At 39.9% G+C, this 65,574-nt stretch overlaps 1 protein-coding gene across 1 annotated transcript; it reads right to left on the minus strand.

Annotated features, from left to right (window-relative positions):
• Positions 1-15,160: 15,160 nt before the first annotated feature.
• On the minus strand, positions 15,161-42,097 carry keap1a (kelch-like ECH-associated protein 1a). The gene is made up of 12 exons (XM_041813069.1): positions 41,862-42,097; positions 31,234-32,121; positions 29,874-30,073; positions 29,584-29,740; positions 27,707-27,799; positions 27,280-27,426; positions 27,063-27,169; positions 22,555-22,684; positions 22,106-22,302; positions 16,851-17,056; positions 16,444-16,620; positions 15,161-15,843 (listed from the first exon to the last, which is right to left on the minus strand). Exons 2-12 carry the CDS (start codon positions 31,444-31,446, stop codon positions 15,665-15,667), a joined length of 1,806 nt encoding a protein of 601 aa, XP_041669003.1. The 5' UTR covers positions 31,447-32,121; positions 41,862-42,097; the 3' UTR covers positions 15,161-15,664.
• Between the last annotated feature and the right edge of the window lie 23,477 nt (positions 42,098-65,574).

Consider the following 65,574-nt stretch of genomic DNA (forward strand, 5'->3'; position numbering starts at 1 on the left):
TAACTTTATTATTGGTTGCCTTATTGTTCTTATTTACAGGGTAGGTTGGGGGTAAATGTAATTTCTGTTTCAAAAGCAACATCAAAAACCTAAAACTGCTGATGACCCTTGAAACACTCTGCTTTTTCTTTTTATGGCCTGAAGATATACTATATGTACAAAAGTATTTGGAAGAAGTATTTTTCCAACAAAAGTATTTCCAACAGGGACTGTCATGACATTGTATTAAAAATGTGTATTTTCATATGGAGTTGATCCCCCTTTTGCAGCTATAACACTCTTCTTGGAAGGCTTTCCACAAGATTTTTGAGTGTTTCTTGGGGAATTTGTGCCCATTCATTCTGTAGGGCATTTGTAAGGTTAGGCACTGATGTTGGACAAGAAGGCCTGGCCTGCAATCTCCATTCCAGTTCATCCCAAAGAGGCTTGATATGGGGCTGAGATCAAGTCCTTAACATCTTCCACTGATCGCATCAAACAATGTCTTTATAGTCCTTGCTTTGTGCACTGGGGTACAGTCATGTTGGAAAAGAAAAAGGCTTTCCCCAAACTGTTGCCACAAAGTTGGAAGCATAGCATGGTCCAAAATGTCTTGGTATGCCGAAGCATTAAAGTTAGCCTTCACAGTAGATAAGGGGCCTAGTCCTAACCCTGAAAAACAGCCCTATACCATTATCCCCTCTACACCAAACTTCACAGTTGGCACAGTGCAGTCAGGCAGGTAACGTTCTCCTGGCATCTGCTATACCCAGACTCACCGATCTGATGGCCAAACAGAGAAGCGTGACTTGTCACTCCACAGAACACATAATGTTTGCTCCACAGTCCAATGTAGGTGTGCTTTACACACTCACACTTGGGTCGCAGGTGGATTTTTGGGGGGGTTGCCACATATTTTCAGAATTTCTTTATTACAGTATTCATTAATGTTACATGTATGTCTGCAGTACACATCATAGCCACATGGGGGGCTCCACTCTGAAACACTCCCCCTCTCCACTATAATCAAACAGAAACAAGGCTTTACCAGCCTGGATGACAAAAAAGCTAAAGTCAACATTATTGATACTTGGCTAATGAAAAGACCATTGTTTTAGACCAGACAGCCACTAAAGGTCCAAAGGGTTGAGTATACCAAGAAAGCCTATGTGACGGAGGTGAAGTGGCTTCTTTCAGGCTTGTAACAGAAAGCTCCAGGTCAGAACCCATCAGACCAGAATGTCCGCAATTACGTCATCCAAGCTAGCACAAGCCATCAGGGAAAAAAAAAACAAGTTGTTGGATCACCAGCACTTGTACCTTGTAAAAAATGAGTCACCAGGAAAAAGGTTGGGAAACACTGCCTTACACCACTCCATCCGACACTTGGTATTGGATGAATGATGGAGCTTGTTGTTGGATATAACTCATGCCGAGGCTGGTCAGGGAAGGAGCAAAAACACCTTCTCTGCCAAGAAAGGCTTTCAGTGTGGTTCTTTGTTTTTTTTTTGTTTTTTTTTGTTAAATAAGAACAAATTTGGTCCAGCTTGGATAAAACAGCAGTTTTATGTGAAACAACCTGGCTAATGGCTACACACGCTTCCATTGTATTACAGTACAACTAAAGCCCACCTGTAGTTATCACAAAGTCATGCCGAAGCAGGTCAGGAGAAAAGTGGAAACATCTTTTCTGCCATGGAAACCTTCAGTGCTGTCCTTGCTCTTTATTTGATAACGAAATGTGCAGTTCAGATAAAACTGCTGCTATACTATAGCTACAGCCAAGCTATTTGCTACACTGGCAGCAGCCAATACCACCAGCTTTCAGTACATCTTAACCACACCCATAACTACTCCCTCATTTTCCATAAGCAATGCTGATTGGCTAGGTCTTTCTTGAGACTTGGAACAATTGTTTTAGATTGGAGCTTTGCGAGATGGCCATGCATAATGACAGACATGGAGTCTGGCCAATGCATCTGCTTTGCAAGGAAATGCAGGCTTTCACACCAGCAACGTAATTTGCAGACCGAAATTGCTTACTGTGGTCAGAGTTTTGAGGCAGACAGAGGTGCAAAAGCGTCCTCCCCTCCATAACACCACATGATAGTAAAAGATGGAGGTGAGCAGCTTCACACATGTCCATGTGAACCAAATATGCTATGCCCGCAGCTGGAGCTGTTTCCAGACTAACAGGACTTTACTTCATTGATAGATTCAACCACAAATCACCTCTTACCTCAATCTTATCACTGCTCCAGGTCAACTGGCTCCCTGAAATTGCCCAGTCCTGTAACACAGTATATGTGAGCCTCTCCTCACAGAGAACTCTGAGTGCACCCTTGATATTATTAGCCCATTAATATTATTTAATTTATAGAATGAATAAAAGGTCAGTCTCCCCTCCCAGTCAACTTGGCAGAAGAGAAAGAGCAGTGCTGATCATGACACAGTAAAATAAAACAGCCATTACACATGGACCAGGAGAATGCATTTTTGGGCTGTTTATGTGTGTCAACCTTGGTGTGTAAAGGCCTTTAGAGTTACATTTACCAGGAAGCCTTCTCACAAAACTTGCTGTGCTTTCCTAGCTTTGCATTCTTATCCTCTCAAGCTCAGTCAGGTTAGACGGGGACTGTTGGTGGACAGCCATTTGCAGGTCTCTCAAGAGATGTTTGACTGGCTTCAAGTCAGGGCTCTGGCTGAGCCGCTCTAGGGCATCCACAGAGTTGTCCCTAAGCCACTCCCGCGTTGTCTTGGCTGTATGCTTGGGGTCACTGTAATGTTGAAAGGTGAAACTTCATCCCAATCTTAAGTCCTGAACCCTGAACAGTCTCACAGTCCCTGCTGCTGGAAGGCACCCCCATAGCATGATGCTGCCACCACCATGCTTCACTGACAGGGTGGAACTGGACAGGTGATGAGTGGTGCCTGGGTTCCTCCAGACATAACATTTAGAATTGAGGCAGGTCAATCTTGGTAGACCAGACCAGAGTATCTTGTTTCTCATAAGTGCTTTTTTTAAGCAGGCTTTCATATGTCTTGCACTCAGGAGAGGCCACTCTGCCATAAAGCCCAGATCAGTAGAGGGCAGCAGTGATGGTTGGCCTTCTGAGACTTTGTCCCATTTCCACACAGGATTTCTGGAGCTCAGTCAGAGTGGCCATCAGGTTCTTGGTCACCTCTCTTACCAACCCCTTTCTTCCCCAACTGCTCAGTTTGGTCTGGCAACCATCTCTGACAAGTCCTGGTTGTGCCAAACTTCTTCCATTTGAGAATCATGGAGGTCACTGTGCTCTTGAGGACTTTATTACCGCTGAATTTTTGTAGGCTTCTCCAGATTGCCTTGCAACAATCCTGTCTCTGAGCTCTGCAGGCAGTTCCTTAAACCTCATGGCTTGGTTTTTGCTCTGATATGCATTGTCATCTGTGAGGCCTTCTATAGAGAGGTGTACTTTTCCAAATCATTTCAAATAAATGTAATTTACCAAAGGTGGACTCCAATCAAGCTGTAGAAACATCTCAGCAACAATCAAGCGAAATAGGAGGCAGTTGAGCTACATTTTAAGTATTGTTGCAGAGAGTACTGGATGTTAGGTTAGACTTTGGCTGCAACATAACAAAGCTGAAAAAAGTGACTGGGTCTGAATACTCCACTGTAGGTAGTTTTACTTGTAAACATGCTGATTGCTATCATGTTGGCCAGGATGCTGTTCCTTAAATCTTAATCTCAAAGGGTTGTATTTACTGTATAGGAACAGGAAAAAAGACACAGAAATGAAGATAATTTAATTGTAGGCAGCAGATGCACACCCAGTACAAGCCTTACATAATATATGACTTCAATCATCTCCACTTATGTACTGTTAGCATTACCCTGAAAACCTGATGATGTTCACTTAATTTAAAAAAAGCTATTACTTTGTCTGAACATGTGTGGAAGTGAAAAAAAGCTGGATCATTTAATTTGTTCCATTGCCTCAAAGCCTCATAAATCCTAAGAAGATTATTGAGGTTATGAAGATCACGAGGGGTCACGAAAATGAAAAACAATGGCCGAGGTTGCTGCTGAAAAATTCAAGAAAGTGCTGTAAAAATCCTGACATGTGACACTTCAAGAAATATCCCTTTAATCATGAGAATATAATTATAGATGAGCTCTTATTTTATAATGCTAATAGTATATTGGAGATAATGAGTTCCAAGTTTTTTCTTCAAATTAGGGAACATAATGAGTAAAACATCTTTAATTATATAAGAACGCAACAGACAAGCATGCTGCTAACTTAAATGTCTCCAACCAAAAGACATCAAAGTCTGAAGTGTAATCAGTATCAGAAACACAATCGTAACAACTGGAGCACAGAAATATTGACCTGGTTAATTGGTGCTGACACACTGCATGAAGAATGGGAGTGACACTCTAGGTCCTGGGGAAACCATAACAGGAGCTCACATATTATAGCACAGATAAGACGCGCTGCATGGCAGCAGACTAAACATAAACACTCTGCAGGTATACATTCAGAGCAGAGGAATCTTTTCACTGCGGCACCTCGACCAACTTTGTAACAGCTGATGTTCAAAGTGAAACTCAGCAGCAGATTCAAGACGGATGGTTAAAATCACACCAAGTCTGTTTTGCATACTGACTAGTTCATACCTGCCTTACTGCTTGTGTATGTGCAGCATACAGATATCCATGCACTGTAGGGGAGAGCGGGGCACAACCTAACACTTTTTGGATTTGCCTTAATACTTTTAAATGACTGCACATCTCTGCCACAAATTAATGATGGAATTTAGTTTTTATGTTTAAGCTGCCATCATATATATATACTTTAAGTAAATAATGTTTGTGGCGCTATGATAACTACATACACTATATGGATGGACAAAAGTATTTGGCCACACGTGTAAATTAATCACTTCAGGTGTTTCAGTCAGATCTTTTGCCATAGATAAATAAAATCAAGCACCTAACCATGCAGTCTCCATTTGCGATACAAAATGAGCTGCTCTGAAGAGCTCAGTGACTTCAAGCATGGTACTGTCATGGGTGCCACCTTTGCAATAAGACGGTTTGTGAAGTTGCGTCCCTGTTGGATATTCCACAGTCAACTGTAGCTAATCACAGCTCCTTCTCTCATCACAGCGGTGTGTTTAAATATGACATATTTCTCACTAATCCCAGTTTGTATTAATGTTGATGCACCTAGCAAAGCTTAACCTCCTCTACCCCAGCCACCTCCTTCATAGCATAAGGCTTGTTGCATCCTTATATTTAAATTCATGGTACTATGGATGAACTGCTTTGAACAGTTTCATTGTTTTCAATATGTTTTACCATAAATGTATCTATCCATATGGGGGTTTCTAGCCATGCACTCAGCATGCTGCTTGACTAACCAAGAAGCATCTTTTGAGCAGAGTCTTCTCCACCAAGTAAAACCTTATATCCATTTTGCATTAAAATGGTAAAATGTATGACAAGTGTTCCTGACTGAAGCGTGGTCTGTTTTATGAAAACTCCGCACAAAAATTAAGAAAATTTGTATTTAGTAGATTATTTCTTTGTTGCTTCTTGGCAATAGAATTTATAGCACTGGAAGGCCTATTTATTTCTCTTTTAAATGGTGCCACATGGTGCAGAGAGCTCTCAGCCTTATCATCCTGCTAACATTGACTGCAAATCTGTAGAAGACAGCCTATGGTTCCTAACTGCTGACGGGGTGAAGAAACTGTCATCTTATCGATCAAAAAGAGTCAGTAGCAAAAGCAAAATAAGCAGTTTGACATTAGCAGAAAAGATTTGGCAAATTTTTCATGGGTGCAACCCACATCCTCAGCTCTGCTGCTCATCCCACAAATGCATGTTCCTCACAAATGTGTCCCCTTTTAAAAGGGAAATAAACAGGCTTTCCAACGGTATAAGATTTATTGCCAAGAAGCATGGTTACAATAAAGAAATAATCTACCAACTACAAATTTCCTTACTTTTTGCGCTAAGTTACATATATATTAATAAGAATTATATATCAATGTATTTAAAATTAATATGAAACAAGAATCATATGATATTACATATCAGTTTTTTTAATCCTTGTGCACCATGAGTGGGGTTAGATCTGACACTGTTACAACTAACTACAAGAGTAAGAAGTTTTTATTCAGCCGATACAAACCCTGGCTATGAGGTAGTTACATATTTTAAATCAGTGCTTTGTTTTAGACCAGTGGTTCTCAACGTTGGGGTCAGGACCCCATTGGGGTTCGCAAGACACTGAGAGGGGGGTCTTTAGATGCCTTAAAGAACTAAGAACATTTTTGAATTACACTGGTGCCACTTTACATCAATTTTGCCTAATTGTAACCTATTTTTATCATTTTTTCCCACCAATTTTACCAATTTAACATATTTTTGCAACTTAAAACCCATTTTTTTTTTGCCAGTTTTAAATCGTCCCCTACTTTTTTCTGCCTGTTTTTGCCACTTGTAAACTAAATCTTGCAACTCTCTGCCTACCATTGGCTCTGCTGACACATTATTGTCACTGTTAACCCCTATTTCTGCCCCCACTTACCCTTTTTTGCCAGTTTATATCAATTTTCATCTCATTTCACCAAATGTACACCTATTTTTACCACTTTAACACCATTTCAGCCTCTTTTGAATCCCCTTTTATGGCTTTACATGCCCATTTTTGCCACTCTAACCCATTTTTGCAATTTTTTTGGCATTTCTAACCCACTTCTGCTACTTTTAAACTCTAATTTCACCACCTTTCCCCACATTTTTGCCATTATTAACCCATTTTAGCTATTTTTAATGTATTTTATTCTGTTTTAATCAAAGGTTTTACATTTTTAAGAGGGCTTCTTACTACACAAATGAATTAAAATTAGTTTCTTTGATAAGAGCGGTTATTATTCATTATTTTGCTGGCCCCCAGTTTGGCTTGGCCCCAGAGACCTCTCCCATTTTCCCCTCTAATCCATGGTCTTGCCTGCACATGACTATTCTTGGATGCTCATGGCTGTGTTCAGCCATCTTCAGGTACTGTGGGGGTCCCCGGTCACTGGCACCTTTATTTTGGGGGTCCCGGGCTGAAAAGGTTGAGAACCCCTGTTTTAGACAACAAGATTAAGGTGACACAAGGTTGGATTAAGTGATTTCTACATACAGCTCAGTGAATGAAAAACAAGTATGCAATAGAAATTTACAGTGAAAATACAATTTCCCTGAAATCTCTGCCAAAGCTACTCCAAAATGGCTAAAATCAGCAGGTGATATCCTGCTAATGTTGTGGTCAGATGACCAGAAACACCTTCATCTCAACAATATTAACAGCCTAAGAGGTCTTTGTTACATTTGTTAGTTTGTGTCCCACTTGGCCCTACAGTATTACCCATATATGCAACAGTAGCAGTAAAAACAAAGGCAGCATGAGAGATAATCAGTCTTAAGTCCTCATCTAAACTACACCCAGTCTGTCCAATGCCTGCTGGCCCTGGGGATTGTGCTGGAGTTTTAATCCACTTAAAAGCAGGACCTCTGCTGCTGTTTCCAAGGGGCTTGACCCATGTTGCACACGCGCACGCACATTTGTGCACACAAAAACAATCAGCAGCACACACATGCAGCGCTATGCACAAATTCAGCCCTTCCTGATGGATTTCTCTTGTATTGACGTAAAAGCACAAAAATGTATGGCTGCAAATCTACAGATGGATTTGAAGGGGTTTCTGCAATCAGAGATGAATTTATCATTAAAATTATAACAAGATGTTTCAATGGTATCTTTATGATATGGTCAAGGTGAAAACTTTAAATTATACCTATTTTAAAGGCTGATTGACATCAGGACACAACATAATGTTGAAAATATGTACTGGAGAAAGGTCAACAGTAATTCCTCCATTGTTTTTAACTGCACTTTTGACAGTAGGTCTCCAACAGCACGCATGTCAATGCCTTTTTTTCCTTGTGTATGTGTGCTGTGAAGAGCTAAGTTTTCAACCTTTCATATCGCAAGAATTCAAAAGGAATTTGCTTTTTATTCTCCCTTCTGCACTAAAACAAATGCAAAAATATAAACAACAAACACAAAGTGATTATCCATTTCAAATTCCATGTAATAAAACTGATTTTTTGAAGAATAAAAATGTATTTTTATTTTATTTTTTCATGTTTAAATGGTTTATTTAGAGCCACGGACACAATGTCATACTTTTTCTCTTCTTGCACCAACGCTTGTCGTTATCTAATTTGAAATGTACTAATTCCTTATTCTTGCGGAGGGAGGGCGAACCACTGACTTGAACAGCTGCTTCATGACCCAAAAAACTGTCAGTCTTTCCCTGGAATAAATTGTGGAATATACCATCTTTGGGTACAGGGGGGGAGCTGGGAACGTGCATTTTCAGTAAAACGGGTGTTGCTAGCAAACGGTTTTGTGTTAGCGGCCTCAAAAATTGTGTTACAGCATAAAACGCTTGAATTAGCATCATATACCTCGTTCAGTGCCTCGAGGAGAGTAAACATATGGTGTGGTTTGAAGTGTATCTCCCCCGTCTCTCTGCGCTGTGTTTCTGGAGGACCCATAGTAGAATCAATTCAGCGAGAGGGGAGCTTGAAACCGTCCACTCATGCTTTCCTCCGAGTCTGAGAGAAACACAGTTGAAGTGAACACACAGACCAGTCGGCCGCACTACATGCCCACAACAGGCAGGCTCCGATCACTAACGAAAATAACAGCAGTCTCTCTGCATTAAATAACTAGCATACTTTTAAAAAAGTATGCCAACATTTCACAATGAAGCTGTATATGCCTATTAGGTATGGTTGGAGGATTTCATAACGACTGTAGCTAATCTCTCCAGGTAGAAGGTCACTGAAGTCACTGAAGAGTGCAACAGACGCATAATAAACATGTTCAAGATATAAAACAGTGGATTTATTTCTTTTTAAGTTTGTTCTCGTGGGATATACTTGACACATTAGATTTAAAACATTAGATGTGCTATAAATGTAGAAATGTGTGAGCTTATGAAGCCAATCTCTCCTACCTCCTGCAGATGTTGTAAATGAACTTGACACTTTGCCTTAGCATGATTGTCAAGATCAGAGTCGGGGGAACATGGTTACATATCTGCATGTGTACTGATGCAAAAGTAATATTATTAATCCATGTAGGGCAGCCTTTCCCAAACTTCAGTATGTCGCAGCCCAGTTTGAGATCTGATATATATGTGTGTGTGTATATATATATATAAATAAATGTAAATGCTTGGCTTTCAGAGGCATTAACATCACTCTGAAAGTGGTTTTAGGGTTGTAAAGTACTATGAATGAGCAACTGCCATTTATTTTGTTTGGCCAGGCATCTGCAATGTCACTTAATTTTTTAATATTCGTCTCTGTAAACCCAGCAAACTGTCCGAGAAGCAATAATGTCCCTGAAGACACTTATAAATTCTTAAAAGTGAGTGGCAGAGTAGAATATTTAACAGTGTCACCAGTTAATCCAACACCAGTTAAACCATGACACCAGATGTTTACATCATACAAGATAAATGAAAAAAGCTGACATGAGTTAAACTGTTTTGTTACTTCTTTGACCTAAAATAACATAAAAATCAAGTATGATCATTCACAATGCGATTATTATTCAGATTTAATGACTTTTTGTTTTTGTAAAAGATCTCTTGCAGCCCACCTACAGTACCTCTGGGGAACTGCTCCAGGGGAAATTCATTTTGCACACTTCAGTTTTTGAACATGAAACACAGAATAAAATATCATGCACATGCATAAACAGGATCCTGTGGATGTGCTCTGATGCAGAGACATCAGAGAAGTAGTGAGGGAGCGTTGCCTCAGCAAATAGCGGTCTGGTGCCTTGCTCAAGGGTACCTCAGTAGTAGTGATGGGAAATCCAGCACCTTTTGGTAATCCAGGTTATTTGGCTCAGTTCAGCAGGAAGAGCCGGAAGAGTCTTTCAGCTCACAAAGGCTCTTCATTTGGGTTCCAGTTTGGATTCAATGGCCAGCCAAGTTAAGCAATGTCTTGACATATAACTGATGTTTATGCTGGCATTTTACTCCAATTATGCTTAATTTCTTTCCGTCATAAAGGTCAAGAGATGAAGGGATGAGGGTAAGGGTCAAGGGATGGAGGGTTAAGATTAAGGATGCTGGGATGGAGGGGTGGGGTAAGGATTATGGGATGAAGGTAAGGGTTGTGGTATGGAAGGATGAAGGTAAGGGTTGTTGGATGGAGGGATGAGGGTATGGGTTAAGGGATGGAGGGATGATGTTAGGGTTGCGGGATGTAGGGATGAGGGTAATGGTAGTGGGATGTAGGGAAGAAGTTAAGGGTGATGTGATGGGGGATGAGGGTAAGTGTTAGGGTTGGGGGATAAAGTTGGGGCCATGTGATGGAAGGATTAGGGTGAGGGTTGAGGGATAAAGGTCAAGAGATCAATGGATGAGGGTTAGGGTCAAGGGATGGAGGGATGCAGGTAAGAGTTCTGAGATGGAGGGATTAAGGTACCTGTTGGATGAAGGGATGAGGGTAAGGGCTGTGGGATGAAGGTATGGGTAAAGGAATGAAAGGCTGGGGTCAAGGGTTGTGGGATGGAGGGATTTCGGTAAGGGTCGTGATATAGGGCTGATAAGATAAGAAGTCCTATCCATATTTGCACAAAGCAACAAATTTGCTGAATTTACTCAGATGAGCTGCATGTGTGAATGCAACAAGCTGAATTTTTCACTCAGATTTTACCCAGAATTTTCCTTTATGCATGGTGGCAATTTTCCTCTCTCTCTTCCCTTTCTTACTGACAGGAAAACTGCAGGGAAACTCCCTGCTGTGTAGGACAAGTGTGAAAAAAGCAAGTCTGGAAAGTTTCTTGGTAAGTTACCCAGAAATTTTGTAGAAATGTTTCATGTACAAAAATGGCTGTATGCTCTGAATCCTACTTAATTTGCCTGGTCATGACAACTTCCCTGATGCTGTTGCTCCACTGCAGTAACTTTGTGCTTTGCTCACAGCCATTTTTCAACCACGAGGATGGCAAGGACGCTCCTTATCATTTTTGAATCAACATTGTCACACGTTTTTCAACTCAGAGTAAAACCTGAGCTGCAGTTATGAGTAAAATAGTGCACATTTAAAAGTTTTGAATGATAATAACAAATGCAATCCATGAGTTTGTGTTGTCTACTAAACAGAACAACGATCATGATTAGAGAAAGCAGCGCGACCTTTTAACCACTAATGTGTGGCAACACCTGCCGAGGACATCTGTGTGATCAGCTGATGTTAACTGAGGGGTTTAACAACTTTCATGAAGGTAATCCATCTGTAATGATGGTACATTAGGAATCTTTGTGCCCGTATCACACAAAACTAGTATGTGCACAGTATTTGCATGCATGTGAAGCACTCCCCTTCATCTACGTGTGTGTAATCCTCATTTGAATGTTTGCGCGTGCCTCATTGAAGGGTGTGTTTCCACGCCACCAGCACCATTCACCAATGTCACCTTCATGGGTGGCTCCATCGCAGGAGCATCCTTCAGAATGTAACAGATTAGCTTTGCAGGCATGGATGTTGATGAGGTCATCACTTCCCAAGGTCACACCTACACAAATCTAGCTATAGGCCCACTGGCGTTAAAGCCCCCCCCCCCCTTCAGATCCTATAGAAGCTGGATTCCACCTCCTGCCTGCATGCAGACCTGAATAAGGCAGAATAAGCCATATCCAACCGGATAAGCTTTATTGTAATGCTCTCTGATAGAAAAGGCAGCTCTGGCCCCTCTAGGCTTCCTTCACCCCATGAACAGACTTGGAAAAAGGACTTGATAACTCTGTGTTACAACAGACTGTCACTTCTATAGTGTTTCTAAGCTCCTATGGACCATTTAATCCTGACATGCACATTTCAGTTCGCTGCGTTGATTCTATCTGTGTCATGCAATGACTGTTGATTAGATCAGATCTTTAGAAGTAATTCCTCAAATGCACGATTAAAGGACAGAGGACAAAAAGTAATGTCCTTCTGAGATGTGTGTAGATGAAGGAAGCTTGGCATTTTAAGTCCCCTGCAGTCTAAGCCTAAAGCAGCTTTACAAGGTGCTCATCCAAAATAACTCTCCCACCAACACCTGTAAAAATTTGAAAAGGAAACGTGCCAAATAATGTAGAATCGACCTCCCATACTACTTTTAGACCAAGGTGCCATGTGAAGACTAGCAATACATCAGCAAAGAGCAAAGTTTCAAGCCTAGTCATAAAAATGGGGAGGGTGGCTACTGCTAATGCTCAATCAAAGCAGTGCCTGATCTTATGCCTCTACCTCCCATACGACTATGCTATGCTATACATTTTAATTTTCCTTGTAAGGTGAACTTAAGTGAAAGGTGCCTATAACCAGAATTGGCTGCACCCCTGAAAAAACAAACAAACAAACAAACAAAAACCAGAAACTGGACATGATATTGATGATATCAATGCATGTGTGTTGGATTAGTTGCATAAGTGTTGGCGTCCAGGCTAACAGTTACCTCATTTTGGACCTGAGATGTGTATCAAACTATTACCGGGTTCTGATGATGGATTAACTCATTCATGCAACTTTGAAACTGCTTTTCAATACTTTTTCTGCCTATTTTTACTTCTTTTTGCCACTTTATATCCCTTTCTTTTTCACACTGTTTGGCCACTTTCTGCCATTTTAACATATTTTTGCAGCTCTATGCCCATTTTTGCCAGTTTTGCCACTTCATGCCCATTTTGTCCACTTCCTTTTGCACCATTAAAACTATATTTACCATCCTTTACCTGGTTTTACACCTGTTTGGCCACTTTACAACCATTTCGGCCACTCAATTTTGGCCTTCGAACCTTATTTTTTGCAACTTTTCTCCCTTTTCCCCTATACCCCTTTCTGTCATTTTTTTCACCCCATTTGACCACCTATTTGCCATTTAAACACTTCTTTGCTACTTGATGCCCATTCTTGGCTACTTAATTTTGGCACTTTCATCCCATTTTTGCAGCTTTTTGCCCATTTTTGCCACTTATAACAAATTTTCCCTTTCCATCCATTTTACCACATATAACCCACTTTTGCTGCTTTTTGCCTCTTTACAATTATGCAATTATTTTCCATTGAAATTGATTTTGTTTTTTTGGCTTTATTTTCTTGCATCTTGATGTTTTTGCACATCATGGCTTTGCTTTTAAGTCTGACTTTACTTTCCTTATTGTGTAGTTCAGTGTGCCTATCCACATTGTTAGCATTATTGAAGGTTAAAAATAAAATATTATCACAACTAAACTTTATAGAGGATTATGATGTTGCTAACCTCAGTGGGTTCCCCATTTGGCAGGGCTCCAGAAAGCTCCCCCCTTATGGGCAGCCTTGCCTCTAAATAAAATGCATTTTAAATAATAATTTATTATTATTAGATGTAAGCTACCATATGAATGCCTACATTGTGAGAGCACAAAGAGAAGTTTAAATACTAGTCCTGAAAATGGGAAGGGTGACCACCTCTTGCAATACTTGTATATGAATCTACAGAAGCAAAGGCCTGATCTAAAAGGTTCCACCTCCCACACTACTTTGGGCTATCTTATGTAGGCCTGCATTATGATGTTCTTTAAATTATCCACATTTTATTGGAAGACAAGCTAAAGCTGGAAATAAATGATCCCTGTCTTGTCAGTACATTTTCAGAAGAGCTTGTGCTACATTTTCAAATCTCAGGCCCAAATCTGTAAAGCACCATGCACCTAAAGAACTCTAATGTTAGATTTTAGACAGTGCAAGTCAAACATCTATCGCTGTCATAGAAAGTAGCAGTAGAAGATGCTCCTCCAACAACCTCACTTGAGGCTTTCCAACTGTTCACTCTGAGTGCAGCAAGCATGCAACAGCTACATCTGCATGTGTGCTAATTTTCCTCCACCGATTCTCCATGGAAGGCAAATCTCTGTACAGTACTACATCTCTTTCTGTACTCCTCTCCTCATGAGACAATGAAGGCATTGAGGCAAATCTGTTTCTCAGCCTGTGAATAACTGACAGTCAGCTTTGTCTTGTGTGCGCGCACACACATGCACAAGAACAAACGTGTTTGTCTACGGACACACAAGTTATTTGTGCATCCGTGTGCAAACGTGTGTGAGATGCTTGCGTCATGCGTCCGCCATGTGAGTCACTTGCTCTCGTGTACAGCTCTAAGTAGTGAGTAAGAGCCCTCGTTTGTCTGCGGGGCCTTTAGCTCGGCACAGCCTGAGCTCTGGCTGCTGCTTCCGCCTCTGCAACATCTCCGCTCGTCATTGCCCAACAGGTTGCTCTGTCAATAATCAACAATCACAAAGCATTGTGCATCCATGAGTTTGAAATGTGATAGCGCTTAAAAGGGAGACAAACATACAGTATAACCACAATCACCTGCCTTTCTATTGTTCCAAAAACTCTAAAACAAACACGACTCTCCTTTCCAACAGGAATCACAACATGATGAGGCCACTCAGGCTCGGAGTTTGAATAATGGCTCTGTCGTCTTTGACGTCCTGCTGGGATAATTGCAGAGGAGCCATGGAGGAGATGGAGAACAGCAGTGCAGAGAGAGAGAGAGATAAGTAAACACTCAAATGACGTGTGCAGTTGGTGACTAACGCTGTAGCGACTCCAGTATCCTCTGCGTTTCTGCAGGATTGCTGGAATCAAGACTGATGCTGAAGCTAATAATGTTAATTTTGATTACTAACTTGCAGAACAATGACAAATATTGATTATCCAAACGGAGAATAACATCTAATAAAGTATTACTATAATGTGCCAAAGTGAACAGCTTTAAAGGCCCTTTTCTGTTGCTCTATTTTTAAACTGTCAGTGTTGCTCTCCTGGGGTGTTTTAACAAATAAAACAGAAAAAATGTTGTTGTGCTGGGGTATGCAGCTGTTGTTGGACCTATTCCACCATCTAGTGGTAGTGCATATGCTTTTACATACAAAAAAGGCACATTTTGGATGCTTCCTGAGAAATGAGATCATAAGAGGTCAGTAATAATACAGCTGGGCTGGCTAAATTAAACATTAGTAGAAATTAACTGTTTATTATCATGAAACTTGATTAACTTTATTTTCAGAAACACAGTGAGTGCACACAAAAAAAAAAATCAATTAAATTTACACAACAAAAATGACAGTTTCGAGTAAAACATTTGCGCAAAACAAAGATAATGCATTAGAAAAGTGCTCGTTTTGACAGACAGAGGTAGAGGTACATCACAGGAGGATTAAGGATTTAGGAAAATGAAGGCCTTTCGAAGTTTAATGTGTAATTTAATTTTAAAAAACTGAACACTGAAAGATCACAAACAGCTGTTGAATAAAATTATTCTCTTAAATAGTACCAGTTTGTGAGATAACAGCGATAGCACCGTTTTCGTTGTGAGGCCTTCCAGTCTTTGGGATCACTCTCTCCTCAATACTATCTTTTCCTCTTCATTATGTCCAAATACACTGTTGGTGCGCTACAAATAAGATCCATTAGGGTGTAAAACTGTGGAATTCATGTTGGGATATTTCTTCTAATGCACATAAACCTGTGTTGAAAAGCGGCAACACTTACGCCGCATTCAACCCTTGAGATTTGAGCTTCCTACGTGGCTTCGTCTTCCTCATACTCTTGTTCTGGCAGGCTGCCGGGACAAGGCTCCATGGTGACGGCGACGCCCATGCCGCTGCGTCCAACTGGCATGTCTGTGACAAGCGTCCACTCATTCCTCTCGGGACAGTAGCACTCAATGCTGGACAGGAAGCCATGCTGGTTAAAACCTCCTGGACAGACACATAGACAGTTTACAGAAATGATTAGAGAACTGATATTGTGATAAACAATTAAAGAAGATCACTCCTTGTTTGAACAATTTATCTATTTACAAATAGAAAGACAAAGTGATTCACTAATTCTCTCACAATCTCGTTCAACCAATCATCATGCACATTCTCGTCATTCTCTCTTTCATTTTCAGCCAGTTGTTCCAGTGTGGACGCTGCAACCCTCCCCCACCCCAGCCACCTCCATTCAGTATATCAGCATCTAGTCCAGATCCTCACAGGTCTTCTTTTTATCTCATTCTACATACCTCAGGTTCCTCCATGGCTTTTTCCCTCATTAAATGGTCACAATTGAAAAAAACTGAATTTTATATTTACTCAGGTTATGTTGTCAAATATTAACAAGTTGATTTCTCAAGAGCTTGAGAAATGACGGAAATGTAATCGTTATCACAGAATGAAATTGATTTAATGACTGCATGCCCTTTTCAGGCTTCTGTAAACCCTAGCAAATAAGCTGTTTGAGCTTCTGAATTGCATTTTTCATCTTCTTATTCACTTTCCTCTTGAGCCTTCATATGTTTAAGTAAAGTAACTGACCGAGGACAAAGATGCGCCCCTGATGGACGGTGACTCCATGTGCACTGCGACAGGACTGCATGGAGGCCCTGGGCTCCCACTGGTTCCTGGCTATGTTGTAACGCTCCACGGTACACAGCTGGTTCTGCCCATCATAACCCCCTACTGCATACAGGTATGAGTTCACACACACTAGTCCTGCAAAGACAAATGTGGGGTGAGTTCACAGGACATGTTACTGGAACAAGCAGTAAATTAGTTTAGCATAAAGACTAAAAACAGCCGTCCTGACTCTGTCTGAGGATTAAAATAATACATAACTTGCCAAATGCTACATAATTTTAAATACCATGTATCTTCTTAAGTCTGCTAGGAAGGTAAAACAAACCCTTAGGAACTGTTTCTTGGCAGTGTACATAAACACTCACCTAGTCCACTGCGTATCGTGCTCATTGGTGCCAGCTGTTGCCAGGTGTTAGTGTCAGGCTGGTATTTCTCAGCTGTGTTCCAGCGGTTTTGCCCGTCATACCCCCCCACCACATACAGAGCGCCCCCACACGCTGCCACGCCAGCACCCAGACGAGCCACAGACATCGGGCACACAAAAGACCAGCGATTAGACTCAGGGTCCCACCTGTAGATCAGAAAATAATTATTTGATAAAAAAACATGTATTTAGTGATAATCTGCTGATACATCCTACGATAATTTATATTTGTCAGATAAAATAATCAAACCCCTGAGTATGCATGCTGCAAACTCTACAGGATTTGGAGGGCTGTGTGAGCAACCTTCTCAATCTACACCAGCTGGTCAACTTTAAGTGGATTAGGATAAGCTGTCAACCATGTTTGGCAACTATTGACAAGCTTTATTTGAAGCCAAAGAGGTCATTACACCGCTGAGAGCAAACCAGAAGATGAAAGTCCACGACTGTGATGTTAAATTCTCTATACACTCAAAATGTGAACTTTTCAATTGTTATACTGACAAAATCAAGTTATAAATGTCCAAGGCTGTGGTTTCCAACCTTTTTCCCTTGAGGCCCTCCTACTCTTATACAGTAAACAAGGGCCACTCTAAAAATTAAAAGAGGATCTGTTGATTTTCTAGAAAAACTTCCAGGTTTTCATGTTAAAAAAGTCATAAATTTATGAGAAAATAACCTTGACATTTGTAACTTAAAAGCCATACATTTCCATGCACCAAAACTTACAATTTTTGAGATTCTAGTGTATTAAATAGCCGATTGGGTGGAAGAAACTCAGGTCAGATAAAACTGTTTTTAACGCACAAGTGCCGCAGGTGAGAACCTAATCAGATGATGCTTTGTACTTGGATTAAGAAACAAGGAAACCTTGCGATTTTAGCCCAGAATCAAAGCATCATTCTCATATGGACTAAGAGGAGACATTTCTGAAAACTGGAGTTATCCAACCACTGTTTTCAGTTTGGTTTCTTGAAGATATACCACTTCATAATTTTAAATGTCTGGCTTTAAAAACTTGAAATTGTTGGATTTACAATGTCAAAAAATTTACAGCTTTAAAACTTTAAATTCAGAAATTCTGATCATGATTTTTTTGTAAATGTAAAACTTTATGATCTCAGAAATTTGAATTTTTTTCTCAGAAATGAATGGATCCTCTTTATTTTTTATCTACAGTATTAGGCTGACCCTTATCATATTATATTCTTATTATAATACCCTTGTATAATTCCCCACTGTGCATTACGTTTCTCATCATGATGTAGAAAATACATGTACATCTAATTTTGACAATGTCAGAGCAGACAGATTGTTGTTAAAAGAGGGGATGCTACACAATGGTAATCACAGCTCTGTCCCTACTTTTTTGAGATGCGTTGACGCCATCAAATTCAAAATTAGCTAATATAAAATAATGAAATGTTTCAGTTTCAACACCTGATATTTTGTTTATGTTCTGTTGTGAATAAAATATGGGTTTATGAGATTTGAAAATCATTGAATTCTGTTTTTATGTACTTTTTATACAGCGGCCGAACTTTTTGGGATTTGTGTTGTACTATTAATCAAGCTTTAGATTAAAATAAATTATTATTTTTATGGAAAAAAATAAAAAATATGGCAGGGTTTTTTATTCAACTTTGCACTGCCATTGGTCTGACTTTCTGACTTATATTATCAAGTAATTCATAATAACTTAAAGGGATTAACTTCTATTTTACAAAAATTACTATAGGCAAAATCTGACCAATAAGCTTCAACTATTTAAGTCCTAGGTCAGGGATACTCCCACTACTCAGAGTGCGCTGAACAATAATGGAAGCCTGCATGTGAATCTATTTTTAAATTTAATAAAAATCTTAAATTTCTTACACTTCTGTACTTTCCCAGTATGATTTGAGGGAATTTCAGAGATTGAAAAAAAGGCCTGACCATCGTGTTTATATATTTTGGATGGACACAGCCCAGTTGTTTGGCCTTAACATGCTAAGCCAGGCAGACTACTACTTCAAGATCAAAGATGTCTATTTTCCCCTCAAACAAATGAGGGTAAAATACTTTTCAGGTTGGCTCCATTTAAAATATCAAACATTAAAGACATACAAATGTGATAAAATAAAGTCAAATAAAAAAGGAACAAAGTAGCAGTACTCAAAATAAAAGCCATGTTTTACTGACAGGGTGTTATAAATCTTCCCAACTAACCCTAGGAAGCAAATTCCCCCCCCAAAAAAGGAAATTACTCCTTTAATACAAGAAACTAATAACCGGTTAGATAAGGTGTTATTAGACTGGTTAATAATTAAGATGCTCTTGAGTCGAGGTGTAAACTGCTGATAAGAATGTGTCTGATATTACATAACCAGCCCCTAAACACTGGCAGAGTGCCCTTAAAAAACTCACTAATGAAAGTCTCTCCATGGATCACTGCGTGGACACTGAACTGAGTTAGGAGACTACTCAAAGGTGATTTTACAGATGAGGACAAAATTATTAGCTCCCCTATGAACATTATTGAAGTATTTCCCAAGTGCTATTTAAAAGGGAAAGGATTTTTTAACACAGCTTTTTCAAACATCGTAGTTTTATTTTGGATGCTTAAATTATTTTACTTTGTCAAAACTATTAGCTCCCTTTAGAAATGATCTTTTTGTTGAGCCATGGCACAAACCACTGATGTGCAATGATGTGCTTCCACTTAGTAAAGCTTGCAAAATCAGGTTAAAACTGAGGTTATGTTCCAGTTTACACACAGTATAAAAACGTTAGTAAGGGTTTAAGCTGTCACTGAATAAAGCATCATGGCAAAAAACAAAGAAATCACTTTAGACTTGAGGTAAATAATTGTTAATGCTAACAAAGCAGGAGTAGATACAAAGCTTTCACAGCGTTTCCAAATGTCAAGAACTGGAGAAGAATCATCAAGAAATTCAAAGAGACCCAGACAGGACAGAACAAGCCTGGCAGAGGTAAGAAGAGAAATATTTCAAAGACTGGAAAGAAAACCAGTGAGAAATGTGTCTAAAGACCCCAGAACAGCTGACAAGAGACTAGTGAAGGATTTTGCCAAGTCAGGAACTGTAGACTCAAATAAGACAATTACTAAACCCCTGCATAGGAATGGACCAAGAAAAACTCCACTTCTGCAAAACAGACACTTTCAAACCAGACTGAAGTATGCTAAGGACAACCTGGAGAAAGATTCTTCATACTGAACACGCTGTGGGGATGCTTCAGTGCATCTGGCACTGGGAATCATGAAGAAAGGATACGTGAGGATTGTGAAGGAAAACCTCAAGCATTCAGCAGCAAAACCGGGTCTGAGTCATCGCTTTGTCTTCCAACAAAACATACGTGGCTCCTGAGAAGAACTACCTCTAGAGGACAAAAGTGAGCGTTATTGACAGGCCTGACCAAAGCCCTGACTGGAATCCTTTGAGAATCTGTGGAGTTAACTGAAGACCAAGGTCCATGCCAGAAGACCTTCAAATCTGGAGGAGCTTGAGAGATTGGCCAAAGACGAATGGGCTGGGATTTCTCAGGAGATGAGTCTGAGACTTGATGAAAACTACAACAAACCACTGCAGGCTGTTACCAGCAAAAAGGAGACAGAATTAGAATTCACAATAATTCAAGCAATTTCAATAGGGACAATACTGACTGAGGTCGGAGCTCTGGATGTAACTAGGGCTGCAAGAAGCACTGAAGGCCTCTCACAGCCTGCCATATGACTTCCTGTTCACATTTGGGCATGGGTCAAAGAGGCATTTTTGTAGGCCTTATGATGACACACATACAGACCAAAAATTATAAGCCTAGGCTGAATGGTGTGCAGGTGTGCTTAACTTTTAAAAAGAACATCCAAAAATCAGATGCAGGAATGTTCAATTGCCAGAAGGGGGCGGTGTGACAAAGTAATGAAACTGATGTATGTATGTATGTATGTATGAAAGTATTCAGGATGATTGACGTAAGCATTAAAAAATTATAAGGCATTACTGGTGTATTTTCACTCTGAAAAATGTACAAAAAAGCGATTTAAATTTGAGCTCTGGTCACAGCCCTACCCTATGGTGGGAACTCCCAATATGCACAACTAGATCTCCAGGTTATCTAGTATGATAAAAAAAATCTGGAGTCAGACAAAATCTGTCTGGCTAGTTTGTTAAAATATGAAACCCCAAAATGCCAAAATGTGACCTTCAGCTATTTGTAGTGCACTTTCTGTACATTTTAGAGGATGGCCCCAAGAGACTTTTTTCCCCATCTTATCATGATACATACGTGTACCGATCTCCATGCCTTTAGCTCTTACCCAGTCCCCTATTTCACGTTTGGGGCCTCTGTGAGGCCCCTGCTTGATGGACTTGCACAAATCCACCAAAATGAAAAAACCTCCACTGGGGGACAATTTTCTATAAAGTTTGGTGAGTTTTTGAGCATGTTAAAGCCCCAAAATTAGCCATTCCTCCATCAGAAAAACTACGCTTACAGTACAGGAGTTGTAGCTTCCTGTTGAATCTCTTACATGTTGCTTGGATTAATCAGGGAAGAATCCTCTGGAGCCACTCCTGCCAACCATTGTTACTGTAAACATCTCTAATCTGCTTTGATGTGTTTCACGTTGAATTTCCATTTCTGTACTTTTATCTGCATTCATTATATTTAGCAGCTTCTCATGAAAAGACTTCTGAGTAGCCCTGATCAGTTCAAACAACAATGCTCGTGTGAATAGCATCGTTTTGGGAATCCATACCCTTACATTTAAAAAAAAGGATTTGAAGGATTCTGAGTTGAACTAAAAAAGCAGTTTTTAACTGATTTAAACAGATTTAAAAACCACTTAAAATAAAACTCCTCCCTGACAGCAGTGGATGAAAAGCATTCCCAAGTCGTAGACATTCTTTGGAAGTGTGTTTCAACATGTTTTAAAAGAGTGTGTGTTGTCGTCTAATTATGTTAAGAGGAATACCTACGAACTTCTTGACTGCTCTTTAGGTTGAATGGCAGCTTTTCATTCCAACCCTCTTGTGCCGTTATGCATGCCAACACTCAGGTAAAAGCACGGAGGAAAGCCGCACTCGCAACATTTATCGCCATGAATGAAATGTCATTAAAACCAAATTACTTCTTGAGTGCCTGGTTGAGTAAAGGAATCTTCACACACACACACACACCTCAGTGGGGTCTCACCTCTCCACCGTGTTGTGATGCGTTGAGCCCTGAGAGCCTCCGACGGCGTAAATGCAGCTGTCCACCACGCCCACACCCACCCTGTTCCTGGGGATGTTGAGGGAGGCTCGCTGGCTCCACTGGTTGGTCATGGGGTTGTAGCAGCACAGGGAACTCGACTCAGTGTTGGTTTGAAGCGACAGGTTCCTGCCTCCAACCTGGATTTACAGAAAACGGTGGATTAGAGCAGAGATTATGTTGATCTCTTAAATGTCTCAACACAAACATTAGTCCATCCAGGACTGACAGGCAGAGGCAGACGAGTGAGAAAAGGAAAGTGGGTAAAATGATTACAACATCAAATGTAAAATTAGACAGGAATGTGCTGTCATGGTGGATTATTAAGTCTTTTAGTGCCAATCAGAACCATAATAATGACATTTTGCTTGTTATATGACGATGCCACTTACAGTGTAGAGCAGTCCAAAGAGCGCACACGCTCCCAGACCGCTGCATGGAGTCCCCATGTCAGCCAGTCTCAGCCACACATTCCTCCTGGGATCATACGCCTCCATGGAGGCCAGTGAATGCTGCTGGTATCTGCAGAGATATGCATAGTTAGTATGTTACACTTAATGTTCACTTGATTTTACATGCATTCTTTGAGCACATACAGAGAGCACAGTGAGGAAAAAGCTTCCAGAGTAATGTGCTGATGGTGGGGCTTGAAATTAAGCAGCACAAATGTGTTCATGTGAAACTGAAAACTTCTTTCCCACTATGTCAGAAAAACTTTGCATCACAATTTTTGCTTTTATATGACATTTTACCATTTCATCAAAAATATCAGTCCGCTTTGAGTTTGATGGCAGCAACACAGCTCAAAATAGTAGGGAAAGTCAACAAAAGGCTGGAAAAGTAAGTGATACTAATGAAAAAGAGCTGGAGGAACATTTTGCTATTATTTGGTTGATTGGCAACAGGTCAGTAACATGACTGGGTATAAAAGGAGCATTTAAAAGAGGCAGAAGCTCTCAGAAGTAAAGATGGGCAGAGGTTCAACAATCTGTGATAAATTTTTTCTGGACTTAAGTTCATTTAAAATGAACTGAGGCAAAATGGAAAACTGTTCTGTGGTCAGATTAATCAAAATTTGGGGCACAGGTGGCAGAATGGATGGGGTGCGCGCCCTGTGTGCGCGGGCGGCCCTGGTTCGAGTCCGGCCTGGGGCCCTTTGCCGCGTGTCTCTCCCCGCTCTCTTCCCTGTTTCTGGCTCTGTCCACTGTCCTCTCCTCTGTCAAATAAAGACACAAAATGCCCAAAAATAAACCTTTAAATAAAAAAAAAAGATTAATCAAAATTTGAAAGTTTTTTTGGAAATCTTGGACTGGAGAGGAGGGGGACCATCCAGCTTGTTATCCTGGCACATACTCTGATGGTATGGGGTTGCATGGGGCGGCATATGGCGTGGGCAGCTTACACATCTGGAAAGGCTGAAAAGTATCTAGAGGTTTTATAGCAACAGCTCCCATCCAGGCAACGTCCCTTTCAGGGAAGGTCTTGCATATTTCAGCAAGGCAATGCTAAACCACATACCACATCCATCACAACAGCCTGGCTTCACAGTATAAGAGTCCAGGTGTTGAACTGGCCTGCCTGCAGTCCAGACCTTTCACCAATAGAAAACATTTGCAGCAATAAAAGAAGAAAAATCAGCAAAAAAGACCCAAGACTGTTGAGAAGAGAGAATCCTACAGCAGATGAGAATGGGACAGCATTCCTCTCCCATAACTCTAGACTGTTGTTTAAAGAAGAGGGGATGCTACACAATGGTAAACATGGCCCTGTCCCTCCTTTTTTAGATGTGTTGCTGGCATCAAATTCAAAATGAGCTAATATTCTCAGCAAAATGGTGAAATATACTATGTTGTTTATGTTCTACTGTGAATAAAATTTGAGGTTATGAGATTTGCAAATCATTCCATTTTGTTTTTATTATTTCCTTAGCGCCCTAGCTTTTTTTGAATTGGGGTTGTAATTCATGAGGCTGCTTCTTAAAGTCGCAAATTCCTCCTACCTGAAAAACAGTTACACAACCATCAGATAGCTCTAAATTACAGAAGCCTTGAGCTTATCTCATGATCCCGAGATAACAACACAGATTTTCCTGTAATGATCAACTTATTTCTTTAAATTTCTTCAGATTAAAGTGCAGGTTTTTCACTTTAATTTATCTTAATTTATCTAATTATATCAAGATAATTAAACTGGTTTTCTTGTGATTGCTGGAAACTTTATGACGATCTAGAAAATGAAGCAAAATAATGATCACTGTGATAAGCCAGAGCCCAACATGCTGTACTGTCACTGCCCACAGCAATGAGGTTAAGCTTTTTATACTTCAGTTTTGTGCTTTTATCATGATCTCAGGAAAACAATTGAAAAGTGGCTCTTTCTCACGGGAAAATTGGGTAATTAAATGTTGGTGGCATGTCTAGGTAAAGTTTCACAACAAAATCACTAATGTAGCACAACTTCATTTATTCAGACTCAAAATAGAAGTTCGTATATTGAAAGACTGGATAAAATGCCTTTTTTGCTTACTGACAGGTAAGATATTGACAACAAGGATGCCACTCTAAACACAGGACTTAAAAACAGGAGCTCTCTCAGAAAGCAGGGCATATTTGTTAGAAAGACGGTGCTTGACCTCCTTGCAGCCACTGGGTGGCAGGCTCAGACTTTCTTTGTATATAGGCGTTGCTTGGAATTTCTTCCTTTTATAAATAATGGCGATTGTTGGCAAAGGACATAAGGTCTTATAGCAATGCTTGCAAAATCCTTTGACAAAGGCTAATATCCTTTAAGACTGACCCAGAAGGCCATGTAGAAACCATAGCAGAAGAATTCAAAAAACTTAAAACCAGACTTTTTCAAAAGGCCAATTGAAATCCATCAAGGATATACAGAGGGAAGCTAGCACAAATATAGAGCTACCCTTAAAAGAGACTTTGATCCTAAATTCACAAAATTTTGGCGCATGTTTTTGAGAACATACCACACCATCTGAGACTTTTTATTCTGGGGAACTCTGCCAATCATGCTCTGACTGAAGCAGAAAATTACACAGCTTTGTCAGAATGGAAGGCCCCATCTGTAAATCTCTTCTATACCCTTTCAGGTAGACTGGCTGCACTGGAGGGTCTAACATTTAGACTTATTAACAGGATAGAATACTACTTGTTGAAACAGGAGCACCTCCTATCTTAAATGAATAGTGCAGGCTGAGGTGTAGGCACTGGAGAGACTTAGGGAATTTTATCCTCAGGTGCTCCCTCTTAACTTCCTGTCTGTGTTGTAAAGAAACTGATTTCCCATACCTCTACTCCAGTACTGCAGCTGTCATCACTGAAAAACTGTTGTTTGTGTTTCCCTTTTTTCAAACTTCTGTTGTCATTTCTTTTACTCTCCTTCCACCTTATATACAATCTCAATTCCAAAAAAGTTGGGGCGCTGTTTAAAATATGAAAACAGAATGAAATGATTGCCCAATATTTTACTCACAACAGAACAAAAACAGCATGTCAGATGTTTAAACTCAGACATTTTACCATTTAATGAAAAATATTTGCTCAGTTTGAATGTGATGGCAGCAACTAGTCTCAAAAAAGTAGGGCCAACAAAAGGCTGGAAAAGTGATTGGAACAAATAAAAATACAGCTGGATGAGCATTTTGCAACTAATAAGGTTAACTACCAATGGGCGGTAAAGATGGGAAAGACGTTCACCAATCTGTGAAAAACTGCATCATAAAATTGTGGAAGAATTACAGAAAAATGTTGCTAATCCTCAAATTACAAAGACATTGAATATCCAAACATCTACAGTACTTAATATCATCAAAAGAGTCAGAGAATCTGGAGTAATCTTATACAAGGGACAAGGGCAAAGGTCTTTGGGCCCCCAGGCAGCACTGCATTAAAAACAGTCATGACTCTGTACTGAAATCACTGTCTGTCAACACAATTGGCCGTGCCATCCATAAATGCAAGTTAAAGCGTAAGACATGCCAAAGTTCATTTATGATGGACTGAGGCGAAATGGAAAACTGTTCTGTGCCCAGATGAATCAAATTTAAAATTACTTTAAGAAACCTCACTGTATCCTGCAGACGAAAGAGGAGAGGAACCATCCAGTTTGTTATCAGTCACAGTGGGCAGCTTAAATATCTGGAAAGGCACTCTCAGTGCTGAGAAGTAGACAGAGATTTTAAACAACAATTACTCCCATCACTTCTATGGATGTCCTGTGAGATCTCCTTAACTATATACCACATCGATCACAACAGCATGGCTTCACAGCAGAAGAGTTCATGTGCACAAAAGGCAGGCCTTCAGTCCAGACCTTTCATCCTACATCAGACAAGAATGGGACAACTTTCCTCTCCCAAAACTACCGCAACTCGTCTCCTCACTCTCCAGACGTTTACAGACTGTTGTCAAAAGATGGCCCTGCCCCTACTTTTTTAAGATGTGTTGCTGGTATCAAATGAAACATGAGCTAGTATTGTCATGAAATAGTAAAATGTCTCAGTCTTAGCATCTGAGATGTTGTTCGTATTCTATTGTGAATAAACTGTTGGTTTATGGGATTTGAAAATCATTGTATTCCGTTTTGATTTACATTTTACACAGCACCCTAACTTTTTTGGAAATGAAGTTGCACAAAAAACTAGAACAATGAATGTCAGTCGTTTGGCACAAAAACCATGCTAGTTGCATACATTTCTTTAGCTGTGTATTGTTGTCGGTGCTGTGAATGCAGCTCACTCATTCACATGCATATAAATAAAGCAGTAAAGCCACTGGTGTCCATTTCATTATCCCTCACAGATAATCAGTATCAGAAACAGGTCCCATAAAATTTGTTCAGAAGTATTGTTTGTAATTAATGCGTCGTTGATAAGACTAACAATTACCCGCCAGCTACGTAGATGAGTTGAGTTCCTCGGTTTGGAGCAGGAGGGAGTTTCCTCAGAGTCATATCCTGGAAGATTTTAGACAGGAAGTCCTTACAGGAATTGGCCTGGAGTTAGGAGAAAGGGCAAAAAAATAGTTATGATGTTAATAAATCCTTATCTGTTTCAGAGTCATCTGATCTTTCATTTCTGTTAACATAAAGACAGACAGTTTCACCTTGCTGAGGATGGGGCAGGACAGGAGCTGATTCTTTAGGAACTTTGGAGGCAGAGCATAAATGTGAACAGCATTCAGGAGGGCATGAAGGTACTGAGCTCGACCCTCAGTGTCATGGCGGACCCACTCTGTACAAGCCTTATACACCTAACATGGAGGAATGCAGTCAAAACAGTGTGATTCAGTGTGATTATGAGTAATTTGTATCATTTTTGTTGATCAAGTTCTGTCTCTGATATGCCTTGATTGGTGGACCCATGAGCACTTTGTCATTTAAAAATCCAGAACCCATCTTCACAAGACAAATTTTGACCGTCCATTTCTATACTACCCTCTTTCGTTGATTATATTAAAGTTGTACTTTTTTAATACTATGATTAAAAATCTCTTAAATTCCTCTTAGAAATGCTTTTTTAGTCTCACTCACCTCTGTCTCACAGAGCACCTTGAGACTGTCCTGACTGATGAGCTCCAGAAGCTGGCAGTGCGAGAGGCTGAAGAACTCATCCTCTTTTGTCACCTGGGACAAAAAAAAAAAAAAAACACCAGCATGGTCACATAAAGGTGTTCTAATATGGAGTTGCCCCAGCTTTTGCAGCTAAAACAGCCTTCACTCGTCCTGAATTCCACCTTTCCACAAGACATCGGCATGTTTCTGGGGGAATATGTGCCCATTCATTCTGTGGAGCATTTATGAGGTCAGGCACTGATGTTGGACGAGAAGGCCTGGCTTGCATCTTCATCCCATTTCATCTCAAAGGTGCTCGATGGGGTTACTGTCGGGGCTCTGTGCGAGCCAGTCAAGTTCCTCCACACCAAACTCATTAAACCATGTCTTTGTAGTCCTTGCTTTGTGCACTGCGGCACAGTCATGTTGGAATTGAAAAGGGCCTTCCCCAAACTGTTTACACAAAGTTGAAAGCATAGCATTATCCAAAATGTCTTAGCATGCTGAAGCATTAAGACTGGCCTTCACTGGAGATAAGGCAGCTAGACTAAACCCTGAAGAACAGCCCAATACTTCACAGTTGGCACAGTGCAGTTAGGAAGGTAAAATTCTCCTAATATCCATCAAATCCAGACTCATCCATCTGACTGCCAAACAGTGAAGAGTGATTCGTCACTCCACAGAACATATTTTCATTAATCCACAGTCCAGTGTCGATGTGCTTTACACCACTTCATCCAACACTTTGCACTGGACTTGGTAAAGGCATACAGCTGCTTGGCCATGGAAACTCTTTCCACAAAGCTCCCATCGCACTGTTTTTGTGCCTACATTAATGCCAGTGGAAGTTCCAAACGTTTCAGCTATGGAATCAGTGGCGCATTGGTGACTTTTACGCACCATGTGCCTTAGCAGTCATTGACCCCACTCTGTGATTTTATGTGGTCTTCTGCTGCATGGCTGAGTTGCTGTTGTTCCTAAGTTCTTTTATTTTCTAAAAATATAGCCTACAGTTAATTGTGGAATATCTAGCATTCACAAACAGTCATATTGCAAAGGTGGCATTCATCACAGTACCACCCTTGAAGTCTCTGAGCTCTTCAGAACAACCCATTTTGGATCACAGATATTTGCAAATAAAGACTGCATGGCTAGAAGCTTCATTTTATCCACCTGTGGCAAAGGGACTGATTGAAACACCTGAACTCAATAATCAACAGGTGTGGCCAAATACTTTTGACCATATAGTGTCTATATTAGCTGTAGTATATCTTTTGGTGAGTCACGGCCATGGCCCTTTGCTTCATGTCTACCTCACGCTTTCTTCCCCACAATCCTGTCTCTCTTCAGCTTTCCAATCAAAATTGCAATCAGAAAGTTTTTTAGTGATTTAGAGGAGAAGACATAACTTGCGGAGCATTGTCTATCTTCCTCGTCTTCTAGAAACCAGCACAGAGATGTTTTGCTTTTGCCATGTGGATACGTTGGGGTGTAGATTTTTTGCAGTCAGAAAATCTGGGCATCATCTTTAAAAAGAACAGCTGCCAAGAACCACTGAAGAAGATATTACAAAGAATCTGATCATTCAAAAATCAGCACAATATGATAACAATAAGGCTGGGCTCCACATTATCTGTTATTTCTTTCTTTTCCTGACATGGAAATATAGCTTTATTTTACACACGTACTCCCAGGAATTTCTACAGAAAAAGCCTCTGAAAAGCTTTAAGCATGTGCAGCACTGAAGCATTCTATTTCTCACTGAATAGACCCCTCCACTTGTTCAGTGTTTCTTTTCTATCACACAAAATTACCCAAGTCTTGCTGACATGACCTACTCTGTGTTTGCACCTCACCTCATTGAAGTGTGTATTGATGTACTCTCGACACTTCTGGTGCAGCTCAGTGCAGCCGATCTCCTCAGCAAAGCGGGAAATGCCGATGACATTAGCAGGCTCCAAATGCTTAATGAGGAAATCACAACATGCCTTGGCAACATCCTCCATCTGATACCTTTAAAAGAAAGAAAAGAAGGGGAAGAGATGTAAAGAAAACAAGTTGTGTCTGAACTTCAGTTTTAGCTTTTTTCAGGGACTCTGGCTTATAATTCCTGCCAAATATTCTGCTGTTTAAATACTGTGTTTACCTCATAGCAGCCAAAAGAACATGCAGCACACACTTTTCTCCAACAGTGATGTTGCCTGTGTATGCAAAGTCAATAAGTCTTCCCACCACCTGGGGGCAGACGTCGCGGAGGGTGACCTCGGAGGCCCGACACTCTTTGAAGCTGCTGGTGAACATGGCTCTGAAGTAGGGGCTGCAGGCGGCAAGGACCACCTTATGCACCTGGAATAAAATGCATTTGATGATCGAGAAACACTGCATTCATGTTACTCAGAATAATAAACAGCACCCCTAATTTGCCATAGAGTGATAAAAGTTAATACTCTGACACTGGTCCATCTGTACAGCTTTTCATCCACACTGCACACTCTGATGCAAACAGCACCCTTTCTAGTTAATGTTTTTGTTTCCACAGCACATATTGCCATCTGTCTCTGGCTCATGCCAGAAGCACCACTCTGCTCTGCTCAGCTTGAGATAAATGCCAAGTCTATAATCGATATATTTTTTTGTCTTTTTCTGCCTTTATCTAGAAAGAAGGACAGTGGATAGAGTCATACACGGGGATGAAAGAGCGGGGGAGAGACATATGTGAAAGGATCCCCAGGCCGGATTTCTGGGACAAAGTTCCAGAAGGACAACCATCACTGCAGCCCTCCACTGATTTGGGCTTTATGGCAGAGTAGCAAGATGGAAGCCTCTACTCAGTGCAAAACATACAAAAGCCTGCTAGGAGTTTGCAAAAAAAAAGCAACTGAAGGAATCTCAGACCTCTGAGAAACAAGATTGTCTGGTCTGATTAAACCAAGATTGAACTGTTTGGCCCCAGTTCAGAATTTTATGTTTGAAGGAAACCAGTACTGGCCCAACAGTGAAGCATGATGGTGGCAGCATCAAGCTGTGGGGATGTTTTCAGCAGCACACTGACCTCGCCTGACATACTGAACATTTCCTTTAATCAGCTAACTTTTTCATTGAAGCTAACAGAATAACAAAGCTGAAAAAACCAGTGTATATGAAAATAATAATGCACATTGTGACTTTTTTTTAAACATTTCAGTTAGCAAATTAATTTTTACAAAGTTTGCAATCTAAACTTAGTATCAATGTTCCATTCAGCTTGAGAGATTTGCCAAAAATTTCTTATTGATGTAAGATTTAAGAGAAATTTACTGTATAATGTTTAGGGACTTTTGTATTACAGTGTGTATAAGAATGAATGTCATTTTGTAGACACAACCAGCTTCAAAACACTGGTTAACTATGCAGGTAAAGTAATGAGCTTACTTCTTCATAATCCCATACCTTTATTTCATTTATTCATTATGCATTTGTCTTCTACTGTTCTATTTTACCTCATTTTTGTCTTAATGGTCTCTCACCTTGAAGTCGACTGTCCTGTCCTTGTACGTCACATGTAGCACCAGATCACACAGCATCTCCTGCTGCCTGAACTCCTCCATCACTTTGAGCGATCTGGAAGCGTGGGTCTCAACCGTGTAGTCAAGATACCCTGACCCATGCATGGAGGGAACAGCAATAGCTGAGAAATCAGAGTCACGTGTGAGACGTTTCTTCCTCATCGGGCAATGCATCCTTGGGGAGAGGTAAAGAAGGACTCCAGTATCTTTTCTGACAAACCTGTTTAGATTTAGTCTTCTTTAGTTCAGTATGTGTTTACTTCTTATCCCATTGGAGTAAAGGTTTAAAGTGAGAAATATCCTTTGGTCTTTAAGTCATTGCTGTAAAAGCTCCTGGGAGCACATGCCCTTAGTTCCTCCATTTTGCCTCAAATTTGGCGGAAATAAATTTAATAAACAAAAAACATTGTTAAAGGATTTACAGATAGAAACAGGGTAATAGTACAATCCTTCCTTGAGCCCATCCACAGGCAGCAGGCAGAGTAAATAGTCCAGGAAAAAAGCCCGTCACTACATCAGAAATGTTCAGCTCATCAGTCTTTCTGAACAAATACAGTTGATAAAATACCTCGTTGACTCGTTCCCCATCCACAGATTCAGGCTCCAACATGGCTGCCGTCATGCCTTTGAATCAGGATTAGTTAGTTCCCAAAGCAAGATTCAAACCATGAGTGTCCACTGTTCACAGGTCTCCAGGTTCTGAAAGTAATCCATTATGAAATTTCAAAGATTTGTCAGCACTTAAGTGTGCCACAGCAAAAGAGGAAGTTGTTGGCAAATGTGTGTAACTGCACAATGCATTGTATCCTGACAGGAATTTCTTTAACCCCATCCTTCCTGATGCTTCCCCTGCAAAAAAAGAAAATGAAAGAGATTTAGTTAATGCACTTGTGAGACTTTAAGTGGTTACGAAAGAATCATGGGATCATGTCATTTTTTCCCCTTTGAGTGTGTAAATGCGGGGGTGTGACAGTCAAGTTTCACTTCCTTGCATCTAAAAATGAAAAGACACATTCAGTCAATTGTCTTTGTGCTGCAGCTTTCACCCAGGGCTTTCTCTAAAGATTTGTGTAAGAGCTGCCAATTCATCCACGTGCTGATCTAAAGACAATGAATCAACACTGTACATAAAAACAACTTTGACAAAAAATGTCAAGCTTCTAAGAACAGCCTGTATACTATTAAAAAGTGCTTAATCTGGAAACTGGCATCATTTCTTACTGGATTTGATCTCTTTGGAAACTGATGTTTGAAGTGTTAACACTGTGGATGCTCTGGAACTTGACAAGGAAAAGCTACAAAATTCAGAGTATGCTCTTTGGTGGATTAGTTAGCAATAAAATGTTCCTTTCCATGCTTCTGTGCAATATCTCAAGAATGCTTTGAGATTTTCTTAAAATAGCCCCCATGATTGATTTTGTAAATCAATCATAGTCAATATAATTTGGCTTTTTTGACAAGAATATTACAAAAACAACATATTTGATATCAAAGTGAAAACAGGTTTCTACAAAGTAATGTTAATTAGCCTAAACAAACATATAAATGGTAAAATAAGTGACTGCATAAATATTCAATCACTTGACATATTTAATTCAACAGAGGTCCAGACAATTGGTTTTATTCGTCTCACAATTAGTGAAACGGGGATTACCTGATTGCAGTGAATGTGTCTCAAGTGATTGTAGTGTAAAGACAACTGTGTCTGGAAGGTCAGGGCTAACCCTAGTTAATCAGTAATCCTAGTTACCATTACACCGTAAAGACAAAGGAACACTCCAAGCAACTCAGAGAAAAGTTATTGAAAAGGATAAGTCAGAGGAATTCCAAGGCACTGAGTTCAGTTAAAGCCATCATCAAGAAATGGAAGGAATATGGCACATGTGTAAATCTGCCTAGATCAGACCATCCTCACAAACTGAGTGACCATGCAAGAAGGAGACTATTGAGAGAGTCCACCAAGACACCTAAGACTACCCTGAAGAAGGGGTTCTATGACATAAAGTTGACTTTCATGTGATAAAAGTCGAGTCGATTCTGACTAGTCATTGATTAAATCATGAATGACTCTACAGGAGAAGGAAATAGTTTAGAATAACCAAAATATATATATTTGGCCAATCATAATCCATATACTCCTAACAACAGGCAGCTTATAAACATTTTTGGTGTGAGTGCAAACAACAAAAGGTTCATATGGAATATAACATTGAATTTACTAAACAAAACCTGATGCAATGTCACTAGATTTCTAGATTGGCACATTATATGCCTTACCTGCCATCTTTTTGGTGTCCATTGTTTCATTTGACATTTATTTAGCCTTAATTTAATCCATTTAGACCTAAGGTCACCTTTAAAACACCATTTAAAAACCTAATTATCGCTCAGATCACCAAGAAAAGAGAGATATTTATAGTTCTGAGACTAGCTTAATAGGTCAGCCTTTTGTAGTTAAAACTGATGTTCCTGGGCATCTTACTTGTATTTAAATTTGTATTGACCATGAGTTTGGTTTTATCAGCATTCAAGACCAAGTTAGGTTTCTGAAGACAAAACTGAAAAACACCTTAAGCAGATTAAAAACTAAAACACCTGCAAAATGTATTAACAACAAAAAATAATGGTGTCATCTGCTTAATATAATATGAGGTATTTAACAAGTTATAACACAGACTGTTGACAGCTGTTGATCCAGTCATCTGAACACATTGCCAATCAAATAGTTGGCAAACCATGATGCTGCTTGGTTTAACATGTCAATGTGATGAAGCACATTTACCAGTAAACGGTGGTTTACAGTGTCAGACATCTTAGATAAATCAAAAAGGAACTACACATTAGGCTTTTTAAATGCCTAACCTCTTGATGAGTGACTAGCTGACTTCAAGCAAAATGGGTCATCACACAGCAGTTAAGTCAACATGCAGCCCTAACTCTGAAGGAGTTAAAGGCTTCGGCAGCTGAGATGGGAGAGACTCTGCACAACTGTCACCCAGGTTCTTCACCAGTCAAAGCTTTATGGGAGGGAATAGATTGCCAAAAAACATGTGGGAGACTCCATCATCAAGTGGAAGAAAGTTATTTTATCTGATGAGACCAAAGTGGTGTTTTAAAGCCATAGGACAAGATGCTATATTTGGAGAACACCAAACACTGCACATCACCACAAACACGCCCGTACTGTAAAAGCTTGGTGGTGGCATCAACATGCTATGGGGATGCTTCACAGCAGCCGACCCTGGAGGGCTTGTAAAGGTAGAGAGGTAAAATGAATGCCCAAAAATATCAGAATATCCTGGAAGACAATACTACTCAGTCTGCAAGAGAACTACAGCGTGGGAGAAGATTTATTTTCCAGGAAGACAATGACCTGAAGCATACAGCTACAGCTACAAAGAAATGGTTTAAAGACAACAAGGAATTTGTTTTGGAGTGGAGTAAAAGCCCAGACCTCAATCCTCAACGACTTTAGACCTCAAGGTCCTTGGGCCTCATATTCGACCTTAACTTGGAACATAATCTCAACAATTCAAGGACTGATTCGACTCAAGGACCAAGGTCGTTTGATCTCATGTTTATCCCTTGCTAGAGAATGCAATATCTCAGAAATCTTTTTATAGATTTTCTTCCGACTTTACCCATATATTCACTCTGACTCAAAGTAGATCTTAAAACGTTTTAGAGGTATAAGCTGAAGGTCAAAAATCCCTTCTGGCCCTTCTTGCCCCACTTCTATACCTTCACTGTCTAGCAATTGTATACCTTGCAGAGGTACAACCACCAGGCGTAGTTTTGGATACTGGCACTACCCCGTATTTTACTAAATGTTTATTTGAGATTTGATTTAGAATCTTATGGCAGTTTCTTCAGTTTAATTGCTTGGCTAAAAAGGACAAAAGATCCAGTTAAGGATTTGTCTGTTTTCAATGTATTTAAGAATTAAAATAATGCATTTATATTCTCAATTTACAGGGCATAAAAGAGTGCTTTTTCCCTTCAACAACAAGCTTTAAGGCACGACTTTCATACTTAAAGTTCTTTAATTTCATTCATTACTTCGAAAATCTCTTCAAAACAAAGTCCAATTCAAGACACCCTCACAGTTTGATTCACAGAAGAAAACAGGGACAGTAGCTGGCTGATAAAAACATAGAACACACTCTTGAAATATTTCAAGTAACAAAAGTTATGAATGAACTCCTACCTGACTAAGACGCTGTCTTGTTCAATCTCACTCACTTCTATGCTCACACTTATCTTTTGTGCCTACATTAAAACCACTCCCTCTCATGACAAAGCAGCCAGGTGTCATCATCCAGATCATTTGAAACTTATCTGGAACCAGTCTGACCGTCTGTCCTCACTTAAGTACAAATGCAAATGACAGCAACGTGCCACTGATTCAATTGCAGTGCACTGATATGAAAGAAGACAAAACAGTGAGCGAGAGCTTTTCAAACACCTCTTATCTCAGGGTTCCTGGAGGACTGTATCTCTAAATTAATCTTCAGCCATCCTTGAGTTACTAAATGTAAGTAAAGAAAAGATAGAAGAGAATTAAGGTGTGATTCTGACAGTTTTACTGAAGGATCTTTATCATCCTAATGAGACAAATGTGGACAATACACTGCCTGCAATTTTGTATAATTACTTTATATAGCTTTAAATTGTGCACCTGTCTCAAATAAAGAGCTAATTAAGAGTCTCTTTAGATTCTATCGAGTAATAAGCCCCTTGGTACAAGTATAATGTTTTCTACATTGTTAGAATACAGAGTATAAATGAATGAGATACTGGCTAACTCTTGAGAACAGTAATAATAAGATCATGCAAATGTATACAATACAGACAAAAGTATTTGGCCACACCTATTAATTGTTGAATTCAGGCATTCGAATCAGACCCGCTGCCACAGGTGTATAAAGTCAAGCACCTAGTCAAGCAGTCTCCATTTACAAACTTTTATGATACAAAACAGGTCGTCCTGAAGAGCTCAGTGACTTCAAGCGTGGTACTATGATGGATGCCACCTCTGCAATAAGACAGTCCATGAAATACAGTCCCTGCTGGTTATTCCACAGCCAACTGTAAGTGATAAGTGGAAGCGTTAAAGAACAACAGCAACTCAGCCAAGAAGTGGAAGACCGCATAAAATCACAGAGTGGGGTCAACAATTGCTAAGGCACATGGTGCGTAGATGTCACCAATGTAAGCAAAAAACTTTGCAGCGAAAGCTTCATGGAACGGGTTTCCATGGCCGAGCAGCTTCATGCAAGCCCCACATCACCAAGTCCAAGACAAGCATCAGATGGAGTTGTGCAAAGCACACACCAACACTTGACTGTGGAGAAGTGTAAACAACTTCTGTGGAGTGACGAATCCCACTTCTCTGTTTGGCGGTCAGATAGGTGAGTCTGGGTTTGGTGGGTGCTGGGAAAATGTTACCTGCCTGACTCCATTGTGCCAACTGTGAAGTTTGGTAGAGGAGGGATAATGGTGCTGTTTTTCAGGATCTGGTTGAGGCCCCCTATTTCCAGTGCAGGCCAACGTTAATACTTCAGCATAGCAAGACATTTTGGACAATGCTATGCATCCAACTGTGTGGCAACATTTTGGGGAAGGCTCCTTTTCTGTTCCAGCATGATTGTGCCCCAGTGCCTGAGCAGGGACTATAAAGACATGGTTTGATGTGTTTAGTCGACTAACTTTGAGATGAACTGGAACGCAGTTCAGTGCATCAGTGCCTGGCCTTAAATTCCCATAGAAACACTCCAAAATCTTGTAGAAAGCCTTCCAAGGAGTGTTGAGGCTATTATGCCAAAGGGACAGCTTAGAAGGGGCATGTTAAAATAAAGGGCTAAACATGATGCCGATTAACCTATAACTCCAAGATCTAACCGGTTTATCCTTGAGCCAGATGATCCTTATTGCAAAGTTTGGTGAAAATACCTGACAGTGTTCTTGAGATATCAAATTCACAAGAATTACCTGGAAAGGAAGGATGGACATGAGGTCCATAACCAATGTTGTTTCAAGACACTTTAATAAGAGGGCAGATCTGGACCATACTCTTTGTATATCTGTACATAATGCCTCTAGCCCGCCTGTCGCTGGCATGGAGGCATAAAACAGAAATTAAGAAGTTATGGAACTGAAACCGATGCAAATTTTTACAACTAGTGACTTTAAATCTGGACAGACCCAGTGAACCGCTTCTCATTACTTCTCAGTGCTATGACTTAGCACTGTTGCTTTCACATTCTGCCTGAGTACAAATGAATACTACATGAGACGACCTCTGTAAGCCGACTCCGGCCTGGTGCTCAAGTATGGTACCCTTGTGTTCATGCTGAGCCAGACTTTGAAGTCAAGCGTACCAAAACCATCCAAAAGAAACAATTTAAATTTAAATTCTATAACAGGTGACTGAATAGAGTTACCAAGATCACAAATACAACAAACCTGTCTTAATTTCTTCTTTGTACTTTAACAGTTAACAGGGTACTGAGCAGATATAATTAGTGGCAAAAACCACAAACCAGCAAATACGAAATCTCTGTATTCCACTGTGTCACTCACCATCTTCGATAAAAGCAGAACAAATCACTCTAAGATAGGGAATGTTTTCTGTTCGCTACACTACATTTATCTGTCGAAAACACTCAGAATTGATAGCAATGAATTTATTTTTAGAGGAAAAAAATTGGATCCTGTTAGCGATAGAAAATACTCAGACAAGTCTGAAAACAGCTGCTGGTTTGGTTTTCATTTTAGAACCAGAATGCGCCCTACCTTTATGCCAGCTTCTGTCTTATAGTGTTTTCACTAAAATTCTGTGTCTCTTAAGGAAACCACAAAAAGGTTTAGGCAGTTTAGTCCACAGGCTTTGCAGAGTTGCACAATCAAATCTGTTCAACCTCGAGCTCCCTCACCTCTTACCCTGCAGCAAGTCATATGACTTCAAGTGTGAGAGAAGGAAAAAGGAGGGAAAGAGAAGCAGAAGAGAATTTGATGTAGAGAAAAACAATGAAAAGAGGAGGAAAGTGCTGTAGATTAAGCTTATGAAACACTAAGGAGGGAGAGCAAGAAAGGAAGTCTGACTTATTAACGTAGTAGAGCCAGTCAGTTTTCCATAAAGGACCATTGTGTTTTGATATATAAGCCTGCAATGCTCTCCTGACCAGGCTTTGAGGGGTAACAGTGAATAACCATGTAAACACATGGAGCAGAGCGTGCATACTGTAGGAAGCATTGCTCTGGATCTCTGTAAACACTAACACTGGTTTTGACCACATTATTGATTTCAAGAGGGTCTTCTACAAATGCCATTTAAGCTATCTACTGAAAACTAAAACTGTACGAAAATGATGGTTGTCAAGAGTTAAGAAAGCATGATAAAATCAGCATTACATCACTAACAGCACAGCTTTAAAACTGGCTGTAAATATCAGCAGAATGTACACACAGGTATGAAGAGTTAGAACCAACAGCTCTACCTCAGTGTAAGGGTTTTTTAACATTCTTTCCTTAAACATTAAAGTATTACTGAGGACAGAATTTTGAGCTTTGAATTACAGCTAGCAGCTGTGTCTGGAAGGTCCAGTCACTGGTTGATCAGTATTCCTGGCTACCATTGCACCATGAAGACATAAGAACATAAGAGCAACTCAGAGAACCGGTTATTGAAATGTATAAGTCAGGGGATTGATACAAAAAATATTTCAAGGCATAGAACATCCCCCCCATATAGTTTAGTTAAATGGAACGAATATGGCACATGAGAGAGGCCACCAAGACACCTGTGACTACTCTGAAGGAGTTATGGCACTGTATATTTGAAAGCATTTTCAAGCTATCGTTTTTTTTTTTGTTTTTGTTTTTTTTTTCAAATAAAATAATTAATCATTACAAAGCCTGGTATGGAATACAAAAACAAGTGACAACGTAAGTTAATAGAATTTTATAGTTGAACCAAATTTTTTCTGAAAGAGTGACTAGGGATTAACAAAAGAAGACCAGATTAAAGGATTAAGGGGTTTTTCCTCAGTAAAATAACTCCTTGATTCAGCCGTTGAATAATTTCAACAATGTGTTGTTCATCAGATTAAATTTGACATTTTAGAAACTCAAAATAAACACAGAGTCGTTTTGACTGATGGTTTTGGCATCAGGTCTCTTTGGTTTCCATGGCGGTCTGAGTTTACAGCAGATTTATAAGAAGAAACACCAGAGGCATAAAGAGGGAGAGTTAACCATTTACAGACTGTTACTGTTGGCAGATGGTCTCAGGAGAGTGCAGCACTGGATATCCTATCAGTTAAAGCAGCCAGCATAAACCTGAGCATAGGAAAATCCACAGAACGGTGTATGAGAGCAAAGATGTCCGTGATTAACCTTTAAAAAAGGTCGAGTGAAACAGCTGAGCAGTCGTGACCACACGTCGTCAGTCAAGTTTTGTAACAGCAGTGACTCAAGGTCTGCTGCGCCTTCATCTTTTGGCTGAGTGGGGTCAGAGGTAAACCATGACAGTGTGTTTTTAATTACATAACAGTGGACACTTTATCCACTGTGAGCAACCCATACTATGGAGATTTTAAACCATATTGCTGCGTTGATATTGGTAAATCTGCCTGAAACAGCAGAAAACAACACCCCGCAACATTTGGAAGCACATGGTCCAGACTCACTGACCCATGAAATGCTGACAGCAGACATTTAACAACAATTTATCATGTTTACATTATAAAATTGGAAGGACTAGTTAACCACATGCTAGGGATGTCACCAAAACAGAATTTTAAACCTATGACTTATGATACCAGTGCAAATCAAACCATATTGATACCTATTCTGATCCAAAGGCAACAAAAATATATGTTCTAGGAACAAAAAATTGGACAATTTCTTTTGTTAAATTAGAAAAAGAAATTGCAGGAAAATTCCCCCATACAGTCTAAACTGCTAACAAACATTTGCAACTTTTCGTACAATGTGCGGGAGTTTGCCCAGAGTTTTGCTGGATTGTTGGACATGCCTGTCATATCAATTATAAGCAGTTTATGAAAAGCTATGGTGCTTTTAAGGCCTGCACAGTGGTGCAATGATTAGTAGAGGTGGGAAAAATCATTTCTTAGATGCATCATGATGTGAAGGGGGAAGATTCTGAATCGATATATAAACGACCAGTAATCAATTATAATTAAAATATATTTAATACTGTGGGATAGCAGGAAGGTTGGACAGAGCCTTGGAGATTCTCCCTGTGCATGTGTGGGTTCTCTCCAGGTGCTCCAGCTTCCTCCCCAAGTCTAGACAGTATGCTTTTTAAGGTCAAGGGTATAATGATAAAGTTCTGCTTCACCCTCAGACTGTGAGAAACAAGATTCTGGGCTGTTGAAACCAAAATTGAACTGTTTGGCCTTAATTCTAAGTGTTATGTCCAGAGGTAACCCAGAGCCATTCATCAGCTGCCCATTACCATTCCAACACTGAAGCATGGTGGTGGCAGCATCATGCTGTGGGGGTTGTTTTCAGCAAAGCAAAACTGTAAAAAAGAAGGGGATCTGAATACAGTCTGAATGCACTATTAATAAAATAACAGACTGTATCTTTTTGAAACAAGCGGTATCAAAAATTTTAACAACCCTCAGTCATAATAAAATGTCTTAATAAAAAATGTCACAAGCAACCATAAAGTATTAAAAGGTTTCTGATTAATATTTTTAAACCAACAACAGCTTTCCTAAAGTTTTAGTATAAGACAGGCAGTTTCTTGTGGAGGTTATACTTTCATTTTGAACCTAAAATGTCTGGTAAACCTAAAATGACCAGTAACTTAGAGTCCTTTCAAAATAAAGTTTTAAATACAATACAAACAAACCAATGCAAAACTATAAAATTAAGAACGATAGTTTAAGCTTTATTTCAGGGAGCTGCAAGAGTATTTTAAACATGACGACCTTCTCGATTGACAGATTTATAATTTGACTATAAAATGCCAGAAAACAGCCTGAAAATGAAGCTACTTCCCACAGTTCTTAGCCAAAGTGTCGTTTCTGACACTCGAAAGAACAAGAACCCTCCGTGGTCTGCATACGAAGGGGGCAAAGCATCATATTCCTGTAAACGATAAGCTAATTTTGAAGAAAAAAGATTTACGCCCCAAATATTTTAACGGTTAATCGACCTTTGCGTGACGATTATTCATAGGCTTGTTTTTCATGAAAACAGATGACTGAAAGCAGCTTAAACCGTGTCTAACAACCACACAGTAGCTCCATTTGACACTTAGCTCTCTATGTTAAGTACGCACAAGGACAACGAGACAAAGTTTACCTTTACTAAGTGAACTACGGAGGGAATAAACTGAATGGTCGACAGTATTTTAAACATCCGGATATGTTAGCATACTGTGAACAGAAATGCTGCTATCATGGCGAAATTGTAAGGAGTAACATAACAAATGTCACGAGTTCTGCTGACGACAACCATGTTTGAATATTTCTCTGATTTTTTTTTTCACAGGGCGCGTCCATTTAGATCGTGAAACTATACTTTAACAATTGTAAATGTTCAGATATACTTACCAAAACAGCTGTTTAACTCCGTACAGAAACCACATGAATGTGTAACCAGTCCTGGCTCAGGAAAAGGGGGGTTTCTCCACCGACATGACTCTGCAAACTCTCGCCTACTCTGCAAACAGTGTGCGGGAAACACGCATGCACAGAGACCTACATGGCAACAAGTCAGGAGCAGCATTCCTCAAACTGAAACTGAACCTCGGCCAAGACAGGACGGCTTTAACAGGTATTATATAACTGTTACACAGCTGAAATACAACAGTCCACAGCAGAGAGTAATAATCGAGAAAATCTTCCTGACGAGTCCAAACAAAATAAACGCCCACACACTCGGGAAGGATAGATTTCGGAGGAAATCCATCATTTCCTAAGAAGTTTGATCGATGAGTTGTGGAGGATAAATAAAACTGACTTTCGATCTGCCAGGTTTTGACTTGATGAATCTACATGATTTGATACTTTATCTCTCAAAGAGCAATAAATCCTCCAACAGCACCAGAGCAGTTTACACATAAACCAGGGGCGTCATGCAGGCCTCAGGAGGGGTCAAAGGGGGTCTTTCTCAGGAAATAATGGGAAGGAAAATGCTTTTCTTTCTGCATTTTAAAACATAATAAATCAAAGGCATTTGGTTTTTATTTTTGAAAGACTAGAATCGGTGTAAATCCTTAGCTGTTACTCTAATGCAGGGGTGGAGGACCCCTACTTGTATCAAAAGCTGCGGGGTTGATACGTTTCTTGCATTACAGTTAAATTATAATCAGTTTTTCTGGTTTCATTCATTTAAACCTAAGAAAAAAAATCAAAACACATTTTCTTACCAAGAGTCTTCTTTAAATTCTTTTAGAACTGTTTTATGATTATTTAAGTTATTTTTTGTAAACTAAAGGGGGCCCAGACCTTAGTTTGGGAAATGTTGCCCTTGTGTCTAAATAGCGGCACAAAAATGCCTGTAAGGGTGTCCCTATGGTTCAAAGATTATGATTAAGCGCCCTGTGCTCCCTACATTGCCTATCAAGTTGACAAACATGGTGCCCCCAAGGGTGTCCCTCCATTGGACTAAATATGGCCAAGTGCTCATATGGCGCCCTTTCAAAGGACAAACATGGTAAAGTGCCCCTGGTGGTGCCCCTCTAATTTTTATTAGATATGGCCAAGTTTCCATATGGGGTCCTTCCACTGGACAAAATATTGTAAAGGGCCTCCTTGAGTGCCAATTTATTGAACAAAATATGGCCAAGTTGCTATACTGCTCCCTTCCATTGGAAAAACATGGTAATTTACCCCCTGAGGTGCCCTTCCATTGGACAGTACATGTGAGGTACACCCATAGGGAGCCCTTTCATCTGACAAAATATGGCTAAGTGCACAGAGGGCGCCCTGCCACTGGACAAACGTGGTAAAAAATTGCCTACTTTGGTTCATTACATAATTTCAAAAAATATTCAGATACTAAAAAGATCCTGATTCAGATCAAATAAAATTGCCCAACTAGGTTTAGCGGGAACACGTCTGATGTGAACCACACCGAGTGATAAGACTTCCTCATGTTAATGTTTTGAGATTAGAGCCATAAAGAAAAATGAGTGATACAACAAACTCCATTCAGTACTTTTATTAAGCTACATGAGATAAACGTCATATAGACAGTTAATCATTGAAGGGCAGGTGAAAAAATAACTTTACAAAGCAGATGGATTGGTTAGACGCCATGTCTGTCTTCAGGCACATCCATCTTGCAAACCTCCAACCTGATATGAGTCTGAGAATGGTCCTGACCAATCAGTGTCATTTGAGAGATCAAGGTGGCAGTTACAGGCAGGGTTTAGTTGTACTGGAAGATGATAGCAATGGCTGCCACTTGTGTAGTATTAAACTCGGATGTAGCTGTAGTATAAGGGCAGTTTTATCAGAAGTGGTTCGCATTTCTTTATTAAAACAAGGGCAAAGAGCCACACTGAAAGCACCTTTTGGTGGGGGAGGTGTTTTTGCACTTCTACCACCAACAAGTTCAACCATTCATAAACTATGGCAGCACTTGTCTGTTGCACTCAGATTACTGTAGCTGCACTTTCCTACAACCCCATTTTGTCTTGCTGATGTGATTGGCCATATTAAGTATGACAGACAGACAGAACGTTTGTCCAATCACACTCTGGGATTTTTTTAAAAGTCCTGCCCTTCCCAAAATCTTTGTATGGGAGGTTTCTAGATGAATGTGAAATATATCCTATGCAATGGATGGGTTGCAGGGGATGGAGCCAATCCCAGCTGTCATTGAGCAAGAGGCGGGTCACATCCTGGAGTGATCACCAGGCAATCATGGGGCTGGCACAGAGAGAAAGAAAACCATTCATGCTCACAATCACACCTAAGGGGAATTTAGTCACCTATGTTTTTACTGGCAGCTACCAGCAGACAGTGCATCTAGTTTAAGTGTCACATCAGCTATTAGCATGCTCCATTTTATATTATTGCATGCTTGGGGGTCTGAACGAGTTCTGTTAGAATGCAATGGGTTCTATTTTGACCCATGATACAACATTTCACCAAGTTTCAATAGAAATGGACCAGGCGTTGTTCTGTAATCCCACGAAATATATCAAACTTCCCTAAACATATTGATGGTTTTAGTCCCAGTACAGTATACACAATTAAAGAGAGTGATAAAATAACATAAATGCATAACACAGAAAAAATGTGGCTGTGCATGTTAACAATCATTATTAATCTCTGTGATCAGAGATTTACACCAAGTTTGAACCAGGGCATACGAGGTCAATGCTAATAGTCGCAAATATTCACAAGGCTATGCAAATAGACACAAGTTTATCAGAAATAAGAGATAAAGGACACATATTTAGATGTCTTAACCGTTCAGACACAGAAAAAGATGAGAAGGCTTACAGAGAAGTAAGCTAAACAATTCTGTTCTTGGTCAAGAAACAAGTTTACTGAGAAACAGCTGGATTATCTGGAAAAACGAATCCACTTAAAGCTAAAAATATGGCATTTATTCTTAGCTCAACAGAGTTAATGTTTTGACAATCATTGTGCCTTGGAACAGCAGCCATAAGATAAGTGATTCATTTCCATGGTCTAATGGAAAATAAATGACTCTAGATGATCCCTCACTGTTCCTCCTCTGATTAAGTGAAAGACTTTGTAAGACAGGCAGACAGTCAATGAAAAGACAAGAAAAACACGAATTTAAAGGATTACTCCAAAGAGAAAACAAAGCTTAAGGGCTTATTTCCAGTGTGCTTACCTTTGCAATCTTTTTATGTGAAAACCTTTAGGTCCCCCCCTAAAACCTAGTATCCTTTTCTGTTTGGATCCATGTAATTTCTCTTCCTGACCACATCAAACAAGGCCAGACTTCAGCTGTGCCTTAGCATCCTGTCCATGGATGACTCACACAACAGCAGAGGTGACAGGTTACACCCATGCCAGATAAAAGCTGACATGCTTGAACTAAATCCAAAGACAACAAACCCAGACAGAACTCTGAACATACTGGGAATGAAAGACTTGTGACAGTAACCAGTGCAGTCCTTTAGAGAACTGTGCACAAGGTCTGACTAAAACTTTTAAACTATCTAGAATGTTTTAACTCCTAACAGCATACAGGAAGACGAGTTAGTAAGGAAATCCTCATCATATCCAGAGACACAGTAAGATATTTTAGTCTCACATCATTACAGCGAGTTTAAAAATATTCATTAGAATATGTTAAGAGTTTGAGGTGAACTCACTATTTCAGGTGCTTTGATTTTATTTTGAAGGGCCAAACTTTCAAAAGTATTTTCCTCAACTGGAGAGCCTTACAGTTAAAGAAGGTAACCCAGTTACACTTTATTCACATCCTCATCTGAACTTTCTATAGTCATAGCATCTGTCCCGCCCTCTGCCAGGTACAAATGGGTGTGTTTTTGCCACTGCACACCATTTCTGACTCAGTAAATTAAGGCTTTTAACATTATTACCCATATTTCTCAACACAATATAGGTTGTAAAAGTCTGATCTATGCTGTTTGGTTGTGTTAATGGCTTAAAAACAGTTTAATACAGTAATAATAGTTCTCATTTTTGCAGCACTGTTTGAGTGTTATTCCCATTCAAAGGAAACAGAACATTCTAGACTGTACTGTTTTAAAACTAACCTCAACTATGCATTTAACAAACAGGAATTGGAAACTTTATTATTTCAAATAACAAAATACTTAAAAAATAAAACTGCATGCATACATATCAATATTTACCCCAAAAATGGCAACTAAACTTAGCAAAATAAAAGTCAGGAAATTTGTGTTTGGTAGATTATTTCTTTGTTAGCAAGTATTGAATGGGGTTGAGGTCAGGGCTGCTGGCAGGCCATTACATCCTCTCCGCTCCCAAATTCTGGAGGTGGTCTCTGATAAACCCCACTCTGTGGGGGCGGGCGTTGTCATCTTGGAGAATAGAGTTTGGTCCCATACTGTGGAGATGTGGTACTGCCACTGGTTGCAGAATCTCATCTCCGAATCAGTCAGCACCTGGGGGTACCAGAAGCTCAAAACAAGAGGCAATAGCAACAACAGAATAAGCTGCCTGGCATTGGCAGAGGAGATTTGGTAAATCTTTCATGGGTGCAACCCACATACTCATCCCACAAATGCATGTTCCTTACAAATGTGCCACCATTTAAAAGGGAAATAAACAGGCTGTCCAGTGGTATAAGATTTATTGCTAAGAAGCATTGTTGCAACAAAGAAACAATCTACCAAACACAAATATCCTTACTTTTTGTGCTAGGTTTACATACAGTCATCGTAGGGATGGGCTATTGATTTTAAAGGGTCGATACTAATATTACAGTTCAGTGTTGCATGGAGGTCTGGAACAGTGCCTGTGAAGTAGGAGCCAGAGGTGGTAGTTTCCATTTTTATAAAGGGGGACCAGAGGGTGTGATCCAACTGTTGAGGTATCACGCTGCTCAGCCTCAGAGAAAGTTTACTCTCGGCTGACTCCGGCTGATAGTCAAACCTCATACACAGGAAGAACGATGCAAACTCTGCCATGCCCATGGGACAGAGGACCAGCTCTTTCCTTTTGCAGGGCTTCCTGAGGGACCATGAAGCTACGTGTGTTTTACAGACTTGGAGAAGGCTTACGATCGTGCCCCTGTGGGGGGGGGGTCAAGGGGGTCCTGGGGTTGTTATGGTCAGCAATCATGTCTCTGTCCGCATTTGGCACAAAGTCAGACACGGTCCTGGTGCATGTTGGCCTCTGTAAGGGCTGCCCCTTATCACCGATTCTTTTAAGGATTTTCTTGGACAGGATCTCAAGGCGAAGTCCGGGGGAGGAGGGCTTCTGGTTTGGGGACCTCAGAAATCCATCTTCTCTTTATGCAGATGATGTGGCCCTCTTGGCTTCCTCATCTGGGGACCTGAAAGACTGAGCTCATGGATAGAAGTAATGCAACTGGGATTCCTCCAGTGGGTGGCTAGGTTCATCCTTAGAGATAGGGTGAGGAGCTCAGACATCCTGAGGGACCTCGAGGCAGAACCGTTGCTCCCTCACCCAAAAGGAGTCAGTGGAGGCGGTTTGGGTACCTGATCAGGATGCCTCCTGTTGGAGGTCTTCAGTGCACATCCAACTGGGAGGAGACCTTGGGGCTGACCCAGAACTCGCTGGAGGGATTATATGACATATGAGGGGCTTAAACACAGTTTAGGGCTCCTTGACAGGAAATATTTTTGGATGTAGTTTAGTATTGTCTTACTGAAATATGCCCTGAAAGAGACTTTGTCTAGATGAGAGCATATGCTGCTCTAAAAACAGCTATCTACTTTTCAGCATTGATACTTCCTTTCCAAATTTGTGAACTACTCACATCATAGGCCCTTATGCAACCCCATACCATCAGAGATACAGGCTTTTGAAATGTGCGCTGATAACAAGCAGGATGATCCCTCTCCTCTTTAGTCCACAGGATATACGGTGTCTGTGGTTTCCAAAAATAATTTCACAAATTTGACCACAGAACAATTTTCCATTTAGTCCATTTTAAATGAGCTCATGAAGACCCGTCCCTCCTTTTTTGATATGTGTTGCATCCACAAATATTTTCATAAATGGTCAGATGTCTCAGTTTTAACATTTGATATATTGTTTATGATCTATTGAGATAGGTTTATGAGATTCAAAAATCATTGCATCTTGTTTTTAACTACATTATACATCGTATCCCAACTTTTTAGAATTGTGGTTGTAAATGTACAAAAAGTACATTGCACAGAAACATATTTTCTGCAGTAGAAAATATGTGGTAAAACAGACACAGGTGGAGGAGTGGGGGTGGTGTGCACTTAAACCTCTTGAAGATGAATTGAGGGTTTTTGATAACAAAAACTTGTAAAACCAAAAGAAAATCCAGAATCCACATACTTTGAAAGAGTAACTTCTGTTTCTCTTCAGATATAACATCATGATAAAGGCAAACAGTTTGTTGGTAAAAATAAAGTTACAAAGATGGTGATTTCAAATTTTTTGTTCCCTCCTGGCCTAAAACCTTTTTTCTTTTCTCAGATGCAACTCAGAGATTCTATACCACACCCAAAACCACAAGAACAAAAGTAAATGGTGAATATGATGCCAGGAGAACTATTTCATCCTATGACAGCTATACTGCCGTGCTTGACTGGCTTCCCAAACATTTCTGTCATAGTTTTACGTCTGTGAATAGTTTCTTTTTCTTATTTGGAAACAAGACAAAACTCTGACAGGTTTGGTGTCATGTTAGACAATGCATTGTTAAATACACTGTTACATACATAACATACATTGTTTTTTGTGTCTTATTCTACATATTTTTCTCTAAATACACAATTCAAACATTTTCCTCAACCTATCAATTTAAATATCACACCCTAACTAGAATGAGCAAACCCCCTATAAATTCCAGTAAGATGCTACAAATAGAGACAATGATTCATATCTGATGACTCATTCTAAGATGTGGACAATGCAGGTAAGGGTGTGGCTGGTGCATCTGCAAAAATGTGCGCACACATGTTTAACTTTTATTTATGCACTACAATGAATTCAAGGATACTTCTCTGTAAAATAAAAACTACTTAATGGTAAAAGTTGTCTCAAAGCAGCTGTGAAAAAGCTCCAAAAGCACAGATTTTAGTTTTATTCTACTTTATTTCTTCTTTTTTTAAACCTGGCACTTATAATATCCATTCTGCAATGTCAGCCCACCAGCTTGGTCAGCTATTTGCAATAAGATGATAGGACGGGTCTATTAGGTATGCTTCCCACTACCTCTACATCCCTGCGTTTTAGGCTTGATCTTAGTGAAGATAACTAAAAGATTTGAAAGTCATCCAGTAGTGTGTCAGTCTTCCTCAGACCCAACTATTCTGGGTTTCTTTGTCCCAATGTGCAGATTGACTCCTCAAGAGCTGTTCAAGAAGAAAAAATAAAATAAAATTCAGATTAAACTTCTGTTTAGGGTTAGGGTAAAGGTAAGGGTACCAAAAGTTAAACATTAGGAACCTGACCTGCAAAACTGGATTACAAAAAATTTAATAAAGCCAAATAAACAGTATGCTTAAAGGAGAAAACCTTTTCCTCATTGAAAACACTCTAATGCAGCTAATGTAGCTAAAGGCTAAAGCTAATGAAGCTACATAAGCTATATCGGTAATACAGCTAAAGACTGTACACCTTCTACGTACATCTCCTAAACCCTCATTTTATTCATAGAAGTAGCCATTGTACCGAAAGCTAACTAAGCTACATCAGCTTATGGTACATTTGCTAAAGCTGTCTTAGTTACATTACCTACCTAGTTAACATAGCTATGTTAGCATTAGTTATGTGTGCTAAAGCTCACTTTGCCAAAGCTAACTTAGCAACATTAGTTTGCGTAGTAACATTAACTGCACCTAGTGTAGCTACATTAGCTTAGCTTAAGCTAACGGAGCAAAAGAGAGCCACTGTTAGCGTAACCCCTTCTAAAATGGCTTTAAAGGTTCTTTGCAGATGACGTCACTCAATGGATGGCAAGTAGTAATCATGGCATCGGGAAACACTTCCAAAAAAGGCCATGTTTTGAGCACTTAACGACTCTGCCAAAAGTTCAAAATGCATAAAACAAACATTCTTGATTCTTAAGATACTTTGTGTCCCTAAAGAAGTGAAATATTCAGACAAATAAAACCCCAAAGAACTCTTAGAGAGACGATAGTAGGCAGGGCTTAAACATGCCTCTGTCTGAAGCATGACTGTATGATCCTTTTCCTGAAAGAGGTCCAGTTTGGTTTCGTTTAGTTTTGTCGTGGTTTGGCGCATAGAACTCAGATCCTGTGTTTCCTCAGCTGACGTTTGTCCAGTCTCTCTCATTGTGACGGGAAATCAGTCTCTTTTAGAAGATCCGGATCATTTGGCTCTGTAGAGCTGGTTGTTTGTCTCCCAAAGTACTTTTTCCAGTTTAGCTTTTTAAATGTGGATTAAATAACAATAAAGAAACTGGCACTCAAACAGAACCTAGCTACATTGGCTCACAATCTATAAGTTAATGGGCTCAGCTAGCCTCTAGAGGTAAATCTGTTAAACTCTGGTAAAAATAACTTAGTTTGTGAAATATAGGGGTCTTACGTAATATATGTAGAAATTTTCTGTTGTTAAAAATGACAAAGATGTTTTAAGGAGTGATGCTGAGATTACCAATGACTGCATCATTACTGTTTTGATTATTCAGATGAATACTCTCCTGCATTGGTCCTGTGTTGTTTACAGTTTTATTTTCTGCGTATTTGTGCCTGTGTTTTGAAACCTTTCACCCTGGCACTGTGCTCAGCCCATTTACTGTTACAAGGAAGTATTTTTAGCAAAGTACAACTGCACGGTGACACAGCACATTTCAGGACACATTTCAATACCAGCAGAGTGATCACTCCTTTACTCCTCCCTCAATCTCCTTCTCCTTTCTTCACCTCCTTTTTTAACTGCATCTAATTTCTATCATTTCTCTGTTTGTTTTACCTTTTTAAACACCAGCATGTTTGTCTTACCAACACACAAGGAAATAACATTTGTAGCATTAGATGATAGTTTTTATAACATTTTGCAGGTTTCCCTGATGAGAAGAGGATTTTAATATGAAGAGGTGATGGAAAAATGCTGCTGGGTTTCTATCAAAGCTGCTTGTTTGTTGGAGGAAACAGAGGATTTTTCATCGAGCTTTGTGTGATGATGGGAGAGGAGAGGAAACCTGCTATCATGCTCTGTGAATGTGCTGCCATCTGCTGTTTAAACACAACAACACAGGCAAAGAAGGAAAATGTCTATAGTGGGATACTCTGTGGATGAGTTATTTTTCAAGAGAGGAATAGAACAGCAGAAAATGTAAATAATGCAGGACAAAATGCAAAGCAAAAGTGGCGACTGAAAAAAATGCTGCTCTTCCAACTCTAAGAAGGTTTAAAAAGGCAAGAAGTAGAGTAAAGTATGTTTAATCAGAGCCATAAGCTCTGGACATATATTTTCAAAACTGATTCCAGTTTTGATGTTGAGGTAATCAAGATCATTTTTTATACTACATGTTTTAAAATGATTAAATCTCTATTATTTTTTTTTTTATCCATAGTAGTGGAAGGTACCAAAATGTGAAAAAACTACATTTCAGGGTGCATTCACACCAGAGCCTTTTGCCCCATGCTGCTCAAAGCACAACTGTCCCTCCTCCTTAGACTGTACCCACACAACTGCAAGTCGAACAAGGCCTGAGCACAGTCACTTCTGGACTCTGTAGGCAAAAGTATTTGGCCACATTTGTTAATGATTGAATTCAGGTGTTACAATCAGACCCGTTGCCACAGGTGAATAAACTCAAGCACCTAGCCATGCAGTCTCCATTGCAAAATGGGTCGTTCTGAGGAGCTCAGCGACTTAAAGCATGGTACTGTGATGGATGCAATAAGACGGTTTGGATATTCCACAGTAAACTGTAAGTAATATTATTAGAAAGTGGAAGCATTTAGGAACAACAGCAACTCAGCCATAAAGAGGAAGACCACATAAAATCACAGTGGGGTCAACGACAGCTAAGGTGCATGGTGTGTAAAAGTCATCAACGCTCTGCTGATGCCATAACTGAAGAGTTCCGAACTTACTAGTATAAGCACAAATAACTGTGCAGCAGGAGCTTCATTGAATGGGTTTCCATGGCTGAGCTGCTGCATGCAAGCCTCACACCACCAAGTCCAATGCCAAGCATCAGATGTAGTGGTGGAAAGCACACTGACACTGGACTGTGGAGCAGTGGAAACATGCTCTGTGTAGTGATGACTAACACTTCTCTGTTGAGTAGTCAGATCAGCAGGACTGGGGTTGGCGGATGTTGGGAGAACATTACCTGCCTGACTGCATTGTGCCAACTGTGAAGTTTGGAGGAGGAGGGATAATGGTATGTGGTTGTTTTTCAGGGTTTGGACTAGGCCCTTTATCTCCAGTGAAGGCCAATCTTAATGCTTCATGCTATGATTCCAACTTTGTGGCAACAGTTTGGGGAATTTCCTTTCCTATTCCAACATGACTGTGCCCCAGTGCACAAAGCAATAACTAAAGACATGGTTTGATTAGTTTGATATGGAGGAACTTGACTGGCCCACACAGAGCCCTGAGTCAACAGCACCAAGTACAGAGATTATGAGCTATAAATTCACTACAGAATGAATGGGCACAAATTCCCACAGAAACACTCAAAAATCTTGTGGAAAGCTAAAGTGCTGGGTATGTTGATGAGTAGGTAGAGTTGGGGTTCGAACCCCTGCTTCTGCAATTACAGTGCTTAAAAAATATATTAGACCACCTGTCATAAAAAGAAAAACCATAAATATTTTAGAAATCTTTCAAAACCTTGTTTAAAACTAAAAATGTTATTGTTATTTATTTGGCCTTTGTCCTTTAACACACATAATAACCAAAAAAACTTCATATTTTGTATGGCCTCCTTTGGCCTTGATAACAGCTTACATTCATGCTGGCATTGTTTTATCTACTTTTCCACAGTCTCTTTTGTTATTGAGTTCCAAATAGTTTCTAGCTGTTCCCACAGACTTGCTTTAGATTAAACTTTTGTGCCATCAATCTTTGAATCTACTAAATCCCAAATCTGTCAAATCTGGACGTTGACTTGGCCAGTCCATCAGTTCCAGTACTCCAGATTCCTTTTTCTTGGTCAAACAGTCTCTGCACAGCTTTGAAGTATGCTTGGGGTCATTGTCTTGTTGGTATATGAACCCACGACCAATCAGATTCAGGCCAGAAGGAATTCCATGATAAACTAAGATGTTGTGGTAGACGTCCTTGTTCATGATACTGTCCATTTTCACTCATTTGCCCACGCCATATCCACAAATGGAAACCCATACCATAATGGAATCTCTTTCACTGTGGGTGCAATGCATCTGGCATCAAAATGTTCTCTAGCTTTTCTGCAGACATAGACACGACGATGCTGACCGAAGAGTTCAAACTTGGACTCATCCGCCCAGAGTACCTTCTTCCAGTCATCAACAGTCCAGTGTTTGTGCTCCCTGGCAAATCTGAGGCGTTTCTGGATGTTTGCAGGCCTCAATAATGGTTTCTTAGCAGCTATTCTTCCCTTTAAGCCTTGTTCTGTCAGTCGTCTGCTTATGGTCATTCTGGAGACTTTCTCAGACTCTGATCTAGAAGCATTCATCTCTGCCTGAAGATCAGCAGTGGTCCTTCTTCTGTCTCTAGTACTTCAAATCTTGAGGTGTCTGACATCTGCTTCAGTTAACTTTCGTTTTCTGCCTCTTCCTTGGTGCATTTTGTAAGTACCAGTCTCGGCAGTTGACTCCAAAGCATACTAGATCACACTGTGAGAACACTTTATGTCTTTCCCTATTTGTCTCAGAGACCATCCAGCATCATGAAGTGCTTTAATACGGACTCTTTCATTTTCAGTGAACTCTCCACATTTTACCATTTTGAACGGGAATGAGGTATTTCAAACTAAATTCACCTTTGTATACCCAAATTTGAGCGGGCTCACTGGGCTTCTCTGAGAAGTCAGAAATTAATCAAGCATAACATTCAACCACTAAAACTCATTTTTCTGTTCAGGAATGCAAGTAAATAACTATAATTTGACATATTAATCAAGAAATAATAATGTGCTGTACTGTTTTTTCAGTTTGTTTGTTTGTTTGTTTTTGTAAATCAGTAAATTTGAAAATTCATGGATAACAATAATAATTATATTTTAGCATTTAAAATATCATTTGGGTTAAAGAGCCTTTATATATTGGTGTATTAACCATTGCAGAAACATAAGAAATGATTTTGTAATGACCAATGCTGTTAATTTAGAGCAGCTGTGGCATAAACCTTACTTTGGGTGGTGGTCTAATAAATTTGTTAAGCACTGTACATGTCAACGCTTCCTTAGCAAAACAAATGACTTGCACTGCTGTGCCAGCGGCATGCAAATATGGATGTCTATGAATAGGATCAGTTGTTTGCTTTTCAGTGCTTTCAATGCATGCTATAAAGGGTTTAAGTCTGTAGATTGACTTGACCAGTGTAAAACCTTCCACTTCTTGCCCCTGATGAACTCCTTTGTTGTTTTGGCAGTGTGTTTTGGGTCATTGTCTTGCTGCATGATGAAGGATCTCCCATTATTTTGGTTGCATCTTTCTTTAAATTAGCAGACAAACATACTTTTCTCACCTAAAAATGGGGTTTTCTGTTACAAATACTGCTGTCTCCTAAGTTGAGTATTAGATACAGATGGAAATACCTGGAAATAAAAGCTGAAATTTTGATCTCTTATCTCATATTCATCTTTTGTTGTCGAACTCAAATGTTTTCAGTCCACAGCAAAAATAAAAGAAATGGGCCTCACTTTTCCAATATTTTTGGAAGGGGGGTGTAAAGGCATAAAGAGAGAAGAGGGATTTGAAGAAACACAGAAGAGGTAGACACAAATAAAGAAAAGTGATAAGGCAGAATGAGAGAAGAGGTAGATAAAGGCAGAAAGAGAAAAGAGGTAGACACAGATAAAGAAAAGTGATAAAGGCAGAATGACAGAAGAGGCAGATACAGATTAAAGAAAAGAGGTAAAGGCAGAAACAGAGAGGAGGTAGCCACAGATAAAGAAAAGTGATAAAGGCAGAATGAGAGAAGAGGTAGATACAGATAAAGAAAAGAGATAGAGGCATAAAGAGAGAAGAAGTAGATTCAGATAAAGAAAAGAGATAAAGGCAGAAAGAGAGAAGTAGTAGATTCAGATAAAGAAAAGAGATAAAGGCAGAAAGAGAGAACAAGTAGATACAGGTAAAGAAAAAAGATAAAGGCAGAAAGAGAACAGAGGTAAATACAGATTAAGAAAAGAGATAAAAGCAGAAACAGAGAAGAAGTAGATTCAGATAAAGAAAAGAGATAAAGGCATTGAGACAGAAGAGGTAGATACAGATTAAGAGAAGAGAGAGGTGCAGAAATAAAAAAAAGGGCAGTACAGAAAGAGTGAAGAGGGAGATACAGGGAAAGAAAAAAGGAGATGCAGAAACGGATAAAACAAGCAAAACAATGTTTAATTAGATACATTTTTATCTGTCCTGGCTATAAATCTATCTTAAGCTTATCTTCTTGGATAAATAACAACATAATCCATGACAACAACTGACCAGAAAGCCTGGACCGACATAAATTAGCCTGGATGCAAGTCACATAAATGGTGTATGGATTTTATTTGCATAAGAGGTGAGCAAATGTTCCTATTGCAGGTCATCACTGGAGATGTTGTTAATGCAAATTGTGAACATATTCCTACTGCAGTGCAGTCAACTTCCGATTAGCTGGCATGGCTGTTAATGCAATAGTAAATAGGGTCTTATTGTACAGAGTCATGCCAACATCATGCCAACTTTTCATCACTGATTTGAGAGATTTTCTTCCACCGCAAGAATCTGAGGATTCATTTGACCAGACCTTTCTTCAGTTTAATGGTGGTTTATGACTTGATTTTTGATGCCCATCACCAACAACACATTGGCTCCAGATGAGAGGAGGCAGAAAAAGAGGGAGAGCGAGAGAGAGACCATGGTTGATGTACATCTGTCATGCATTATTGCAGCGAATGCCAGCACTGCTATCGTGGCTTTAGAAACTATGTGGGGAGGGGGCTGATGGGTCCTCCTTAAATCACAGTCCTCCTCCTCCTCCTCCTCTCCTCACTGCTCCTTTAAAGTGGCTGTCAAAAAACACAAACACACCAGCTATCACACTTTCAAACACACATCAGGCTCCCCTCTCTATCCGCTTCATACACACCAACATTTACACACACACACAGCACATGATCCCCCCATGAATTCCTCAGGAAGGAGTCAGCCTTCTTCATTCCACTGGACACAACTTTTCCTTAACAAGGTACTGATGGTCTTGACCTCCTCTTCAAACAAACCCTTCACTCCAATCAGCAAGGATTGTGCAGCCGGGCTCAGCCGAGGAGGCCTGTGGGTATTACAGAGGAAACGTCCTGATTCTCCCTGATTACTCTCTCTCTCCCCCCTCTGTCTGCCCCTGCTCTCTCACTTTCTCTCTCTCTCTCCACATATCTCAGTGGCTTCTGGCTCTCCTGTTGTCTCTAACCCTCTGTCGAACTTTACTTTCCTGTCTCTGTCTGTCTGCTTGCCTGCTTTCTGGGTTTCTTCTGTAGTTGTCTCATCTGCATCCATCCCTCTGATAATTCCCTTCTTACTATTCAGACTTTTTTTTGTTCTGTTCGGCCGTTTAAATGCTTTGCTTAAGCAAATTGTCTTTCTTGTGAGTGACGAGGCTAAAGAGAAATAAACATGTTATGAACTATTTTCTCTTGAGACTCTATACTGCTATCAGGATAGGTTATACAACCCAAACTCCAAAAAAGTTGGGACTCTGTAAATGTTAATGAAAACAGGATAAAATGGTTTGCAATTCTCAAATTTGATCGCAGCAGTACATCTCAAAAAAGTAGGGACAGGGCAACAAAAGGCTAGAAAAGTAAGTGGTCATAATAAAAACAGCTGCAGGAGCATTTTGCCACTTATTATGTTAATTAGGTACTTTATGCTTGAAAAGTAGATAGAGGTATCAGAGCAACTTATGCTCCCATCCAGACAACGTCTCTTTCAGAGAAGGACTTGAATGTCTCAGTGAGACCATGCTAAACTACATACCGCATCCATCACAGCAGCATGGCTTCACAGTAGAGGGTCTGTGTGCTGATTCGGCTTGCCTGCAGTCCAACTTTTCACCAATAGCGGCTGTATAGCTCAGTGGTTACATTGCTCACTGTGGTACAGGAGAATGGGGGTTCAAAACTCGGTCATGGCACACAACTATTCAAAGTGGGCCCTCAGGAATAATCATCTGCTAAATGACATTGTAACAAACAATCTAAACATTTGGTGCATCGTAAAAGGAACTAAAAAAGCACTCAGAGAGCGCAGACCTATCTCGCCATTAGCCCTATCTCCCAATAGTGAAGAATCCTTTAAAAACATTCCTGGATCCAGACGGTGATCCAGATGACTCCCAAAATCTAATTTGCTGATTACTCCCTCTCCAGTGGGGTGGAGACATGATGAGGCAAAGCATTGGCTTCCCTACATGTGGACTGTCATGGTGGAAGCATTGCCTGCCGGTGCCAACAGTTGCACTGACAGTCTTACCCATGGTCTCACTAGACGACTGGAAGTCATGGCAGAGGGTGAATATTCCTCTGTTCCTCCCAGCATTTTGAGTATTCTTGCTACAATTCGCTGTCTTTCTCTCGGTTATGCTCTGACTCATCTCCTCGACCGGGCGTGCATCTTTCGAACTGTACAAACTCCAAAACTTTGAATCGAAACACACCAAAAAATGCTGCTGGGATTGAAGTTACTCATGTCCGCCATCTCCTGATGTAAAGTGGTAACAAAGCAGACCTCCACCATTAGCCTTACTTCCCAATAGTAAAGAATCCTTTAAAAAATTCCTGGATCCAGACGGTGATCCGGATCACTCCCAAAATCTAATCAGTTCTTTCTTATGCCATTTCTGACATTTCCTGAAAATTTCATGAAAATCCGTCCATGACGTTTTGAGCTATGTTGTTAACAAACTAACAAACTGACAAACAAACTAACTAACAAATGAAGAAACCCACCCGATCACATAACTTCCTTGGTGTAGATAAAAATCCAGCAAAGAAGATCCAGGACTGTTGAGCAGCTAGAATCCTACATCAGACAAGAACGGGACAACATTCTTCTCAGCAACTGGTCTCCTCACTTTCTAGACCTTAACAGACTGTTGTCAAAAGAGCTCATAGCTCATATGACTGCTAGCCTGCAGGATGTTGCTGTTTGTCAGGGGCCTTAAGCTCCACCTCTAAAATTAGTTTGAGACAGTGTTTCAAATATGGTGACCGCTGCAGATTGGCCTCAAAAGCCCCCTTAGTAACCACAAGGTTGATTTTGTCCATTAACAGCCTATGGGCGTGACTTAACTGCTGGGTCACCCATAACACAACATTTTTTTCAAGGGCCATAATCCTTCTATTTACAGTGCCCTTACAAAGTAATCATTTTCTATTTTTTTATGTTGCAGGAGGTTGCCATAATCATTTAAATATTTTTTCTCATCAATCTACACTCAGTACCACATCATGATAAAGTGAAAACAGATGTTTCTAAATTTCTGCAATAAAAAAAAGCTTATGTATCCAACTGACATAAGTATTCAGATTCTTTACTCAGCTCTTGGTTGAAGCACCTTTGGCAGCAATTACAGCCTCTTTTTTAATCTGACCCAACAAGCTTTGCAAACCTGGATTGGGGGATTTTCTGCCATTCTGTCAGGTTGAATGTGGACCGTCAATGGACAGCCATTTTCAGATATCTCCAGAGATGTTGGTCAGGGTTCAAGTCAGTGCTCTGGCAGAGCCACTCCAGGACATTCACAGAGTTGTCCCTAAGCCACTCCTGTGTTGTCTTGGCTGTGTCCTCAGGGTCATTGTCATGTTGGAAGGTGAACCTTCGGCCCAGTCTGAGGTCCTGAACGCTGATGAACCGATTTTAATTGAAGATATCTCTGTATTTTGCTACAATCAGCTTTTCCTCAGCTCTGACTGGTCTCTCAGTCCCTGCTGCTGAAAAACACCTCTACCTACTGTATGATGCTGCCACTACCATGCTTCACTGTTGGAATGGTATGTGATGGGCAGCCTGGTTTCATCAAGACATAATGTTTAAAACTGAGGGCCCAACAGTTCAATCTTGGTTTAATCAGACCAGAGAATCTTGTTTCGCACAGTCTGAGAGTCCTTCAGGTGCTTTTTTTTTGCAACGGCAAAGCAGGCTTTCATGCATTTTGCATTGAGAAGAGGTTTTCAGTTAGCCACTCTGTTAGTGAAGGGCTGCAGTGATGGTTGTCCTTCTGGGACTTTGTCCCATCTCTACACAGGATCTCTGGAGCTCACTCAGGTTTTCGGTCACCTCTCTTGCTAAGGCCCTTCTCTCCTGATTGCTCAGTTTGGCTGGGCGACAAGCTCTCGGGAGGAAATTGGAGGAACCTGAGCTAAATTTCAAGTTTTTTTAATGGTTAATGGGGTCTGAATACTTTCTGAATGCCCCATAAATAAGATCTCAAAAAATGTATCATACTTGTTGTGAAAAGCTGAGTAAAATGTAAAGCAGGGATGGATTTCCTCTTTTGGCTTCTGTACCAGAGTAATACCATTTGGTTGAAACTCTAAAAACATCACATTACAGCGGTTTATACTTGCTTTTCGTGGCACTATTCCCTAAGGCGTACAGCTAGCAGACTGTAGCACATTTTCAGACATGCTGGGAGCTCTCTGTAGAAGTGTTACAGCGTTTTTCTAAATGCTAACCTTAACTGAAGGCTATCTGACACTTTGCTGGTATAGTTATGTAGTTTAGCCTATTAGCTTGTAAATGTTTTAAGAAAGCACTGAATACAAGGACCAGGTGCTAATTATGTTTTACTTATTTGATCACTCACCACTGGACCAGTGATAAAAGGTCAGAGTATCACCAAAATTGTGGGATTTTCCTGAATGGAACATGAAAGAAGTTGTGAAGACACTTCATCTCAAACAAAACAAAAAAGGAACCACATGGTGGTGCTTGAATTTTTATTTGGGAACTATAAATGTCAATCTTTCCCGTGGTTTTTGCAATATTTCAGTCCGGACCAGTGTGGTGGTTTGAGCTGCAGAACTACATATAATGGAGCAAGACTAATTTGATGTCCCATTGGTTTACATTGAGCCTGCATTCTTTCACTGTGGTTCAAGTCAAATTGATGTGGACTCCTGTCCTCACATGACTGACTGCTCTGGGGATACTCCATCTTCACTGTTTCTCTGTCCTCCTTGCAGCCCTCTGCTCCATCTGTAGTGTTCTGAATTAGAGACAGTCTGGTTGAAAGATGTATTAAAAAAAACTCTTAGTTTGTTTCACTGTTGCATGCTTTTTGTCTTTAAGATCATTAGATCACGTGTAAATGTGAAAAAATGTATCTGTATTGGAAGGATTTGCCCATCGGTTGAGTCAGTGACACATTGTAATCGCTCAACTACTTATCGCAGACTGCATCAACTACTTATCATAAATCAGCTTTTCCAGCCATGACACCGTGAATGGACATTGAAGACCGGGAAGTGACACAACGGCCACCACACTGTCACTGAATTCCTTTTCACATTTCCTGGACAGTAGCAGGCGGACACGAGCGGGAAACTGCCCCTCGAAACAAGAGTCCCCTCTGAGCGAGGAGAAAGGGGGACATTGTAGGCTGGGACCCAAAGGTCGTCATGGCTGTCAGGCTCATGCTCTGCCTGGACTCCTGCTGACTCACTTCTGGTCCCACCCGAGGAGGACCAGGACTAATGTGTGTATGTCTTGGGCCACCATTAGTCAAACATTAGTCACGGTGCCCATTTAGGTGATGAACATGAGGAGAGTTTCTGTTCTCCAGACACATTCTGGGGCCCATATGTGGATTTCTCAATCCCAAAGTGACCCTTGTGTGATTACATTTCCTCTGCCTGCTGGGTCACCCTGCTCTCGGGTTCTCTACAGAGTCTCTAAGAGAGACGCTGAGGATGTACTGGTGGAGTCCTGCGTCAGAGGACTCCCACTTAGGTCTGGCTTTCAGTCACTAAATACCAAAACAGTGAGGAAAGCTTCTTCTGCATTCTGTCATCATTGAGAAAAACATTGCCCTTCTTGCCTTTTCAAAACTTTTATAAAGTCTGTGGAAAGTAATAATAAGCAACATAGATTTGGGCTACTTTGGACTTATTTTGGGGCTTATTTGCCTTTGTTCAAAGAGCGAGCGGGGTCTAGCTGCAGACCTGCAGATCTCAGACACCTCCTCTTAAGGACTACTGTGAGACCACATCCATCCTGACCTCTGTCAGGAAGGATGTGACATAACTTTACGGAACAACAAATTTCCCTTTGTAGACAATAAAAACAGTAATCTAATCTGGGATTAAATTATGTATAGAAGGAGTTATGTGAATGGTGGCTCGTTTTAACTTTGTTAGCTTTAGTTAAGGCTAACGTAGCTACATGTAGTAAACATTACAACATAAGCCAGTGTAGCTATGTTAGCTTCATCTTAAGCAACTTGAGCTTTAGCAAATATAGCTAAAGCTAGGGTAGCTATTAGAGCTATGTAGGTAATTAGGCTATGTAGCAACAGATAATGTTGCTATGTTAGCTTTGGTAAACATAGCATAAGCTAATGTAGCTTGATATTTTTAAAATAATGTAGCATTTTAAGCTTTAGCCACATTACCTACAGAGCTTACATAGCTAACCTAGCTTTGTTATTTTTATAATTTTGCTTAATTAGCATTAGCTTCAGCTATGTTAGCTACAAAGCTGTGTTACCACAAAGCTTATGTCGCTAATGTGGTTTTGTTATATTTCTTTAAAACAATTTTGGCTTCATTAGCTTTAGCTTTAGTTAATTAGCTACATTACCTATGTTACCTCCATAGCTAGCTCATAGCTTACATACCACAGAAAACACCCCAACACTTTCCCTCAACCCACCACTGTACTTTCAGAGCAATTGGAAACTTGACAGAGGCATGTGACTACCAGTCAGTACTTCTAGTTTTTGCTACATTGGATGCTGGTCTTCTACTGCATTGTCTTGGGATAGCATCTGTGACATCTTCACCATTATCTATTGTGTTTTATTTTGTAACATGCACATTGGTTTATAAGCCATCAAAAGTACCAGATTAAATATCCTGCTCTGTCCTCAAACAACCTCATTATCCATTTCACCCAGGTCTTCCAACAAATGAAGGCTGTCTCTCTCTGGAGAGGCATTAAACCAGCCAGTCTTTATGAAGTCTTTACTGCTCATTGTTGTCAGCGTGTTCCTCCTACAATCCTTTGTTCTGCTCAATAATTTCTGAAATCTTACAGCATTGTAAAGCTTCTGTGTGAAACTTTTGGTTAGCGGAAAATTTGGTACCTAGTATTACAGTGATTTGAAAAAGCATTTGCCCCCTTCCCGATTTCTTTTTTTTTTTCCCATTTGTCACACTTAAATGTTTCAGATTATCAAACTAATTTTAATATCAGAAAAGGATAACCCAAGTTAATACAAAATGCAGTTTTTAAATGATGATGAGCCACTTCCAGGCCTGATTACTGCCATATCTGTTGAATCAAGGAATCCCTTAAATAGAACCTGTCTGACAAAGTGAAGTAGGCGACAAGATCTTCTAAATCAATACGTCATGCTGCGACCTGAAGAAATTCAAGAACAGATGAGAAACAAAGTTATTGACATCCATCAGTCTGGAAAAGGTAACAAAGCCATTTCTAAGGCTTAGGACTCCAGCAAACTATTGTGAGAGCCATTATCCACAAATGGAGAAAACTTGAAACAGTGGTCAACCTTCCCAGAAGTGGCTGGCCTACCAAAATTATTCAAAAAGCACATCAAAGACTCATCCAGGAGGTCACCAAAGAAGACAGAGCAATATCTAAAGAATTCCAGGCTGCAAGACTCAAATAAGGTCAGTGAAAGCCATTATCCTTAAATGGAGAAAACTTGAAACAGTGATCAACCTTCCCAGGAGTGGTCAGCCCATTAAAATTACTTCAAGGGTGAATCAACGGCTCATCCTGGAGATCAGAAAAGAACCCAGAGCATCATCTGAAGGCCTGCAGGCCTCACTTGACTCAGTTAAGGTCAGAGTTCATGATTTAACGATAAGAAAGAGACTGGGCATCAATGGGAGAGTTCCAAGGCCAAAAACACCACTGACCAAAAAGAAAAAGACTTGTCTCATTCACCAAAAAAAAAAACAAAAAAAAAAAACAAAACATCTTGATGACCCCCAAGACTTTTGGGAAAATATTCTCTTGACTGACAAAACAAGAGTTAAACTTTTTGGAAGGTGGTTTCCCTATCACATCTGGGGTTAAACTAAAACAGCATTTCATTAAAAGAACATCATACCAACAGTCAAACATGGTGGTGGTGTGATGGTTGGGGGCAGCTTTGCTGCTTAGACTTGTTGTAAATGATGGAACCACAAATTCTGCTCTCAACCAGAAAATCCTGAAGGATAATGTCCAGCGGACAATTCATGACCTCACACTGAAGAGCACTTGGGTTATACAGAAGGACAATGATCAGAACACACCAGCAAATCCACCTCTGAATAGCTTAAAAAACACAAAACAAATGTTTTGGTACGACCTACTCAAAGTCTAGACTTAAATCTGATTAAGATGCTGAGGCATGACCTTAAACAGGCTGTTCATGCTTGAAAACCCCCTAATATGGCTGAATTACAATTCTGCAAAGAAGAGTGGGTGGAAATTCCTCCACAGCGATGTGAAAGACTCATTGATAGTTATCACAAATGATTGCTTGTAGTTGTTGCCACCGAGGATGGCACAACCAGTTATTAGGTTCATGGGACAATAACTTTTTCACATAGGACCAGATGGGTTTGGAGGGCTTTTTTACCTTAATAAATAAAATCATTATTTTAAAACTGCATTTTTGTATTTACTCAGGTTATCTTTGTCTAAAATTAAATTTTGTTTGATGATCTGAAACATTTAAGTGTGAAAACTATGCAAAAAAATAAAGAAATTTGGAAGGGGTGAGGCTACATGCCTCATTAAGTAATGGCATAAAAACTCCTCAAAGGAGCTTCAAAATAAAAACAGCTGAGTTCTCTAGCTGCTTCAGTGTTAGCATCCATCCTACTGTGCATTTTTCTCCATTTCATGTTCTTATAGAATGAAATGGAAATTTCTTTGATGTAACAACCTGAGGTTTCCTACCATGACAACTCAAACTATCTGCCGGGAAATATCTGGTGGCCTAACTTTGTGGTCCACTGATTAAATCATTTATAATATGTTTAAATGGGGCTGTTTGGTTTCTTGTTTACATATTTGATGAAGGTTACCTAGACTTAAAGGGACATTTAAATAAATAAGAAATAAATCAGCAGTAAGTGAGACAGTTTGTGGCTGTTCTGGGATGTCATTCTTTTACTCATGCTTAGTCACCGCCTTTAAAAACAATAATGAGCAACATAATCAGTACAATAGGACTGTAAATACAGTAAACAAAGGTTTCGTTCCATGAAAAGAAACCACAGGCTCAGGTTTTATATGGAATATTACAGTAAGGGATGATGAGTTTCTCCAAAGCCAGAGTCCACGTCACGACTAACTTTTCAGAACTAAGAAACAGCTTTGCATGGAGTTAACTGTTGGAAATGTACCGCACTTATTACATGTTTTTAAACATGTGTTATAAAGCTCCTGGAATCTTTCCTGTATTCTTCTACTCAGTGCTGAGTCTAGACTAATCTTTGTTTCTTGTTTTCTTCAATATTGTCTATAAGGAGGATACACTGCTTGATGGTTAGGCATGCTTCTGTTTGGTTTAGAATCGATCTTTATTTGTTTGGAACTGGCAATAAGTGTAAATATGTGCAAACCCAATCCCAAAAAAGTTGGGGCACTGTGTAAAATGTAAATAAAACAGAATGCAAAGATTTTCAAATCTCGTGAAGCTAGATTTTATTCACAAAGAACATATACAACATATCAGATGTTAGAAATTTTACCATTAGATGAATAAAAACTACTTATTTTGACTTAGATGGTAGCAACACTCCTCAAAAGAGTTGGGACAGGGCAATGTGTACCATTCTGTAACAACAGTCTGTAGACATCTGGGAAGTGAGGGGACCAGTTCCCGGAGTTTTGGGTGAAGAATGTTGTCCCATTCTTGTGTGATATCATCAAATGTTTTCTATTGGTGAAAAGTCTGGACTGCGGGCAGGTCAATTCAGCACCCTGACTCTTTTACTGTGAAGCCACTGATAGTGCCTTTTCACACCATACCATAGACACTAATGCAACCGCATACCATCAGAGATGCAGATTTTTAAACTGAGTGTTGATAAGAAGCTGGATGGCCCTCCTCCTCTGTAGTCTGCAGTACATGGCATCTGAGGTTTTCAAAAGAAAAAAAAGTTTGAATGATTTGACCACTAAACTGTTTTTTTTTTTTTTTTTCATTTCGCCTTTGGTCATTTTAAATTAGCTTTGGCTCAGTGACAAGGGTAGCATTTCTGGTT

The sequence above is a fragment of the Cheilinus undulatus genome, linkage group 18 (assembly GCF_018320785.1).
Source record: "Cheilinus undulatus linkage group 18, ASM1832078v1, whole genome shotgun sequence".
Lineage (NCBI taxonomy): Eukaryota > Metazoa > Chordata > Actinopteri > Labriformes > Labridae > Cheilinus > Cheilinus undulatus.

Excerpts from the sequence above, each read along its gene's own strand:
- keap1a (XM_041813069.1), bottom strand. The coding sequence starts at position 31,446 with ATGCATTGCCCGATGAGGAAGAAACGTCTCACACGTGACTCTGATTTC. Across the intron at positions 30,074-31,233 it reads ACAGGACAGTCGACTTCAAG|GTGCATAAGGTGGTCCTTGC; the intron begins GTGAGAGACCAT and ends ATTTTATTCCAG. Across the intron at positions 27,800-29,583 it reads TCAATACACACTTCAATGAG|GTGACAAAAGAGGATGAGTT; the intron begins GTGAGGTGCAAA and ends TTTTTGTCCCAG.